Consider the following 72,089-nt stretch of genomic DNA (forward strand, 5'->3'; position numbering starts at 1 on the left):
AAGAAAGGTAATTCAGGTGATGGTACAGCACCTGCAGGAGGAATGTGTAAGGAAGAGGGTTAGTTGCCCCATAGAATTATTGGGGATTTGTAAAAGGGCTTTTTCGCCCGACACTTCTACAGCTGCCTTAGCGCTCGACCTGGCTCTATTGCTTAGTAAGAGGCCGGAGGTACCTATATCTCAGTTGCCTATGAGAGAGGTTCCTCCGACCTTTGTCCCAAAAGTTGAGATCCCCGCCAACCCTGGGATTGGTGCCCCCGCTATGGATATCCCTGCACATTATGTATCGCAATTTGTTCATGTCCCGTTTTCACGACAGGAAGTGAACACAATTAGACAATCAGTTCCCGATATTAGGAAAAACCCGACGGGGTTTTACAAAGAAATAGAGTCCGTTTTGCAGTCCTCTGTGTTCACCTTGAGTGACATTGACTTGTTATTCCCTGTACTCCTACCCGTAGATGTATGGAAACAGGTTCGGACAATAGATGATGTGCCGGGGTTGGGAGATACGTGGGCAAATATGATTAGAATTGATGGAGAAAGACCAGCTGGTGAGAAACCGCCACAGGTAATACTTACTTTACCTGATAGGATTGTCGCTAAACTAAAAACTATAATTCCAGAAAAAAAGGATTATTTGGGACAAGCTTACGGCCTGTGTCCAAGGGAAAACTGAAGGCGCCACCGAATTTTTTAATAGATTCGAGCAGGTATTTTCTGACTTCAGTGGACAGGATTTAGGTACAGAGTCGGGGAAAAGGTTGTTCGTGGACAAATTTGTACGTGGATTGTTACCTGACATCCAGTCACAGATTATGTCCTCTGAGAGCGCTTGGCAGACAAAATCTCAATCTGAGGTTTTGCACATGGCTCAGTATTATGAGAACCGTGTTAATAATGAGAAGGAAAAAATCGAAAAGAGAAAGGGAGATTTGAAAACCAAAGTATTATTACAGCAAATTGTTAGAAACCCCAGAGGAGGTATGACACAGACTAGAGGTCAGTACGTCCCAAAAGCAAATGTTCCCTTGAGTCCTGTGAATATTAATCAATGTGCTTATTGCCGCCAGGAAGGTCATTGGCGAGCACAGTGCCCTGTCCTTCGCCAGAGGTCAAGCAGTGCGTTTGAGGGTATGGGTAGACGACCTAGCGGCCGCCCTGGAGCAGGGGGCCCTGACAGAGGTCAGCTTTTACAAGATTCTCAGCAACCTTTTTCACGGGAAAATCAGACCTCGAGAATGGACTCGAGAAACATATTTGATCACCCTTCTGCTGCCTACCTTTCTGAAGAGCTTCCTTCTGACGAGGCTCTATTTCATTAGGATTGCCCGAAGCAGGGTTTGGAAACTTCACCTATTCCCGTTAATCAGAAAGGCCCCTATGTTGAATTATTAGTAGGGAATAGGAAACACCAGTTTTTGATTGACACTGGAGCACAGAAGTGCTCCATTGATCATTGGCGGGTTCCAAACATCCCACTGTCAGGGCAAACAAATGTTTCCGTAGGGTTTTCTGGGGTACCAACTGTCTGTCCGGTTTCTGCGCCGGTATCCGTTTCGTTGGGTCCCTTCACGGACCATTGTCCTTTTCTTCTCACTTCGAACTGTGGAGAGAATTTGCTGGGGTTGAATTTGTTAAAGAAATTAAACGCAGTAATTCATTGTTCTTCGGATGGAGTACGGCTAACGGTTTCACCACAGCAACTTCCTAATTCTCAGTTCTTGATTCGACCTTTACCTCCCGAGTTCAGCAATGTCCCGGAATGTTTGTGGGCGGTGGACGACAATGATGTTGGAGTGTTACAGATTGAGCCCGTTAAAATAGTTCTGAAACATGGGGTGAAACTGCCACGCATCCCGCAGTATAAAATATCAGTCGAAGGCGAACGTGCTTTGAAATGCATTGTCTCCGATTTTGTGCATCGTGGGGTGATCGAGGAGATTACAGGTAGTTTGTGTAACAGTCCGATCTTGCCCGTATATAAGAAAGGCGACAATGCAATTCCATACCGGTTCATAATTGATCTTCATGCTATTAACCGAGTGGTCGCCCCACAATTTCCAATTGTGCCTGATGTGACGACGATATTAACAATGATCCCTGCTACGGCTACGCACTTCAGCGTTGTGTATTTAAAAAACGCTTTCTTTAGTATCCCTATACATAAAGAAAGCAGATATTTGTTTGCGTTCAACTTGGGGGGACGCTCATTTACATTTACAAGGGCACCTCAAGGGTATACTAAAGTCCCAGTATTTATAGTAGAGCCTTGAAAGAGCAGCTCGACACCCTTGAATTGCCACCTACTTGCACGCTGCTTCAATATGTTGACGATTTACTTTTGGCTGCAGACTCTGAGAGTGCCTGTAAAGAAGTCACTGTACTGTTGCTTGTTCATCTAGCTAAAAATGGTCACAAAGCTTCGCTTAAAAAATTTCAATATTGTTGTCAGGAGGTTGCCTATCTAGGCTACCTCCTGTCAAAGGAGGGGAGAAGATTGACACCTGAAAGAATAAAACACATTTCTGGCATGTCTGTTCCAAATACACAGAAGGAAGTCAGAGCCCTGATAGGTATGGCTTCTTACTGTAGGTTGTGGATCCCGAATTTCGCACTAGTGATAAAACCGATGTTGGCTTTGACGAAGAAGGGCATTTCTCTGCCACTGCCATGGGAATTGGAACATCAACGATCATTTGAGCTTCTCAAAACCACGCTATGTTCGGCACCGGTTCTGGGTACTCCAAATTATGACAAGGCCTTTGTGTTGTTTGTGCATGAACGTGATGGATGTGCTTTGGCTGTGTTAACACAGGAACACGGAGGGAAGAATAGGCCGTGCGGCTACTACTCCTCCGCCCTTGATCCTGTCGCATGCGCTTTGCCAAGATGTTTGCGCGCTGTCGCTGCTGCTGCCGCGTCTGTAAAACAGAGTGAGGGAATGGTCCTAGGCCATGATTTGATTTTGATGGTACCTCACTCTGTTGATATTCTATTGAACAAAACCCAAACGCAACACCTCACCTCAGCACGGTTAACAAGGTATGAACTAATTCTGTTTGCCCCTCACATCCAAATTAAGAGGTGTTGTGTTCTTAATCCGGCTGAACTCTTACCTTTCCCGCAAAACACTGTTTGCGGTGACAAAGAATTACATGACTGCCTGTATACCACTGAACAAGAAACAAAGGGCAGGATAGATCTCATAGATACTCCTTTGGACAATGCAGAAGGGGAGCTGTTTTGCGATGGCTCCTGCTTCAAACTTTCGAATGGTACATCTACAGCTGCTTATGCAGTTACTACATTGAGCAAAGTTGTCGAAACTAAGAGAATTTCGCATAACTCCGCGCAGGCCGCAGAGATTATAGCGTTGACCCGAGCTTGTGAACTTTCCCAAGGGCGAAGAGTAAATATATATACTGATAGTCAGTACGCATTTGGGGTGGCTCACAACTTTGGAAAGCTTTGGTCGGAAAGGGGGTTCCTGACCTCACATGGGACCAAGATTCAGCATGGCCCCTTGATAGTGCAATTACTTTCGGCACTCTCACTCCCTAAACAGTTAGCGATCATGAAATGTGCAGCACATCGCAAGGTCATAGATGATGTGGGCAAAGGGAACGCTTTTGCGGATTTGATAGCCAGACAAACGGCCACAGACCTTCGCACGGACATGTATGCCTCGAGTGAAATGAGAGATGCTTGCATAATGGATGAAGGTATTGGGTCTGTGCGAGATATTCAAACTGATGCCACGATAGAGGAATCTAAAAAGTGGGCTGAAGGAATGGGGAAACTGGATGACGAAGGGTGTTGGGTGGATACATCCGAAGGGAAATGGTTGCTTCCTGATTCTTATGTATTGGCAATGGTTACGATGGCACACGGTCCTACGCATGTGTGTGCCTAGCAGATTACGAAAATGTTAGAACAAGTTTGGGTAAATGATAAGATTCTGGACACTGCAAAGAGGCACGTCCAGAACTGTATGATCTGCCTGCAGCACAATGTGGGTAAGGGGACAGTGACTCCAAGGGGAAGTTTCGGGCCCCCTTCTGTCCCCTTTGAGATTATTCACTTTGATTTTATTGAAATGGAGCGATGTAATAATCTAAAATATGTCCTTGTAATTATTTGTGCCTTCAGTAAATGGGTCGAGGCTTTCCCCGTCAAAGATGCTACCGCCATGACCACTGCAAAGATTATGGTAAAAGAATTATTTCCTCGATTTGGGCTCCCGAGGATAATCTGGTCGGATAATGGTCCTCACTTTATCGCAGCAGTAATTTTGCAAATATGCACAGCCCTATGTATTGAAAAACGATTTCATTCAGCTAGACATCCTCAAAGTGCTGGGTTGGTAGAAAGACACAACGGTATTTTAAAGAATAAACTTGCAAAAACATGTGCTGATACCAAACTAAAATGGCCAGATGCTTTGCCTATTGTGTTATTAGCTATGCGTACCACACCTCAGACTAGAACTGGGCTTTCTCCATTTGAAGTAGTAATGGGGAGACCTGCTAACATTTGGGGTCTCCCGAAACCTAAAGCCCTGAGGGAGGTGGAAAATGTATTGCTTGTAGACTACTGTAACCAGTTAACTAAAAACCTGTATTTCATTTATCACCAGGTGCATGCTGCTTTACCTGTACGGTTCACGGGCCCAGGACACGATATACAGCCTGGAAGTTGGGTCCTCGTGAAGGCCTACGAGAGGGCTTCCTGTCTCGCGCCTCGCTGGCGGGGACCCCATCAGGTGTTATTGGTCACCAGGACAGCAGTGCGGGTGGCTGGAAAGAAGAACTGGATTCACGCGACGCACGTCAAGAAACTTCCTCACCCGACGCCACACGTTACAGAAGAAGCAGAACCCCTCGCTGATGCTACAGTCTCTGATCTTGGAGTAGCAAACAGCGCTGTGAGTGCGTCGGAGAAGTTCTCTGAGCCTGAGGAGCTTGGGGAACAGTCCATTTCGTCTCCGCACTCTTTTGAAAAATCACTTCCGGAAAACACTGTTTCGAGCTCTGCGACTTCCGTCGCCACCGACATGTCGCTTCCCTCAGGAAGTGACGATACTTTGCTTCCGGACCAGACAATTTTGGGTACCATCAGGTACAACCTTCGACCAAGGAAATAGAACTACGGCACGAGTTTCGTGCATCTGGAAAAAGGAAGTGATTGGAAAATTGTCTTGTTATGAGAAAGTTTTGTTGAACAAAAGGGATTCTGCTGGCTAGGGTTGGGAAGGACTAAGAAATCACGCGACCGTAGTGTCGCCAGCAACGAACATTGGGGCCGTCGATCGAGAAACTACGATGCCTGCCACCTTCACCGCTGCTCCCCGCACTGGACTTGTAAATAAGGGGGTGACCAAATCGAACAATGAACAATGTGCCTGGGCCCCGAAAACGTACTGTTGTGTTTTGATAATGATTATTGTTATTTTTGCAACTGCTGCTGTAGGACTTTGGTATTTCGAAGAAATCTATCCTCTGAAACCTTTATTATCGACCGAGATTGTACCAACTGTTTTGACTCCCTCTGTACACCTTCACACTTTGTCCCCTAGAGACTCCCAACATAGACAAAAGTATCATAATAACACTCTGATGATAGTAATGAATGCTACTCATGCCATTTTTAATAAGAGTAATTGTTGGATTTGTACTCATTTACCGCAACATGGGAACAAGGGACTGGGATGGTATATACATCCTCTACCTTTAACGACTGCTTGCTATGCCTCTCTTAGAGCACTATTCTTTGGCCGATGGAATGATAGCATCTCAGGGAACTTTGATGGAACTAATCTGAATGATTTCGAGAAACGTGAATTGACTCCCCTGGGATGCTCGCTTTTCGCAAATAGAAGTAAACCTAACGTCGCTTCTATTAGGCCGTCTGACAAACTATCTCTTCCTTTTCAAACTCTGATTTCCTTTAAAATGGCTCCGATAGGCAATAAGGACGCTGCACCTCCTTCTTATTCTATAAATCACAGTCCTGACTCAGTTCCCTTCTGTGTACAGAGAAATGGCACTAGGCCAATGGGAGATTTTGAAGCTTGTAAAAACGTTGTAAATTTGACTGGGGAAAACAGGCCTCTGTATGTAGGGGGGCCTGTTTATTTTGTTTGTGGTAGTTTAGCATTTCCCTGGTTGCCCAAGGATTGGCAGGGAACCTGTTATTTAGGAATATTGTTACCCGGGGTATTTGTAGCAAGTACATTAGAGATTTCTAAGGCTCGCCCGCGGCGAGACGACAACGGAGATACCCCAGGGCAAGTATTGGGGGACATAGCAAAATCAGTTGTGCCCTTTTGGGGACAAATAGCAAACTCAGAGAACATTAGGGGATTAGCAAGGGTACTGGAGCAACGATCAACCGAACCACGGACATACTCTACAATATGACCTTAGAGCAAAAGGCAATAAGATTGGTAGCACTTGAAAATCGGATGGCATTAGATGTCATCTTGGCAGAACGAGGTGGAGTATGCAAATTAGTGGGGTCCGCTTGTTGTGTTTTCGTACCAGACTCCTCACCAACAATTTTTAAAGCAATTCAGAACTTGCATACTCTCAGTTCTGAAGTCCATATCCCTGTAGGAGACTGGAACCTTAGTACTTGGTTCTGGGATTCTTTGCGATCTTGGGGTTGGAAGGTGCTTTCCGTTATTCTGGTTATTTTAGGGATTCTGTTATTCCTTTGTTGCTGTTTTCAATGCCTCCCAAGTATGTGTGGAATGATAGGGGGGTGTTGTGCTCAAGCAGTGAGCGCAATAGGGCATAAAATATATACCCCAGATACAGCATCTAAAGAATTCATGTTACAAGAGGGTTTTATGAACGACCTTATGGCTATAGACATTACAGACAATGATGCGGAATCTATGGATGATAGCACATGGAGATATTTTCAAAAGTATTAGGAATAATGTTTAACACTTGGCATAGGCCAAAAGGAGGGTCTGTCGGAATCGAAATAATATTATGCCTCCTATCGCATTGTTTGAATGTGTGTTGGCCTACGGCAAATTGTCTAAAAACATTGTGTAAATAGATTCCGCGGCAAGGTCTTGACCTTAATGTATTGTGTAAATCGCCATCTTGGATTTAGCCGCCATTTTAGGTTCTCTTGTAGTGTGGAAGTCACCCTGAACATCAAAATGGAGGCCGAATGACATTTCGAGTGGGATTCTGGCCGTTGTGACCTCCGCACACATGAATAAGTAATATGCCTGCAGGCCACTTGTTGGGGTCACGAACTGAGACCTTGTCCTATCCCTGACCTATGTGTAAATGAACAACTGTATCAGCGAAACTGATCGAAATGCATACATTATGGGATTGACCTGGCAACGAACTCTAGGCCTGGTTCTAGGAATGGTTAACCCGCGAGGGGGGTTGGCCAGAGCTGGATAAAAAGTATAAAAACCAGAGTATCCCAATGTACGGTGTCTCACACTAACACGGCGAACTACCGTTGATAGTTCGTTCTGTTACTCTGAGGGCCGAATAGCTATCCGTTTGTCAATTGACTTTTGGTAATTGTTGTATCTTTTGAATAAAGCGCTTTGTATGTTCTTTGTAACCTGTGTTGGTGTGTTTCCTTTGGGCTTCCCGGCCTCATATCAATTTTTCTGTTTCCACACGGTGTCCATAAACCCTGTAGCACATGGGCAGTCCTCATACCCTTTCCACTTTCATGTTTGTAACACTCCCTCATCAGCTGATTTCAAACAGTCACACATCAGTCCACCAATAATTCCAAAAACTCTACTCCTATCCCTGTCATCTCAGTTAAAGACTTTCAGAGGTACACTTGAACTCTGAGAGTACATATCGCCTCTGCATCAAAAACTCATGTGAAACTCTCAAATATTTCTGTTTCCAGATTCAACACCTGCATCTAACAATACATAGTACAGGTATGCTTAAAAATGTTTAAAAGTATTTGCAATTCTTTTATAGATACATATATAGAGGGTTCAGACTACTTACCCTGTAATTACCTTCTCAATAAGCATATCCTCTTTTTTAACCACTCCAGCACAATCGATGCATTGCAGCATTCAGCATTTGCTCACATCAAGCAGCAAATACTTACAATGATGTGCTTTTAAATATTTTTCTTTTTGGGAGTAATTTGATGAAAGTAAAAAAAAATTATTATGTCCATTTATAGCAGCACTCTGTGTAACCCTTTTCTGACAGAAAGAAAAAGCAGTGTGATTTTTTTTTTTTAAGTGGCACTATGTATCTGCAAGTTTGATATGTTGGCAGTACATATATACCGGACAGCGTGACCCATTCCAATCTGTAGTCTTATTTTTTTCTTTGCATTCTATGACTTGTAATTCCACTTCTTCCATTATACAACTAGGACTACAAGTCCTACAATGCAAAGCAAAAAAATAGGACTGGAATGATTATTTGAAAGTGTGACATTAATATTGAATGGAAAATATAAAATGCTGTGCATTTAAAAATGTTTCTTTTTAGGAGCATTTTCATGAAAATAGAAAAATGCATATGTGCATTTATAGCAGCACTGTGTCTAACATATTTCTAAAAAGAAAGAAAATTCAGATGCAAAAAGTTTCTATAACATTTTTAAGTGGCACTTAATGTGGAAGTGTAATATGTTGGCCGTACATGCATACTTGCTAACATAACCCATTCCAGCTTAGCCAGTCCTATTTTTTTCTCTTCAATCTGGAATTTATCGTCCACATTTTATGATGGGAAACATGGAAGTACATGTCCCAAAATGAAAAAAACAAACAAATGGAAACTAGGACTACATAAGCACCTACAGATTGGAATGGATTATGTTGGGAAGTATGCATGTGCTACCAACATATTAAACTTACACACAGCAAGTGCTACACATCTTTTCCATCTGCTTTTTTTAAAGTTACACACAGAGCTCCTATAAATGCATGTATGCATTTCTTAACTTTCATGAAAATACTCCTAAAAAGAAACATTTTTTAACAGACAGCATTTTCCATTTTTCACTCAATATACATGTCACACTTTCCAACCTCACTCATTACATTTCTTACACTACCACCATTCTTCTTGTGCTCACACATATGTGTATACTACCAAAGTATCCATATACAAACCTTCACCTTGCACATAAAGGACCCTTCTTGCACAATCTCTACTGTAACACACCAAACACTGCTGCAACAACAATCCACTATTGCATCACCACTAGGCCACAGGTTCCCTATTCTTTAAAAACACTGCAACACAATACAAATGCATTCGACCACAAAGAGAGCACTTCCTTTATTAAAACTAGCAACAAAACAATGGGCCTCATTCCGAGTATGGCGGTAAGGGATAGCGGCCACCGGTAACGAGACCGGTGGCGGTAATCCCTTACCGCCATACTCCGAGTTCCCTTTGCGCCCTCGCCCTTAACGCCTGCTTTGAGCAGGTGTTAAAGTCGAGGGCGCAAAGGGGCCTCCAAGCCAATAACGGTGACCGTAATGAACGGTCACCGTTATTTGCATCTTCCCCATTCCCATTGAGCCCTATGGGGGCTCATTTGGGAATGGGGAAGAGCCTTGGTGAATGGGGAATTACCGCCCCGCCGACCTTGGAATGGGGCGGTAATTCCGCCATCCACCAAGGCGCTGCCGGTCCGGGTACGGCGTCAACCAAGGCGTTAATAGCGCCATTGGTTAGCGCCGTACTCGGAATGAGGCCCAATAACTTAGATATGCACTTTTTCCTGACACCCATGTTTGCCCTATTCCTTCCAAGGTCCAAAACACAACTACTTACCCTCCAATTCTTCTAACAACATAGCTAACACACTTTAGTACACCATCCATAACACATCGTCATGAACTCTTCTTCCCAAGAACTCCTCCTACCTTCATAAATAACACCCAGGCTTACTAAAAGTACTTCACCATTACCACATATACCCACTAACTTTCTTTTACAATTTCTTTAGAGAAGAAGATTGCTGAAACCAGCTGCCGCAAACGAATACCCTTCACATCCTACAGAGTAAGTACATTAATGTATTATATATATTTCTGTAATTGTAACAATATACTTCTACTATATATTAGCCCAGAGTTGTATTTTCCAATCAAAATGTATTTCACTCTAAGTCCTTATATTGCATCATTCAAACTCTTGCTATTCGCATCTGAACACCACCATTACAACCCCCACTGTTTTCCTCAGAACATCACAATGTTTCTACTTATTCAATCACACCACCACTCCTCCCTCACTACCCCAAGATCATCACACCTCTACAGACTCTTACTCTTCCAACCTGCCCAACCCTACCTATTATACCACTTCACAATCAAACAGCACTCTATTCACTTCTACAATCATACCCATACACCCATGCACCATACATGCATATAGAATCATGACTTTCAAACTCAAACTTTCTTTTTTCCCAACAGACACAACACAATGCCTACTAAAAAGCAACTCTGTAGAAAAGAAAGAGAAAATAGAGCAGATAAGACTAAAAGCAAGTCATATAATAATCCACCTCTAAAATAATGTATAGAAAACAATGTATAGAAAACATTAAAACTAAAGATATAGTAACCTCACTAAACAAAACTAAACCAGCCACGACTAAAAAAGGTAAGGCCCCTCTTCCCAAAACTAAAAGTAAAACAATCTACAAAGAAAAGCAGACATACGAATGAACCTATTTATTTATTTGTTTCTTTATTTGTAAGGTGCCAGAAGCCTGCGTGCATCGGGGCACCACATAAAGACAGAGGACAAGACAATACTTTGGCCCATCAGGGAACAGGACACTTGACAGAGCCAACAAGGAGGGAAATCAGTCTGACTGTCTAGTTATAGGTAGCATTATTCATTTGAACAGGTATGTTTTCAGACTTTTTCTGAAAGAGAGATGATTGGTCTCTAATCTTAGATTCAGAGGCAGGCTGTTCCAGTTTGTAGCTGCAGGAACTGGGAAGAACCTGCCTAATCCATTTGCTTTCTTGTGAGGTTTAACCATGATAAGTTCCAGAGTTTCTGGCTTTAGTTTACATGGTGGTATGTATCGAACCATCTCTGATTTCAGGTAGGCCGGAGCCTTCCCGTACAGACACTTATGAATTAGTGTCATTGATTTGAACAGGACTCTGTCTTCTATCCTTCAACCAGTGCTACTCCCTCCTAGCTTTGCTTATGTGTTCTGTCCTCCGTTTCTGTTTAATTATTCTAACAGCGTTATTTTGGACTAGTTGATGTTTGGCTGTGCATTGTTTGCTAGCTCCAAGCAAAAGAGCATTTCCGTAGTTGAAGCAAGATATAATGGTTGCTCGTTCAATGGTGGTGCAGTGAGCTTCATTTAGGAGGGGTTTGATTGTTTTAAGTAGCCTGAGATAATAAGAGCAATTTGTGTTCACGTAAGATGCCTGTGCATCAGAACTCAGGGAGTCTTCCAGTGTCATGTTCAAGGTTGTGACCTTGTTCACTACCTGGTTCTGAGTGTTTTTGATCTTAAAAGAGTTATATTGAGGTGGTCATTTACCCCTGGTTTGGTGGGATCCAAAGATCATCAGCTCAGTTTTTGTGCTGTTCATACACATCCAATTGTGGTCCATTCAAGACTCTATGATGCTATATAGATCTGTTACTGACTGGCTGTCTTTAGCATAATCACCGCTCAGTTCTACTACTGGCTGTTTATCATCAGCATAGTTTGTGAAATAGGTCTTGATCTTATCCAGTACCTCACAAAGGAACCTTAAGTACAGGTTAAAGAGAAGCATAGATAAGCTTGCTCTCTGTGGAACACCACAAAGAATGTCAGATTCTTTGGAGAATTTGTTTCCCCAGTGTAGCCTGGATTTCCGGACAACAAGGAAAGATACTAGCCAGTCTATTGCCTCTTTAGAGCAATTGTCTACTTTTTCAAGTGCCTGCTGGAGTAATTTATGATCTAAGAGGTCATAAGCGGCACTGAGATCGAGCAAAATCAGTAGTCCTGCCTTGCCTTGGTCAATGATGCTAAGCATATAGGACTGCAGATCTAACATAGCCGCCTCAGTGCTATGAGCAGCATGGAAGCCTGATTTTTGAGGGTGAAGAATCTCATTGGCCTCAAAAAAGGACTTCAATTGCGCAGTGGTGACTTTGTCCATTAATTTGAGGATTAAATTGCAATTGGGGATGGGCCTAAGATTCCCTGGATCTCGCTGGTTGAGATTGGGCTTCTTCACTAGTGGGGTAACTGTGACTTTTTTATGATGTTTGGTACCTAACACTATGTCTACCAGTGTTGAGGTAGCCACTATAAACCAATCCAAAAAATGCACATTACAAAACATTTTCCACTGTAGAATTCTTCACAATCTTTTAACAAAAGCTAAACAGTCACAATTTACACTTAAAAACTACTGCAGGAGACTAATCCTCAAAGTTCTAACTGACATTGCATTTCTACTAAAGAGAACATTGTTTATATTGATTTTAAACTGAATTAAACCACTAACTAAATTAATTAATACATCACAAAAAGCACTTCTAAACGTGAGGATTTGTCAATATAGATACCTTTTCAAACTTCTGTGAAGGTGAATAGATTCACACAAGCAGCACAAAAACATATCTCAATGAAGAGGCTCATAAACAAGAACAAAACCAAAAAAAAACAATAGCCATAGACAGTGATGCCTGAGGGTATTAAATGGTAGGAGACATCATTATGGCAGAAGAAACTCTTATAGAAGAAACATCCCCAACAAACGTTCAAAACTTTCAAACACATATTCCTTTCACGCAAACTAACCGTCCAGTGCACAAATGGGCATGCAGCTCAATATATAATGTACACCAACAATCCTTTAAATCTTTATGACAATTCCTCAATCACTACGTGAAACTAACGGACAAAAGTCAAATGAAAACTTTTCAAGCCATGGACTCTTGTCCAATACACAGCCCCACTGGACTTCAAGGACATTCATTAGCCTGCATTTTAGAAACTGCTTGCAAAAGCACCTTCCACCACATCAAAATGTTAGCAACACACCATTCCGCTATACAGAATATTGTGCAAAAAAGTCCTGCTCTAGAACTACAACATTTAAATAACATTATCTTACGTGGAACATCCAAAGAATTCCTTCAAAAAATGGAGCACAAGTAAAGTAAATACTTAGGAAGTAAATGTGACTTAGAAAATTCAGTAACTTCAGAAAACATTGCAGAAAACCTTAGAAACACCAACCTCCTAACAAACACATCCACATAAGAAATAGCTAAGGTTCAAAACACATCTGTTGAAATACCAGACCAAGTATGTGTTTTTTGTTACTGAATGTTTTATAAAAAAAGAGCACAAAAATAGTAGATATGGACTACAATACAGAGGACAATGAGGAATACCAATGGTTCCAATTAGTTGTATATCAAACAGCAGAAAATAAACACAAAATAACTGAACCCTCAATAGTTTGCACGTACTGCAAAACAAAGCTTGACAATAACCAAATGCTGTCATGTGCTATCACTAAAAAAATATTCCCACTTCCTAAGGCTCTGCAAAAACCTATCTTGTATGAGAGCATTATAATCCAAACAGTAAACCCATTTCAAGCTATAATACGCCTTCAATCGAAAACAGTCAAATTACCTCCATGTCAGTTACTAAAGGGCATCAGTGGCAAAGTAGTATATTTGCAATTAGATCTTAAAGAAAATGTAGAAACTCTAGGAGTACACTGACAAACAGATCAATATTTAATTATACTAGTTAATGGTGTACCAACAAAAGACAAAAAAGTGGCAACAACTAGTTGACCTAAACAAAGTTTGACAAGCCCTACAATTTCTGAAAGAAAACAATGAATACTACAAAGATATAAACACAAAGGAAAACTTAAGATAAACCACCCAAATAATTCAAGATTCACCTGCAACTGGCTAATTTGAACGTGTAGATCCTGTCACTGCAGCCAACATTTTAGACCAGTATACACATCACCCAATACACCCCAAAGACCCCATTGAAGATGCATTTGAAACATATCAAATGCATCAAGCCAAAGGATCCCCAATGAGTGTATGGGAAAAAGTGTAGAAGCAAGTTCTTTTCCTCTACTCTTTCCTACGGGAAAAGGAGGAAGATATGATGAAAGGTACACGCAAATGAGTGCACCAGAATACCACTCTTTACAAAAGTATTCTTTAGACCCCAGATTCAGACAAAATGTGTAATACATTTTCCACCTCCTGTTCGAAAGTGAACTAGCAACTCTATGTTATGGAATTGCACACATATTACAAACAGGATCTAATGTTGTAAACATGTCTGCTACACTACTGCTTCAAATAATAAAAGACAAAGATGAGGTTTTGCAGTCAAGTATCATAAATCTCTTGGCAAACATGCATGGTGCAAAAGAATACTGATTCTGATGTCATGCGGATGTACGTTGTATGCTAATGAACCTAGGCCCTCCCACATAGTTTGTTACTTTAAGTTGTGCAGAGTACACATGGGATGACTTGCGCGACTTCTTATGCACTGCAACCCAAAATAAAGACAGAATAGAGATTACAACAACAGGAGAACTGTGTTCTCTTGACACTGTCACTGAATCAAGGTACTTTTACCATCACTTCATTGCCATCCTGCACTTCATATGCAATAAAATTAACCCTCCGCTCAGATAAGTGCTAAACCTCTTTTGGAGGAAAGGATATCAATCCAGTGGAGCACCACACATCCACATGCTTTTGTGGATAAAATATACTCCCATATTTGGCCATGAAAGTGATACCACTGTTTTACGTTTATTGAAAAATACATTACCGGTGTCATCCCTTCAGAAACCACAGATAGTAACCTACGTACAGAAATCGTACGCTTCCAAAAAATAAGTATGTGATATGCTGCTGACGTAGATATTAAAAACAAAGGTAAATACTATACTACATATTGCTTTGGCTTTCCTAGACCAGTTTGCAAAAAAGACAATGCAAACATAAACATAAATACATTGCCGACAATTCCACTGCAGTTGCAAGATATGCCACAGCCTATCTCACCAAAGCAGAGAAAACAGAGCTAAAAAACCTTTGGGATGACATATCATCTGACAAAACACTTTCACATACATGTGACAGCTTCGGTATAAAAATGCTCTACCACAGAGAGTGTGGTGCTATGAAACTGCAGACCGTTTAACACGTACATCCTTATATGGCAAATCTGAACACATTTTCTGGCTAAACCTTGGTCAAGCTTCATCCCAAAAAAGATTATGAAAATCCTACCAAGAGATAGAAACAATAGCTGTAAATGCTCCAAACAGTTGGACAGTTTAAGAGAACTTCTTTGGAAAAAAAATTGCCTGTACAACATATCCCAAAACTATTCCTACAAAAACAATATCAGACCAGATGAGACAACTGCCAAGTATTCAGTCTCAACTTGTGAAGGAACCTTAGTGAAACTTACCAAACCCAGCCTAATTAATCATATAAAGATATCATTTAAATCTCTGCTACATAGTGAACTATATTAAATGGCTCTACTGCAACGTTGTAAAGCTTGGAGAAAAGAAAAAGAATTATTAGGTGAGTTTTACTCATTTGAAGCTGCATTCAAAGCATATTAAAGCAGTATATTAAATGTCAATGTCAAATAATACAAAAAGAAATGTTGGACAATGAACGCCAACAAGAGGAAGAAATTGAAGCTCAACTAGATAAAGTCACTCCTGACGGCAGTCAACCTTCCCTCACAGGAATCCAAGAACCACTTGGAGAACCACCCATTCAAAATGAAGCAGAAATTGTCATGGCTGAGGTATTAAAATACCATGTATCAATATAAACAATCTGAAGAATACTTGTCAGTGCTCAAATCACAGCTAAATGACAAACAACTCACCATTTATCAAGAAGTCACTGAAGAAATTGAACATGGTTTTAAACATGAAACTAAAGCTTGTACCTGCAGAAATTATAAACCTCTGCTCCTGTGTGTAAGTGGTGAACCTGGTAGAACATTCTTAATTAAAATAATCAGCACATATCTACATAACTTAACAAACAACCACTTTTCGGCTGTTGTAACATCCCCAATAGGTTTAGCTGCCTACAACATAGGAAATGTAACCATAAACCAACTACTGATCCTTCCAGTAGAACACCAAAACAAATTAGAATACTACAAATGATCTGCAGAAGTTGCTACTGATGTACGTAGCATTTTCAAACAAATGCAAATGTTCCTAAGAGATGAAGGAAGCACGGTTTCCAACCCCATGTTGGCTTTAATTCACCTCTGAATGCAGGAAGTCCTAAAAACGGACTACAAACAACTGTTTGGCAGAAAACATGTTATTGTTTTCAGATACCTCCTACAGTTAACACCAGTAAGATGTCAACCTATTTTCAAAACAATAGGACACAAACAATGCTACAACACACTCAGCAGCATTAGAAATTTACATTTCTGGCAACATTTTCAGTACAGAGAACTACCTCAAAACATGCATCAGCCTGCAGACCTCACCTATGCTAACATTAAAAAAACCATTAGAACTGGTCTGCTAAAGAAAAGATTCCAAATCCTTCCTAAATAGTAGACTAATCCATGAGCAACATGGGAAAAGCACATCTGTTCCTGATGTCATGGAACAATTAACTAAACAAAATAAAAAAATGGATGTCCTTAATGCCAACCCTTTCAAGTTGTAGTCAATTTAACAAGACAATGTTAAAAAACAAATGCAACCCATACGACATATCAGCTCCACAGACACACTGGAAGAACACAGCATGACACTGCCTATGTGTCAACAAGCGACAGCACAATTAAATGGCTTTGAAAAATGTATCTTCAACACAACTGGATTAGAGAAAATGTTAAATTGGAGTCTAAGCTGCAGAGTAAATCTGAAATGTAACCTTGACATAGAACAAGGTTTACTCAATTGAACAATTGGTACAATTGTTGGCTTCCAAACATATCCACATGACAACAACATTCAATTTGTCAACATCCACTTTGACAAAACTGTGGAAGTTAAACAAATTAGCCCAACAATAGCATGTTTCCTTCGTTTCAAAGACATGTACATACGCAGAGAACAATTCTCTCTATCTCTTGCATATGCTGTCACTATTCACAACTTACAAGGTCTAACCCTTGATAACACATTGTTTGACATTGGCAGCACAGTCTTTAAAGAAGGTATGAGTTATGTAGCACTTTCATGTCTCCGTACACTCAATGGTCTATTCCTAGTTATCTTTTATGCGAACAAAGTCAACGCTGACATGTACACTGCCATCTAAATATGTAACATGTACCTCAAAAGAGAAAACCTTTAAAAAGAAAATGAATACAAATAGAAAGTATAACCGATCGCCCAACAATACCACCAAAGAAACAACGAGCCACTGCTTCTCCATTAAATAATACAACCACAAAACTGTCTACTACAAATTCAATTGCACGTCCATCAGAAGAGAAAAAGTCAAATCGCTCTTCGCCCAAACAATCTGCAGACCCATTAAATGATGCAGAGACACAACTCTCTGGTCCATTTTCATTCAGCAACACAAATGGAGTAAATTGCTATGCAAATGTAACAATCGATCTTCTCTTCCAATTGCCACCAATTGTTCACAACATTTACTTATTGCTCAGGCCAGTTGGGTTTGCAAATGCTCGTCCTTCATAGAAATGTCACAAATAATCCTAATAGCACTCACAGTGTCTCATGTATAAGGCAATAATTCCTGATTTCATACATGTGGAAACATATATCCACTCTTTTCAACCATGTTTTGCAAGCGCACATTCCTAATGAATGATTTGTATATATATTCATACCAAATTGTGAATCCATTCCATTTCATCAGCTTCTGCAGAACGTAAATCCTGGCTTATCATGCCTTTTTGTGATTCAAACAATTGTTCCAGCATACAAATAATCTCACATTGCCTATATGTCATACTAATGCTTCCAATGTACAATGCAGATGGTATCAAAAATAACTTTAAGCTCACTAGCTTTACACATGGGCAAATATCTCTTGGGAAAATAAAAACCTTCACAACAGTAGGAATAATTTACCACACTGGTGCTGCAACCACTTCAGGGCACTATGCTTCATATGTCAAAACAATAAGTGATTGGTTTGAATGTAACAGCACCTCTGTTTCTCCAAACCAGACCTTACCAGCAAACTTAACCAATGCCTACTTAATATTTCTTCAACCCAAATGTACCTGTAGCACAATGAACAGTTAGAATACACCAACAGGTATCTATCTACATCCATCCTACTACAATGGTACTTTTAAAAGTCCAATCTAGTTAGAATACGCCAGCAGGTATCAAACTACTTCAAAAATATCCTTCATTGCTATACACTTCAAATACACCATCACAATTATTGTTACTACAAAACTTCTTCTGAAGACTAATGTAATTAGAATACACCAACAGGTTTCTAACTACTTTAAACATTCTCTTAATAACAACACACTTCAAACCAACATTCTATCACACTTACACTCACATAATTGTACTTGTTTTTTGTAATCCTGTATGGATTTTTTTTCTCAATGATTATTTAATGTCAATACAACAACAGTATCATACACTAATGTTGTACCAAACATAATACATAAAATGTACTGTTTATGTGGGACAAAAAAAGTTAATGCATTGTAAAATGATATGCAATGAAAGCTCTTAAGCTATCCTGCTTAACAAATTATACTATTATTTCTCCAGAGAAAAATATTACCAGAGATTCTAGCTTCATTTCTGTATGCAACTAAGTAATCATACCAAGTATAAACAAGTACATATTCCATAAGCACTATCCTCAATTGTACTACGATAGCAAATACCATGTACAGTTCAATTATATAATTCCACCATTTAAAAACACGTTATACATTACCTATAATTAGTATACATATATTACTGCTGTGGTGGTTCTGGGTGAGTTCTTGGGCCTATGGCCATGCCCCCAAGAATCTGCCCTCTGACCACTACCACCACAACACAATTAAACCATATAACAAATACATATAATAAACCTTCCAATAACAAAACTCACCCAAAACCCCCTGCCATCCAAATGATGTCCAAATGATGTCAATGGACACCAAAATTGACCGTGGACTCGGTGGTATCTTCAAACCCTTTTTTCACCTAGAAAAATAGCGCAATATCATCTTTATTCCCCTTCTCAAACCTTTCCAAGCTCACTTTCAAACCATCAAATAACCTCAAATGTGTTTGCCAAGTCGTTCATTCACAGCATTGTCTGCAAACTACCACGGTATCCGCAGACAGCTACGACACCTGCCCACTTTTTTTCACCTGGAAAACCAACTCCACATCATCTTTATTCCACCCCCGCCCTTTCCAGACCCTCTATAAACAACCAAATAACCCCAAATTTGTTTCCCAGACTTTTTCCCCACGTGCTTTCTGCATATACAGCGACTGTCCGCAGTTCCAAAATGGTGGGTGTTTCCAAAAATATGACACACCTCACGCTTTTCACCATCCAATCAGCGGACGCATTCAATGTCCGCGGACATTATGCCACCCCTGATTGGTTAAGAGGGCTGTTCGCGGAGCGTATAGGTATGTGGGTCCATGGACCAAACCTAGATATCACACATTTATTTTGCCAGATTTTTGGCTACTGAACAGATTTAAAGCAAAATAACAAAAGCTACTCTTTTTGGACCAAGCCACCACTCCTTCCACACATTTGGTGAAAATCCTTCCAGCGGTTTGGGCTGTAGGTGTGAGCAAAAACGTTTTTTCATTGCGTCTATGAGGATTTCCACACATTTTGAGACCCCCCTATAACTCCCTCCCCCCGGAAGAAACCACACCAAACTTTGCAGACTCCTTCCAAGTGGGCCATATACTATTTTTGCAAAGTTTTGTGAGGATTCGTCCCGGGGGTGGGGGGATGAAGTTATAAGATGCCCAACAACTGTTAATTCTATGAGTTGAGCAACTTAACCATAACTACACGCCCACTACCGAAGGCCGTGTAATGTTGTGATGGAAGCCATGCATGGGGCACATGATGAGATTTACGTCTCCTGGATGCTAACCACCATATGTGAGGTATAACAACCACAACACAACCCATGGAACAATGGAGAACTCCATATTATTCAGAATTATGGTGTGTCTCAAAAAGTGCTCAGCGTTACACTCACTGGCAACACAGCGTCTGTCCCAAATGCACTTGTCATGAAGCTAAGTGGCCACCCCAGTAACATCCATATCAAGTTTAGACATCAATGTGGTGTGTGCTATGTGCCTTCCAAAAGCGCATCATGATTTCACAGGACCATACATACATTTATGTGTTCATTTTAATCCATACATTTTGCACAGATAATCTGTGGCGCTCATAGTGGAGAAAACTGTGAACATGTCACCTGCTAACACTATTCAATCTCCATCCACATATAGTATCCATGCTACCATGATACATACCAACACATTACCGATAACCATGGAGACATGTCATGCAGGAAACATGTAAATAATAACCTGATTGAACCAAATAGTATGTTATTTATTTATTTTAAAGTATTGCATTCAACCTTGTGACACTCATATCACAGACCAAGAAACATGACGATGATGGCCCAAACACCTTTTCACTAACCCACTCACACACAATCAAAACCAAGTAACCACATTCACCACATGCCCCTATAACAATGAAATGGTACGCATTGGCATGAAAAATCTAATCTATGTTATGTTATGTTATGTTAGGTTACTTGTCATTTATATAGCACCTTATATATCATTGGTATGACCTCAAAGTGCTGGTAGGTTGAACGCCCTTGGGAACCACAGTTCAAGTCAGTATAGAGAGAGAGTGTCGTATGGTGCGTGGGCGCACCGGATATGTGTGCAGCTGGTGTGGTTGTTGCATGATAGCTGCTTCCTAGCGGTAGGTGTGGTGCTAATTAAATCAGTTGGATGTGTTCAGTCTGGAGAGTGGACACCCAGACTGAGTTCTGGCTGCGTTATGCCTGAGGAGATGCCTAAACTAGCCAGAATGTGCTCAGCTAGCTGTGTTTTATTAGGATGATGATGTGGTTGTGGGGTCATGTTAATATGAGAACAGCTAGGCCGAATGTATTGTAGTATAGCTGTGTTCTAGTTGAATGATGGTTTATAGGAGAGAGTGAGCATAGTAGTGTGATATGGTGGTTATCAGTAAAGTCCCTGCGACCAGGCATGAGAGCAGGACAGGGGGGCGTACATAGCAGCATACGTATATAAAGCGACAGGATGGGTGGACAGGGGTCAAAATGTGATGAAATGACAAAGCACACATTATATCTGAAACCTTTTAAAAATATGTACAAAAGAATAAATAAAGCTTCCCCAACAAAACATGAAGCTATCATTCGCAAACAAGAAATGAGCACACAGTAGCATAAATTATTAAATATCGTCCTCCTCCTTCTCTAGTTCAGCTAAGGTCTGGGTCAAGGACTACTTGGGTTCCACACTGATTTCCTAAAGTCAGGCTTCCTTCTCTTATTCAGGTTCTCTAGGGCCCGCTTTCTTCTTCCCTCAATTTATACAAGAATCCAGAGAGAGTCCTCCATGATAGAAGGCCAAGCATGGGCCATGGTTTGCTCCACCTCTGCCCGGGCCCTGGTCCTGCCTCAATTGCGGCTCCCTCACCTTTTTCTGGCTCCCTATCCTCAGTTATACCAATGCTTCTTCACATTGTCCACAGTACAGCTTGCTACCCCCTCCACTTTAATTCTAAGATGAGGAGGCATTCATATTGCCTCAGGTACTGGTCATCCAGGGTGCCAAATTCATTGGTCAAGAAGTTGAGCGCATTCAGCCAAATCACCTTGGTGGGATCAGATTATGTTTCAGCTATTGTAGAGGAGAGATACAGGTGTTGGTGAGCAGATGAGGCAAGTGAGGTAGGGAGCGGAAGTATATGATACAACGATGCACAGTGCACCAGCAGTAGTTGACAAGATGTGGTAATCAGTCACTCCAGCACAGTGCACATCCTCAACCACCAATGACAGACAGTCAGGCAGCATTAGTTGCTTTGCAGTGAAGGCAAGCAGAGGCAACAGACGAGGAAAGGCAGGATGTCAAACAAGATAATTGTGGCATTAAGGAGCACCATGAGGCAACAGTTACACATGCACAGGGTTTAAGCAGTTTATTGTTATGACAAGGAGGCAGATACGAGAATTGCATTTTCATAGTGCAATTGAAGTGGTTTGCATTTTCATCATGCAATCACTTTGGACTAATGCACTACTTGGATATCACATAACATTATGAGAGAGAAGGGATAGCCATGGAAAGAGAATGGACCACAATTGAAAGAAAGGTTTATGGATGAAGAAGTGGTCATCTTCACAGACTTTGTCGAGGAGTATTATATGGCCATGTATACTCTTACTGGCAGTACCCTTTCAGTTACAGAACATCACCATCTATGGCAGCAGGTGACTGATCAGGGAAATATCCACAGAGAGAACCATCATGCTTCCAAAAAGCTATGAAACCACAATAGATACCTTAGTAAAAGAACCAAGGAAGGGTTGGCCAGGAATGTGCCTTCATCTCAGGCAATTGGTGGAAGACTCCCCGAGATAGAGCAGCTGAACCCAATTAAACAGGTAGTCAGCGAAATCATTTTGAGTGAGCAGGTCATCAAGGTTGAAGGGAAGGACACATAAGTGCCACATCTGGTGAGTGACACATCTACTTGATGACTTTGTTGTAGATAATTGATGCAGCTATTCTAGCTGATTCCCTATTAGTTAGGCCATTATTCTGAGTCATTTGATTTCTGTATACATTCCTCATGTCATATGAATATACATTGTCCTATTTGATGTGGTCGTGTAGGCATGATGCAAAGCATCATCCCAGAAACAGTGTTACATAGTGGTCCTTTCATTCTAAAGTCAGGCATTGCCACAAGAGACATGTGGCATCCTTAAAAGCTGCCCTTGGAAGGCCACATATAGGTTTCAGCAGCCAGTACACGTGTTAGATGAAGGCCATGTGGTGGCAGTACAAAATGTTTTATATGTGATACACTTTAATGCTGCCCATGTAGCACTCGTGTCTTCAGTGCCTATGCTACCATTGGCTGAGGAGTGTCTCCAAATAATGTTTCAAATGCCACCTTGAGTTCAGTGCACATCCACCAGGCAGAGATTGCAGTGGTGGAATGCCAACTATAATTACCTGAGTAGGCTGTGAGTGACAACAATAGATTGTCTGCAGGCATCTATTTTGGCCCTGTACAGGTTTAACTCACAACAAACAAGTAGTGGCTGATGAGGACCATGGGCAGTGTAAGGAAGGCATGGTATCAAAGTAAGACAGACAGAAGTGACCGCAGTTCAAGGGTGTGTATTGAACTTTACCAACAGTGTGAGAAACGCCTATCTGAGCCTAAATCTAAGATGGGAGCAAGCTACGAACATCAAAATAATAATAATGCAATCCTAGTGGAGCCTCATCAAAATAAAAGGGCCTATACTAAAAAACCTATTGCCAAATCATTACCGCTAAATTACAAATAGTGAGGGGTAATGTTCATGAAAAAGAAAGAAGTGTTCACAAAATGAAGTCAGGATGTTCAGTCGGTTGGCCTCCCATCCCCATGTTTTCAGCACAGGACAAGGCGGTTCACTCATCCATAGCACACTCTTGGGCTTCTTCAGCACAAGGACACAGTACCTTTACAAGCATCAGGGCCTTCTATGCCCAAGTCTCTTAAGTTATCAAAAGTCTCTTGCTTCAGAGGGCCTGATGTATCAAATAAACAAAAAGTTCCTTTCCAACTATTCACATAGGGCGATTCACTCTCACCATGGATAACCCTCAGCCGGGCTCAGGTACCACAAGCTATTCTCGGGTGACTCACGGTTCACCCCGGATCCCCATCAGTCGGGCTCAGATCCCCTTTTTACAATTAGTCTTCCTCAGCTGGGTTTGAACCAATTACAGTTCGTATTAGCAATAGAAGACTTTTTTGAATGTGCATGGGATTTGGCTTGACCCGTTGCAGGACCACTTCGATTTCACAGTTCACAATTTGACACTCTCAGTTCGATGCCCAACAGAACCCTTCGAAATGAGCACCCACGTGGCACCGGACTAATATGTATATGGTATCTACTTAGTTTCAAAAGTTCAATGACTCCTTGGCTATTCAATTATATTCGGGTCGCACATCACATACACTTTCCACTCTGTTCTTTGCAGATTTCTTCGTACAATGTTGCCGCTTTCAACCTTGGCTCTAACAAAGACCGGTATGCTATCGGTCTCCCCGACTCACTGTCTGTGCTGACTTTTCTGGAGCTGCTTTGTTGCAGGAGCCAAGGACAGTACCACAACAGTAATCGCTCCTCCCTGCCTCGGCTATCAATGTGGGAGAGCCCTGGGTACCTTCAACACACAATGCACCTCTATGCAGCTTTAATTCCCGGACTTCTGTTTCTTATTATTGAGGGCCAGTGAAAGTAGCGTTTTTCTTCCTCTGAAAAGGTCAAGGGCAATTTCCTCCTTGCAACGCTTTCTGGTCTTGACTCCTTCCGTGTTAAACCGCCATTTTGGAATTGCTGATTCCTCGTGTTTTTTGCCTTGCTCATAGTGTGCTTTCGTGCTCCATCTTTTATCCATGTGGGGAAGTGTGATGGAAGTCAGGTGTGTGTAATTATCGGTAATTGCCTGCCTCTGCCTGACCCTTATGTTGGGACATGTCAGGCATACGGCTCGAGTGTTAGTCCATTGTCACTCACAATTAACTGTCTCTGAGAAAATGTTTGTGTCGGGAAGGGGGTTGGGCGTTGAGCTTCTAGGTATCCTACCCGCTGGGATGGGGGAAAGGTGTTACAGGGAAGGGGATACCACATCTCACCCTTCAGTGTCCCACATCCACTCCCAGAGGACCCTTCATCCAGGTGATCCTCCTGCACTGCTCCACCACCAGGATCCAAGAGATATGGTTGTGTCCTGGCCACCTGGATGACAGATCCCTGGGGACTGGCAGGTGAGAAGCCTTGAGGTTTTTTCACAGCAGGGACACCAGCAATGTTATGCACCTCATAAAGAACTGGGTGATAAAGAGGATGTAAATCCCACATAACATGAGATCCAATTGGGTTGGTAAGCCATGACTGTTGGGCCTCAGGGGAAGTACCTGGGTAGGGCTCATATACTCTACTATAGCTTATTTGTAAGGCCCTACCAAAGTGGCCCGGAGGCATACGGGCACCGAAGACTGAAGATAGAAGAGGTCGGCGGGGGGCAGCTGAAAAACTAGCCACCTTCAATTATCTAAAGAGATATGTTTTAAGTTGTTTCTGAAATCCCTCCAATGATGGGCAATTTCTTACCTCAATAGGCAAAACATTCCATTTTGCAGTTGGTGCCACCCAGAAAGCTCCCTTTCTGACCAGTTCAAGTGAGACCTTCGGTGTTTGTAGCAGTTTCGCACTATTTGAGCGCAGGAATCGTACCACTGGTTTATTTCTCAATCTACAGGCAATGTAGGCAGGGAAAAGCCCTGTGAGGGATTTATAGGTGATAGTAAGTAGCCTAAAATCTATTCTCTCAGCAATGGGAAGCCAATGCAGGCTTCTTCGCACCTCCGACACATGTGCGTACTTTCGCATCCCCATGATCACTCTAATATTGCTCTTTTGTATAACTTGAAGTTTAGCGAGTACTGTTTTTCCAAACCCTGCAAGAAAAGAGCCACAATAATACATTGTTGATGAAATGATGGCTCGAGCAAGCCTTTCACATCCCTTTTGGAACAAAAATGTGAGAATGTGCGAGAGAAGCCAAATATAGTAAGCCGATATAGAAACAAGACTGTTGGCCTGAGCAGACATACTCAATGTCGGATCCAATATCACCCCTGGTACTTTTTATTTTCCCTTTTGTAGGAATGTCATGATTCGCAATGTGGAAGTATTCGTAATCCGCAGCAAGCTTTGGGAATCTAGGCCTAGTACCAACAATCATAAGCTCGGTCTTTCCATGATTCAATGGCAGCCCACTCATGTCCATCCACTCCTGTATTAGACCATACATTTCTAATACTGCTAGGGAATCTTGCTCATAACTGCCTGATATGGGGATGAGGCATTGCGAATCGTCCGCATAATTTGAAAAGCAAATATTTTTCTCCTCTAGCATATGAAAGAATGGGGCTGTGAAAATGTTGTATACAACCGGGGATAGAGAGGCCCCTTGAGGGACACCATAGCTAAGTGGCTAGATACATATATAGAACATAGTTCAAGACTGGGCAGAGGACTTTGCCATCGCAGGCAATCATTATTGTGAGGGTAGGGTAATAGACAAGTCCTCTAAGTGCTTTGCTTCAGGCCCTGTAGAGTGAGCATGAACATTACCTGTGTAGTCTTGTTTGTGTGGGTGTATATCACCCATGTTGCATTCAGTTTGGAGGATGGGATATGATGAATTTTACATGTAGACACATGACAACACTTTATCCAAATGAGAGTGGGAGAAAGGCCATCTGTGCATGCTTTCCATGCATGCTTTTCATGCATGCTCAGTCTGGCATTCATTGTTGTTGCTGTTCATCCACATATCGGAGAGGTGTCAGGGGAGGCACAGTCAAGAAGGGATCCTGAGAAGCAGGGAGTCTGAATTAGTTGCAATTAGTTGAAGGGACAGGGCCTCACAGGCACATCATCAATCACTTCATTTCCAAGTACTTTTTATCTTAAGGGATCATGGGGGGATTGGCACAAAGGCTGTAGCTTTTGTACAGTGACCCTTCTAACCTCATTTCTGGCTCATTGGCTCAGTTTGTAATTTTGAGGGTTCCAATATATTAGCTGCTGCAATGGGGAGCTGTGAGTCTACTGAGACTTGTGCTGGTAAAGGCGTTCTGACTGGCACAACATAGAGTGAGAAGGTTGACATGAGTGGTTATACATGCTGTGGCTGAGTGATTACTGTCAATGGCCTTGGCAGGTGTGATTTAGAGGTGTCTTTGCAGGATCTAGACCCACCTACCAGATGTCCACTGAATGTAGCAGTAAGGCTGCATGCCATTGGGTTTCATTGTATTCATAGACAAAGATGTATTAGTGGGTTTGTAGTAAGTGCATACATTTTTGTGTGGTGATTGTGCTGTGTTCATGGAAGTCATTCCCAAGACCCACAGCAATATTTGGTTGTATGAATTAAATGTGCACGGAGGCAGCTTGGCATGTATCATGTTTGTTTACTTGGTGAAGAGGTCATACGGATTGGGTATAGAACGCCATTAGCCTGCTTGGATGCATGCAGTGCTTGGTTCCTGAGGTATATTGAAGATGCATTGTACACTATATGCCTAAATGGAGTGTTGGAAGATAGGAGTTGTGTGATCTTTTACAGTTGTGGATTCCCCAGAGAAGTAGGCTGCAAGTCCGACAAGCAGTGTACAGTGAACATCACAATGCTTGCAGGCAATTGTGAGCAGGCCTGATGATTCCTACTTCTCCAAGGAAATCACTGCTGATGTGGATAACATATTTGGGGAGCTTCTGTATGGACCTGAGCTCTCCACTCAGCTGGAGTAGTTGCTCCACTTCCTGTCTGATGCTTGCCAACTTGCCCTCAGCTGATGTTACCATCCTACAATGGGATACATCTGTTGGGGGTACCTGGAACACTAGGGTACATATAAGTGATTTGAGTCAAGAGAAAAATATGCCTTGTTCTGGTGTGTTCACTGCTGCAGTGGGTGGATCATGGTCACCGTCATTTTATGTCTTGATTATTTATATTGTGCACTATACAGCAAAAATGTGTTTCCAGGTGCCACAAGACAAAGCAGGGTGGGCGGGGGAACAGGGGAGATAAACAACAATAATGGTCCAGCTAGGCCTTGTGACATTCAGATGGTGCAAGTGCAGTAACAAGAAGTGCAAGGGGGGTAGGTGATAGTCAGGGGAGGGGCATAAAATGCAAGGTGTCTGGGGAGGAAGGAAGAAGGGCCCAGGGGCTAGGCAAGTGCTTTGGGTATCCCAGCGGGGCAAGTGCCAGGGGATGTCAGGGGGCAGACCAGAATCAGGAGGGATGACCAACCCACCAGGCTAGACAGGGAGCGGGGCCCAGATGGCTCTGCTGGTTAAGGGGCTGCTCATATAGACTGGGCAAGGAGGTCCTGGTGCCCTGTAAGACTCATAAGGGACCAGGCCGCCAGTCGCAGCAGCAGAAGGGGGCATTAGCAAAGGAGGTTGAGAGGGAAGGAAGTAGAGAAGAGCAGGGTCTTGAGAAGCTTCCAGAACTTAAGGAGGTCCAGCTCAAGTCTGAGACGGGCAGGGAGGTCATTCCAGAGAGAGGACCGATGGGCTCCAGCAGGGAGATATTTAGGGAGAGAGAGTTGGATGTATTGTGGGCTCAGGCCCCAGAAAGTCTTGTGGATGATGCAGTGGGTCTTGAATTTGATCCTTGCAGCCATGTGGAGCCAGTGGATAGATTTTAGGGATGGAGCGATACTGTCCCTGGGCTTGAGGCCAAGGATAAGTCCTGCCGTCCTATTCTGGATTAGCTGCTACCATTGCCACTATCACTGAAGTCCTCAGTGTTTGTAGGCCCGACTAGATCAGGTACAGGGTGTCATCTGCAGACGGTTAGCTAATTATGACAGAATAGCCCAGTGTCATCATACCTGACTAAGAATATCATCCAGAGGCTGTGGGGAGCTTGACCAGGAGATAGATGTATTGAGGGAGAACCTGAATCAGGACATGGTGGCCATTGGCTTTATTTTGCATGGCTCTCTCAAGCATAGGATTTGGCACTGTGTATGTTAAGTGCACTCCCAAGCCAGCATGCTGCGCATGAGGGTGAGGGCCAGGGATGGGAGAAACAGTGCCTGTCCTCGATTCCTTTACATTTCTAATTATTTAGACCCTGTCCTGTATTGTGTTTGCATTGATGATGGGGTTCGGGATGTCTGCTGTTGTGATATTTGCTTTGGGGTGCCATATTTCTGTGTGTTATTTTCACAGTACTCTTTCTTTTTCAACAGTATATGGTGTCTGGCCTGTATTGATTGCTTTGGCTAATATCACTCGAGCACTTATGTGACCTACTGCACCACACCCTCACTGTAACTTGCAAGTGGTTTCAAATGATATCATTGTATGCCTGTATCCTTCCATTGCCTGTAACTAAGCTTAAGTATACCTGTCCTGTTTTTTGCACCAAGCTACCTAAGGGTTTGGTGCGCATCACCAAATAAATAAATAAACAAACAAACAAACAAACAAACTTACTCTGATCCTTGGAAGTACTATATTCCATGGCACAGGTTTGACTCTACTGAGTCAGCTGTAGACCTAGGTGTTCATGATCAGTCACAAAGAGTACACTGCAAAACCACGCTAAGGGGTGTAGATGATGTCATTTTGCACCATTTGCCTGGGTTACAGAACTCCTCATATTGAAGAATAGGCTATTATGACAGTGTGGTGTGTGTTATGTCGATTCCTTTCCTATTACATGGCCAGGGTGGTTTCATGGTGACTTGGTTGCTGAATCCTTCAATTGTTGGTTGCAGTATATGACCTCTTGATATATGAGTGTTTGTTTTCTAGGTACGTCCATGCATTTTGTTTCTGTTGTGTTTTCCTGGTAAGTTGGATGGTGTGATGATGGCACTACATGCAGTCCCTATGTTGTGCATGGGTAGTGATTGTGACTTTCATCACGTATGTGTGTCCTGAACAGTAATTAATATATTGAACATAAATATCCTCAAATTGGAACAACAAACCTTTCTGTGAAACCTTTTCTTTTTCCTATTGCAAAGCCACGCAGCAAATAAAAAATGCATTTGAAGTAATTCAACAGAGGTATACAAATGTGAATAACACATTTGCCAAATATTAAGAAATTAGAAATCAAAGCAAAAGTGACATGTCTTGATCAGTGAAGAGCGGCATCCTCCTTTCAATTTATTTTGCATTTTTTTTGTATTCTTTCTAATGTTAGATGGTTATTTTCAAAATGGTATTACCGCTTTTTTTCAGGGCTCATGAATATGCAAAAGCAAGAACAGTTTTATTTCTCAGGATATGTCCCATGCTATTTGTTTAATGATTCAAGTTTGTATTTCTTGGAATTCATTGACAATTAGTACCCTGGCAGGCGGAGCCATCCAATCAGGTGGCTAGGAACGAGGGCTTAAACTGCCGGTGAAAGCCCACATTCCATCCACCTGACGGCCAGCTCTGCCCACCGCCATCTTCCCCCACCCTCTGTCCCTTTATTTAATTATTTTTTTTGTTCCTTTACACCCCCTACTTAACATTTTCTGTGCAGCCGGAAGTCCCTGCAGCCTCCACCCCTTCCTCTCCGCTCCTGCAGGCTGCCATGGAAAGGGAAGAGGAGCCCTGCCTCCCTTCCATGGTGGCCATCTTGGAAAAGTATTTTCTTTCATTCAATGGGATGCTGCACACGTCCTGTTGAACAAAGGAAACTACTTTTTTTTACCACTTTGTGTTACCGCTTTCGTAGCCCGGGGTGCTAATGGCCTTAAACCCCTGTTCCAAGGGCTGTAATGGGGGTTAACAGCCTCGACCTTCGTTAATGGCCCTCGCTTTGGGTCATTAACTTGTGCTGCCAAGTCGTTATCCTTGTTCCAGCCCATGGAACAGGGTCTTAATGCCACAGTAGCACCCAGCGTCCACTAATGATTCCATCTTTGCTACTATGCTCCTACACTGCTCAAAGCCTCTTGCTGCATTTCACTCCCAGGTCCAGCCGCACCCTCATTAGATGCCATAGCCCACAGATGAAACTCTCCCTCTCCCTCTGGCTTCTGCCTTCCCCACTTCCAAGCTCCTACTCCGATGGCCATCGTGGAAAAAAACGATTTGAGCATGATTTACAAAAGTGATTTAAAAATGGATTTTCCCATTGACAACCGCTTTTATAGATCAGGCTCTAGGAGTGCATTCCGTCCATTTAGTTTTGTTATTGTAAACTTGTGAAATGGCCACAGCGTCTTTGCGAACTTTAAATAAAAAAGAAGCTATTAGCATGTGGGATACTATTCCGCAATTATAATAGTTAGAACCCGTTTGGTGAAGGGCTGTACTGTCTGATAATTGTACTGAGACCTGCGGCATAATTTATATGGATGTTTCATTTTAGTTTGTTTCTTATACTGTATTCATGTGCATTTTGTGTTTCTTCTGTGTTACGCTAGAATACGGTTAACATCCATTTGTGACTTACCTTTGAGTCAGTTCATGCTACAGTGTATTGCATCCAGCTTCTTATTCGTGCACACACATATGCCAAAAGGGTGATTTCTCCTTTCTTCAGCCATTAACTATTGGCAATTGAAGTGAGAGCAAGAAATTAAAAATCATATCATTCAGAATTTGATCTTAGCAAATAATTAGAATTAGTGAATGTAGTGTCTCGGTTGTGTACATTGGCATCTACATGTTCAGCAGGTTGAGTTTATATTCCACCCTAAAATATATATTTACATTTTGAACAGAAATTCTCTTGGGGAGTTTTAGTGGGAAAAAAAGACAACCCATGAAACTACTTATTTTTACTGTGCAAATATTTGCTCAATATTCTCTAACTGGCTGTACCATACGTGTATGGTTTAGTGCCTCTGTACGATAACACACGCTGTATTGTGGTAAGTTAGAAAAGGGGCATGAAATGTGGTTTAGAGTACATTTATTTGAAGCAGTTCACTGCCAATTTTCCAAAAGGTTTCAACATTATTTATACAAAAAAGTACAGTTTCATAAAAGACTGACACTTTTATACTTGAATAACCTTTAAAGAAATGGCATACATTTCATACAAATTAGCAGTTTTCACATTCTTGGTAACTGAAGCTTATCTGTGGTACTTTTCTTTGGGCTAAATATATTACACTGCCTGTCCTTAACTATTTATTTTATTAACAGGCCCATGGGGTTTTATGTGCAGGCTTGTGATATGGTTTCCAAGACAAAGAGTACTTCACATGTGTTCAATAAATAAATAAAAAGAAACGGTTTTAAGTGGGCATCTCTCTGAGGATTTTTGGTTCAATGTAAGGACTCCACGTGCCTCACAAACTGTCACAGGCCAAATAGGCAAGCACATTGAGAGCCAATAACCCTTATGTAAATGGGACGCAGTATGTCAGTGTGTGTGCCCGCATGCTTATGTCCATTTCTTGGTTGAAGCAAGTGGTTGCACATAAGCTAAAATGTATGCTGTAATCAAGCTGAAACCCAAACTGTGATTGGTGGTTTGGCTCTGCAAAATCTCATGCTGCTTGTTGCCTTTGGCCACTTTGATCATGCACGGCAGCTTTAGCGATTCCTCAATGTATTTCATCATTTAGAGCAAGCCTTTTCCTGGCTTGCAGAAAAACATTGACCCAACATACTAATGTCGACACTAATGACAAACATATAGCCACAACAGGCAATAATTTCCACGTCACAGTACATCCATGTTAGTGTCGTACAGGAATTGTGGATAATTGATGAGATTGAACACACACTAAATGCCATCAAGCCCATCCATGGAAAAGGTAAAGTATCTGAACATCAACACTGTTGAAAATAGAGATGGACTGGTTCTCGGGACAATGAGGCCACAACTAAAATACTGCACAGTGAACTGTGCGGTATGGGAATGTGGGGATCACATACCATTGCGAGACTTCAAGATACACATTTATTTGTGCATAGGTATGAGGGTTTGGAAAGTGAGAAGTGACAAAATAGTACTACTCCAAGACAGGTATGTACACTTCATAGCAACAACACCAAAGACCGCAAACTAAGCATACCTTATCATTCTGTTCTGCTGCCTCCTGCCCCGAACTTCGAGGGTGTCTCTTGGTCCTTGTTGAATAAATAGTTTGTATGCGCTCTTTCCCATTTACACCGTGTTCCAGGTCACTAAGCGCAGGACCAGAGCATGTTAAAGTGACGTTTGAGACATCTCTCAGCCCGTGAACCAACATACTGAGGAAGATGAAATGGAAGACTGTGGCCACCCTTTCCTATGAATTGAAAGTTCTTGCCTCCCATAACCTGTAGCATGTAGCTCATGGCAACCTGAGGGGTTTCCAGACTGCCCTTTCCCTCACCTGCCAACTCAAAGATGCTGGTTTGTGTTCCTCATCGGATGCAATGAATCTATTTGAGACAGAGACACATAGAGTGATTGCGAGATAGGAAACTGAAAGGTGGCATTGTGAGGCAGAGACAGGGGACTAGTCCGAAGGGGGGTGTCTGTACTCCTGCACTCTATATGGCAGAGGAGAGGCACAGAGCACCCGGGCCAAGTTTCTCTATTTTGGTCAAACGTGGTCGAGCAACTAAGGCTTAGCTCTCAGGATGTGATGTGGGCTGGTTCTTAAATACAGTGTAGTCCCCAAGCTCCCACAGAGGAATGTCAACACACTATGTTAGTGAAAATACAGTCTTTATATAAATAAGGTTCAAGGTTATATACACAATCACAATAACACACTTTGTACTCTGGCAATTCTATAATGGCAAATATATACAGGTGTACGTGGTAGCACTCTTAACTATCAATTCCTTTGAAATGCATCAACTGCTAACAGTGCCCAATGGCATACCAATCAGATTATAAGATGAATCAACGATAGACACGGAAAGAAAGCAAGTTAAATCTAGCAATGGCAGAACGGTCTATTCCACTACCATGAGATGGTTCTGTGTGAGGATCCCCCCACCTGGGCAACCTGTAAATAAAGCATATTGACAAGCCCAGTCCAATTATGCTCAATATAGTTGCAATTCCTTCTAAAGGTTCTATGACCCCCAAAGTACCTGGTTTCGTAGAGTTCTTTGGTGAGTCATCGACTGGCCCTTCTTGAGTGCCTTTAAGACAGGAGCCATGAGTCATCGAGAGTCGGTGAAGAAAAGGGTGAACACTGTCGCTGTGGCAGCAGCTTCGGTCCTTGCGGTGCTCGTTGACGATCGGTTAAAAACATCCTGCAAGCTGAGGCCTGAGGCATGTGATGTACCTCGACGATGAGCGTTTGTTGCCACAGAGAGGTAATGAAGAACGTTGGCCCAGCAGGGGCATCAGGTCGTCTGCGTCTCTGTGGTCTTCGGGTGGCAGGAAACCCACAGGAGGATTCTCCTCGGTCGTCGGCAGCCTTGATTTTCTCCAGCAAGATGAAAGCAGTCGACAATGATGAGCAAGGGAGTCCTTGGATCAAATGTCTTAGGCAAAGGAGCACTGCGGCTCTGGTCGGCGACAGTGGTCGTCAACAGTGATGGATTTCAATGTCTGGGCGCTTCACTTTGTGATTCCGCGGTGGTCCCCTTCTCTGGTCGGCAGCCTTTTGAGGGTCTGACATCCAGTGAGCTTTGGCAAAGGTCAGCTGGTGCACGATGGTGCACGATGTTCCCTCGTAGCTCGGCAAGAGGTCTTCTAGGTCCACGCTTGGATCAGTTTCTTGACAGTCACGCAGCTTTCAGATTAGCAAAGGTCAGCAGCAGCAATTCTTCTTCTACCAGTGGGCTTCCAGGTTAAGCATCAAGTACTTCAGCTTCCAAATGATTTCCGTCAGTGAGAGGCCCCCAGATATACTGTTGATCTCCCATTCACTCTGCTGGGTCACACTCAGCAACCAATCATTCAGAAGGGCAGTCAGGCAGTCAGGCAGCCAATTAGACTCACAGTGCATTCAGGCCATTCTTCTTCATCCAGACACTCACAACCCGGAATTTGGATTCGGACAAGCACTCTGCCATTCAGCACTCCACACTGCATTCATCCCAGTTTCTGGCAGGGCTGTCTCAGTCATTGTGTCAAACACCAGATACTAGACACCCATAACATGAAATGCCTATCAGTCACACACTCCATTCACCAAGGTCCCACCCCACGGGCGTACCCACAACATGCAGCCATTGGGAAGGCTCCAGCCTGTCTGGCCTGAACTTCCCCACAATACCATATATGGAACTTCCACCCAACAGCCCGTGAGGGGGGGGACAGAGTCAGGGCTTCTCGGGACATCAGGAATACAAGGTAACAGGCAATAGAAAGTAAGAGGCCACAGGGCATCTTGTTTCCTATCAGGAATCAACTGATTCAAAGCAGGGCCTGGGTATCCCAGGACACTTAGAGCACCTGTCAAACTCAGCATGGAGCTGCCACCAGCGAATACCCTGCTCTGTGGGCCACACACATGTGCGCAAACACATACACTAGGAGTACAGGGTTGTACTCCCACCCATGGGTGCCATAAGGGTATCCCAAGGGTCTGTTCACCAAATCAAAAAGAGGAAGAGCCGCACCGCCAGGAGTCCCACCTGAACTCCTGCACAGAAAACAAGACAGAACATACATGATAAGGCATGATAATGCATTTCCAGCATCACAGTGTGGGGTAGGAGTACTGAGTTTCTTGCTTTACCTTGTAAGGCATACCGCCTCCCCCTTCCAACAACAAACCAACTCACAACTAAGCTCTCCTAGTGCCTTACACGATACAGACAAACCCTCCACAGACGGCTGCCACAGGTCTACCCTTTAGCTTTTTAACACTATGCGAAACCATGACTAAGGGCTCCTCTTTAGCTCTATCACTCTCTCTCACATCAATGGCTAATCAGAGCCAGAGCACTGTAGTCCATCAGATCTTGGATTCTTTTCTATGGATAAATTACTCCAAAGTTTCTCCGCCAAACTCACAGAAATCACATTGGAACACAGGAACCAGTTACTTCTGACCTGGACCCATCAACACAGCAGGTTTGGCATGTGTCTCTCCCACTAGCCTCCTAATGACCATGGGCCTCATTACACGGTAGGTGCTGAACCATGGTGCTTCTAGCACCATGGTTCATGCCGGTAATTTACCGATTCTGCCATGGCGGAATGGGGAATTACCACCCCATTCCGAGGTTGGCGGGGCGGTAATTCCCCATGCCGCCATGGCCCTTCCCTCTTCCCATTTTTGCCCCATAGGGCATAATGGGAATGGGGAAGGCGCTAATTACGGTACCGCAAATTGCGGTATCGTAATTAGCACCAAGGCCCCTTTGCGGGTCCCTACTTTAACGGCTGGTCTACACCAGCCGTTAAGGTCGGGTCCCGCAAAGGGACCTCGTAGTAAGGCGGTAAGGGTTAACGGTCATGGGTAGCATTACCGGTGACCGTTAACCCTTACCGCCTTCCGTGTAATGAGGCCCCATGTCTCTTTTTTCCTGCAGAGCCATGCACAGCAAAGCCACTAATATTGGCAGATGGGCGCAATACAAGACCACTTACATTACATTAATTGATATACAGACATATTCTATTTAAAACATGACTCCAAATAATCCTTTAGGTTTTGCTAGAGCTTGTTTGCTGGGAAGCACAGCTACTGCTCACTACTCAGCAGATGAAATGGAGACCAGTTCTTCTATCATATAAGAGATGTCATCTGTGACTGAGTGCACAACTTCGGGAGACATAAACAGTGAGGAAGGAAGGAGAGAAGCCCAGGCAACCAGAGCAGCCTATCCGACTCTGGTGATCAATGGGTTAACAAATGTCATAGCTATTTCACCATCACATCCATGTTCACATAATCATGAAATTCCCCAACATGGCAATCTGGCAAAACAAATGCACGCAAGCCCTACCACCCTGTAATATTTGCCTGACGTTGAAAGTAGAAGCGGCTTGATGTGCATTCATATCCACAAACACTCTTGATGGTGTTGACAGCAGACACATGTGGAGCCTAGTGTAGGAATAAAGCAACACACAAAACATAATACTCCTATGTTGAAGCTCTCTCCCGACATCAGAAATTGCCCATTTAAATATATTACACGTTACAAAGTACAGACACACCCAAGTGAGATCAAGTTTCAGAGACTCTCAGTGAACATTGGTGAAAAATCACAGTAATATACATTAGCAAAAGCACATAAACATCCCAAATACAATCATTCATATATCAGTAAACACCATCCAAAGAAATCCAGTGGCTACGCTTTCATGCTTATGAAGGCATACCAGCCAGTAAGACTTTAACAACAAAAAAACACAGAAATGTATTAGCATTTCCAGTAAGTTGCTTGTTTATTGATAGCGTTGGCCGAGGACTAGGCGAGAATGAACGCATTTATTACAACCCCAAACCACCTGAATTTCACCACCAGTTTGAAGTTTGGTCAAATGTATTCTGAATTTTGATCAAATGTTCGAATGGATGGCTTACATGCAGATACATGGCTGGACCTTATTTACATCCGTAAGTAGCTTTCAGGGAGGAACATGGTTGTCGCTGAAGTCTGATTTATGACACTTATGGACGAGGGAATAAACTATGTTGGCATTAGGTAAGTTGAGTTGAAAAAAATGTATGTAATGGTAGTGAGAGACTGTGGACTCAGAGGTAGATTTACGGTGTGCTTTGTTAATTAAGTGTTGGGTGTTGCATTCACTGATTTGAAGTTGGCGTCGAACACAATGGTCATCTTGTGTGAGTTAAGAGACCATGGCTCACTGTAAAGGATACCATTTTGGGTGACAGTGAGACACACCCAGACACATAGCCTTGATTTTGTGTGAAACCTCTAGGAGTCTTAAAAAAATAGCAATAGTTGTGACAATAAGCGACATGTGCCATGAGGTAAAATGAATTAAAACAAATTTAGTCCAGTTTGTGCTTAACACTAGGGAAGAGCAATACGAGCAGGGAATCCCTGAGGGCAGTTGTGCAATAGTCATGCTCATAGAGGTTTGGGCGAGAAATGTGCAGAAATGTGCGGGCTTGAATGATTCACCAGTCAATGTCCATTTCATGAAGTGAGCAGATGACACATGTGTCAACAGATGACAATTGGAGGAGGTGGAGGAGAAGGTGAACATTCTTGAGAGAAGCTTGTATTAGAATATACCTTTGTGGATTTGCTGGGAGGAAGAAGAGCAATTCTGGGATGTGGATGAAACCTCAGTCAATGACCATCTGCTGAAGTGATTGGTTGAGACACATGACATCAGGTGACACCTGTGAGCTAGAGCAGAGATTCAGAGCAACTTCAAGGCCATTTTTTTCATGAGCCATACTGGCATGCAATTGGCTGGAAGAGGTGGAGAAGACTCCCAGTGGGTAAAAACATCAGTGTGTGTATGTATCTTGGCATGCGGGAATGAGACACAAGCAGTTGGGGTACACTTGGAAGAGCAGGAGGTGCAACAAAGACATAAGATCAGTTTTTGCATGTCTGATTTTGGTGGGAGGAAGCAGCGGAGATTAGAGGAGGAAGTTGATACATCAGTTAGTGTTCATCTCTTGAAGGATATGGATGAGATCTGTGCCATTGGGTGATACCTGGGAGGAAAAGTAAGAGGGAACAAGATCCCTGAAGACAACTGGGATACTCAAGTTTGATTTTTTGGTAAGAATTAGTAGACATTCAGGGAGGTGGCCACATGCCTGTCTCTTTTCATCGCTTAAAAGTCCTGTTTTGGGTGACTATTGGGGGAAGGAGCTGGACCAGCGGAAAATCACTGGGGACATCTTATGAAAGAGACATCCTTGTGTAATTTTAATGGAAGGAAGTAGCAAAGATTCAGGGTGCAGGGTGACATGCCATTCAGCGCCCATCATACAAAGCAAATAGGTGATACACCTGCCGTCGGCTGCACCAGGCAGGAGAAGCATCAGCAGTTGCAGATATCTGAGGACAGCTTGTGCAAGTGCATTGGTCATGTGATTTTGGCGGGAGGAAGCTGAAGCGATTCAGGGAGTTGGGTGATACACCAGTTAGTGCCTCTGTTTTGGAATGAGTAGATGAGGCATTTGCTATCATGTGACAAGTGGGAGGGGAGGATCAATAGGAGCTTAGAACCTGTTAGGGTAGATTGTCTGAGAGTGATGTTCATGTGATTTTGGAGTTTGGAAATAACAGACATTCAGAAGGTGGGTGATGAACCAGTCAGTCTTTGTCACTTGATTAAGCAGATGAGACATGTGCCATTGTGTGAAACCTGGGAAGAGGATGAGGGGGAGCAGAGACTGCCTAAGGGCAACTTGTGAGAAAGTCACTGTCGGCTACCAGCATAATTACTCACACGTGGGAGGAGCAGGGATTCAGGAGGAGGGTGATACACAAGTCAGTGTCATCTGCCGATGGGTGGGAGGAGGAGCAGGAGGAGCAGAGAATGTCTGAAGGCAGTTTGTGCGAGAGTGATGCTCACATTGTGTTAAAAAGGGAAGAAGTAGCATAGATGTAGAAAGGCAGTGATACACCAGCAATTGTCCTTCTCTTGAAGTGAGTGAGACCTATGTTGGAGTTAAGGTGACATAGCTACCAAAAGATGACAACTTTCAGTGGTTTTGTAGCATTAAATCATCACCTTAATATCCCTTGAACACAAGTTATATGCGTCCCCAGAGGTTTTTGCTGCATTAAGTGTGTCTTCGTGTATTTTACATTGCATTTCAAAGGTTTTGTTATACGGTTTAATTCCTCACCAGTAGATGTCCCTTTAGATAGTTACATTGATAGTTGTCTGAAGTCTTCATCATATTGCAAAGTAATGAAATGACAGCCTTATACATTGACAACTATTTTCATTATTAAATGGGAGGGCGGGGGGTACGAGAGAGAGGTTCTGCCTTTCTGTGGTAATGTTGAATTTACTGATTCTTCATTTAATACTTGCAAGTTTATAAGATTTGGTATGATTTCTGGGGTGAATGTCAAAAATTGTGTTTGTGTAGTTTTGAAGCTAGTTCCAAAAGCTACACAATTAATGTTTTGGCCACTTGGGTTCCTTGTGAATGCTTTGTCATTACCTGATTTCCCTTTCGTGCCTATCGCTGCCAATCCAATCTGAATGTTTTTGGCCCTATCTTAGCACACTGACCTTACTTGATGTATATTTTTATGTTTGCCGTGTCTGGGCCATTTCCCTCTATAATCTATGCATGTTCTGTCTTTGAATGGCACGTCGGCCCTTCATGGTCTCAAAACCTGCACTCACCTCCATCTTGCTCGTTCATGCTGGCTGCATATTACCTGCTTCTCTTGGAAACAGCCCCTATGTGTTCTCCAAAATTGCATTCGACTCTCAGTACTTGCCTTTTAATGACATTCCGGGCCTTCATGATCTCCAGTATGTGCAATGTATAGTTTATCCCGGCTGGCTAAAGCTTCAGCATGTTTGATGATCGGTGGAGTAAGTGCAGTGTAGGAAACAACTCTGCTGTCTAAAGTCTGACTGTGTATATATGCTGCAGAAGGTGCAATCTAGGAGATAGCTCCACTATCTGAAATCTCCCCCGGTAAAATGCACTAAGTGCAATTTAGGGGATAGTTCTCGTATCGAATGCCTGACCCTTTTAGGGGCAGTTTTCCAATTTAGAGGATTACTCTGCTGTCTATATTATGACCAGGTATGTCATAATATAATCATTATATGCAATTCAATTTAGTGTTTAGTTCACCTGTCTAAGCCTCACCATGTAAGGAACAGTTTTTGTAAATTAGGGAATAGATCTGCTGTTTAAAGTATGACTATGAAAGGTGCAATATGTGCAATTAATGCAATATCCCTCCCGTCTAAAGCATGACAATGTAAGGCGAATTATGTGCAATTTATGGGAGAACTGGGGCTTAAATTCTGAGCACTTAATGTGCTTCATTTGAAATATAGAGCGTAGCTCTACTTGACAAAATATCACCCTGTAAGTTGCAGTATGTGCAATTTAGGGTTTACCTCTGCTGTCACATTCCTGGCCATGTAACATGCAGGATGTGTGCACAGGTCTGCAGTCTAGACCATGATCATGTATGATGCAGTATATGCAATATAGGTGTATAACTCTGATATCTAAAGCCTTACCTTTTATGAAGCAGTTTAAGTAACTTATAGGTTGGCTTTACTGTTTATAGATTAGCCATGTAAAGTGTAGAACACACCATTTATTGTAGAGATCTGCTGACTAAGGCTAGATCATGTGGGATATAGCATATACAAATACGGGGACGCCTCTTCTGTCTAATTATTGATCCTATAAGGTACAATATGTACAATTTACGAGCTAACTCTTTTGTACCAGGCATTACCTTGTAAGGTGCAGTATGGCGAAGTTAGGGGATAGTTCTGTTGTTTAAAGTCTGAACATGTAATGTATAGTATGTGCACTTTAGGGAAGTGCTTTTGACCAATGCCTGATCATGTAAGGTACAGTATATGCAATTCAGGGCATAACTCTGTTGTCTGAATTCAGACTTTATAAGATGCATTATAAGCAATTTAGGGGACAGCACCGCTGCATAAAGCATTGTCATGTCAGGTCCAACATGCATAATTTAGCTGGATAGCTCCACTGTCTAAGGGGATAGCACTGCCCGTGAGCAATTTGTGGGACAGCTTATGCATATACATCTGTCAATATATGGTTGATATTCGCACAATTTAGCAAAATAGCTCTGCTATATAATTATTGCTGATATATGGTGAAGCAAATGCAAATTTGGCAACAACTCATCTTGTGTAAAGCCTGACAAAGAAAGTTGCAGTGTGGGCAGTTCATAGATTGGTTCTGCCGTCTAAAGCCTGACCTTATAAGGGGCAGTGTGTACAATTAATAGATGGCGCTGCTGTTTTTGGAATGACCTTGTAAATTAAAGTATGTGGCATTAAGGTGATAGTTCAACTGTTTAAAGCCTGACCAGGTAAGTTGAAGCATGTGCAAATTAGGGTAATACATCTGCTGCCTAAAGCCTGATCACACAATTTTCACCATGTGGACATTATGACGATAGATCTGCTTTTTTAAACCTGAGCTTCTAGGGCAGGGTTCTGCAACCTTTGGCTCACCAGTTGTTTTGGACTACCACTCCTATCAACCGGAACCAGTATAGCCAATAGTGAAGGATCATATGGATAATATTCCTAAATAAATGCAGAGCCACCAGTTTCAGACTCCTGCTCCAAGGTTCATCATATACCATTTAGGGTGATGGCTCCGTTATCTGAAGACTGAAAATGTAGGGAGACGTGTACATTTTAGGGGATCGATCTGAAAACTGATGCCAGTCAATATTCTGTGAAGGATGTGCAGGTCTGATCATTGTTCTGCTGTCTAAAGCCTACCTACATAATGTAAAGTATGTGCAATTTAGAGGATAGCTATTTTGTCTGCAGACCGACGTTTTAAATGTAAATATGGGTAAGTAATAGCATTGCTTTCTAAAGCCTGAACATGCAAGAGAGAACAGATCAGCAGGGGAGAGGGGGAGCGAAGGCAGAAGAAAAGAGGAAGGTCTTGAGGTGCTTCTGGAACTGGAGATGGTTCTCCTCAACTTTTAGAGTGGCAGGGAGGCTGTTCCAGAGGGAGGCCCCAGCCGAAGACAGAGATCTACCCCCAGCTCATTTCTTTGAAAAACGACTGACCCAGAGGGAGTTGGAGGTAGAGGAGCGAAGAGCTCGAGAGGGGAGGTATTTGCGGAGGGATAGCTGAAGGTATTTTGGACCCAGCCCCCAGAAAGCCTTGTGGACAATGCAGAGGGTTTTGAATTTAATCATTGCATCCACTGGGAGCCAATGGAGAGATTTCCGAGCTGGGGAGATACGATCCCAGGGCTTGAGGCCAAGGACAAGTCTTGCAGTCCTGTTCTGGATTAGTTGCAGAGGGCGGAGAGTAATGGCACTTACATTTAGAAAGAGGCTGTTACAATAGTCCAAGCTAGAGAGAACCAGAGCTTGGGATACCATGAGCTTCTCGGGGGAGGAGAGGAAAAGCAGAGTACCTCAGACTTTTTAGAGACCTCAGAGATGTGGGCGGAGAAGGAAAGGGTGGAGTCAAAGATGACCCCGAGGTTCTAAGCCTCACAGGTGGAGGTAGGAGGAGGGCCAAGGAGGGTCGGCCAGAGAGTGAGGGGAAAGGATGGTGAAGGTGTGCCGATGAGGAGGATCTCCATCTTGCTGGCTTTCATAGATTATTGGCAGCACACCAATCTTGAATGGCAGTTAGACAATCAGAGATGAGAGAGGGAGAGGAGGTGGCAGAGGGCAGCCTGAAAATGAGTTGAGTGTCATCAGCGTATCACTGGAAATTTGAGCAGAAAGTGGCAATGCAGTGGGCAAGAGTTGCCAGGTATTGGTTGAAAAGCCAGGGCGAGAGGTTAGACCCCTGGGGAACACCACAGGTAGAGAGGAAGATAGATGAAAGGAAGGACCCAAGTTGGACCTGGGAGGGTTGACCTGAGAGTAAAGAGGTCAGCCAGGCCGGAGCCTAATCAGTGATACCTAGGTTTTGACGGACACGGTTGAGCAGGATGGTATGGTTGACCATGTCAAAGGCAGAAGAGAGATTGAGGAGGATGAGGACAGAGGGAGTGTTAGAGTCAAGGTTGGAGAGCAGATATTCACGGATGTTCAGGAGAGTAGTTTCCATACTTCTGGCAGCTCTGAAGTCAGACTGGTGATCATGGAGACATCCAACAGAATTGGAGGGAAGGTTAAGCTGAGAGATGGGCAATTTTTCCAGGAGTTTGCCCAGAAAGGGAGTAATGGAAATTGGGCAATTGTTAGCTTGACAAGAAGAGTCAGCTGTGGGTTTCTTGAGAAGAGGGTGCACATAGGAGTGCTTCAGACGGGAGGGGAAGTATCCCAAGGCAAAGGAGTGGTTGCAAAAATCAGCAAGGGCCGGAGAGAGGGTATCAATGTCATCCTTGATGGTTTTAGTGGAACAGGGATTAACCTGTTTTGACAAGGCTTTCATAGATCAGACTTGTCTAGCGACCTCATCATGGGAGAAAAGAGGAAAGGACAAGAAGGATGGCGAGGGGTGTGGCTAAAGGAGGGTCAGCAAGCAAAGATGGAGAGGGGAGAGGAAGATTGGGAGTGGAGAGGTTGGACAGGATGTCCTGGGTTTTTGAAATTAAGTGAGAGGCAAGGGCATTGCAAAGAGCCTTGGAGGCAACAGGAGGGTAGAGACTGCAGCAGGGTTGGCCAGCTCTTTGCTGATTTTGAAGAGTTTGGCTGAGTTGTTAGATGCTGCAGAGACACGAGCTTGAATGTGGACTCTCTTCTTGGTGAGGACAGAGAGTCGGTATTGCCTTTGTAGCAGGCGACAGGCCAGTTTGTCAGAGGATGAACAGGAAGTCCTCCATTTCCTCTCAGACATCCTATACTTATGTTTAAGTCTAGCTAGGTCAGAGTCATACCAGGAATTGCACTTGGCTTTGGACTTCAAACGGATCCTCATGACAGGGGCAAGAGCATCAAGCGTATCAGAAATTGAAGAGTAGAGCAGAGAAAGGGCTGTGTCAGGATGTGAGACAGCCAAACGTGGAGGGGGGGAGAAAGTGGCAGCAAAAGCCTCAACTGACACAAGCTTCATGGGCCGATGTCCGAGAAGGTAGGTGGCAGTGTTGGGGTAGGCTTGGCTTGCGGGGGAGTAGGGAGAGAGGAGAGGAGGGAGTGATCACTCCAGGAGAGAGGAGTGGTCAGAGGGATGGAGAGGTGGAGGTCAGAGGAGATCAAGACATCGAGTGTGTGCCCTGCAGAGTGACTCGGGCCAGAGGGGAGGATGGACAGGGAGAGGGAGTCATAGAGGTCACGGAAGAGTAGAGAGGAGGAGCAAGGAGAGCCTAAATGTATATTGAGGTCACCGAGGAGGAGGAGTTGAGTGGTAGAGGCCAGGAGGGAGGAGGAGAGGTCTGCCCACTCAGAGAGAAATGAGGTGATTTGACCAGGAGGCCGGTAGATGGTAACCACAGTAAGAGAGTGGGCAGGCGAGATAGAAAGCCTACAGACAAGGCATTCAAAAGAGGAGTAGGCCTGAGTGGGAATGATAGAGGCAGGAATCCACTCAGGAAAGATCGGGGCTTCCCCCCCCCCCCCCCACTGCAGTAATTCTGGTTTAGGGGATAGTTTGGTTGTTTAAAGCCTATGGAAATGCAGTAGTATGCGTAGGTTAAGGAAAAGCACTGCTATCTAAGGACTGACCCTATAACCTGCTGTATGTACAATTGAGGGAACAACTTTGCAGTCCAAAGCTAAACTATGCATGTTGTATCATGTGCAATTATGGGAATAGATCTGATGCCTTTATTTTGACCTTTGTACTGTTCAGTAGGTGAACTTTAAGTTAGAGTTGTGCCGTTTAAAGCCCGGCCATATCATTTGCATTGTGTGCCATTTAGTGTATAGATCTGCTGCATAAAGCCTGCCCATATATAGTGCAGTGCCCATATATAGTGCAGTATGTGCAATTTAGGAGGATATCTCTCTTCCCTAAATCCTGACATTGTAAAGAAACTTGTATGCAATTGAAGTGATGGCTTTTCTGTCCAAAGCCTAATGATGTTAGTTATAGTATGTCTAATGTAGGTTATAGCTCTCATGCCTTATGCCAGACAATGTAATGTGATGTATGTGCAATTTATGGAACATCTTTTCTGTCTAAATCCTTTGCCTGGTAGGTGTAGTATGTGGAATTTAGGGGCTAAGTCTGCTGTCTAATGTCTGGCCCTATAATCTGCATTATGTGCAATTTGGGTGATAGTGTGTAGTCTAAATGTTGAACCGGCAGTGTGCAATTAGTGTAACCTATAGGAGACCTATGCTATATAATACAAGCTCAAGTAAGGTATGCTATGAGCAATTATGGCATTGTTCTGCTGGATAAAGCCTGACACTTAATGTTACAGTGTGCAAAATGTAGATGCTGAATTCCTGACCATGTAAGGTACAGTATCTGCACATCATGGGGAATAGCTTCATCATAATCCTGAACATGTACAGTTAAGTATAAGATGTGGTTCATAAACGTGGTTCATGGGAAGCCAAATGTACACCTGGAATAACAATTGCTGATAGTAAACACATTTGAACTGGACAGAAACCCAAACAGCCCGTCTTGAGACCATAAAGGGGATACGATAGATGCAATAGTAGTAACCACAGAGCAAATGTCAAAGAAATTCCTGTGTTTCAAGTAACTTCCTCGAATTGTGAGCAAAAGGGACATTTTGCCCGATGGTGTAAGCATCTGAAAATCTATCATAAAAGAGGTTTGTCTGTCTCTGGAATGAAGAAATTGATCAATGGTTATGTCAGAGGGTCAGTATAAATTAAAAGGAATACATCTTTTGCCAATTGTCTTTTGGATGGCATACAGATCTATCCATTAGTTGATTCAGGATCAGACTATATTGTACAAAAATGTGAATGCTAGAAAGAGAGGTTCAGAATATTTACTTTTAAAAGCATGGCCATTTCTCCCAAAGAATGTTATGGGCAGCCCAATTAGGTTCTAGCAGAATTTGATGCAAACCTATCATTCAGGAGAAGTAAAATCTCTAAAGCCATATATGTGATTAGGGTTAGAGGAAACGCACTGCAGTAGCCTCAGTAAAATGGATTACGCATACATTTATACCCTAAAAACACAGAACAGGTACACTAGGGATCAGAGAAGATTTAAGGCTTATCAAATGGCAGCTGCCTTGAGGGTGGCGTAGCTTCAAAAAAGATAGATTTCCAGAAGTGTTTAATGAGCAACTAGATGTGTCAAAGGGCCTCTACCATAAAATTCATATGAAACAAGGGGCCTTTACTATTACCACAAAAGTGAAGAATATTACCAAGAAGTAAGATTGGATTTTCAACCCATGCTGGAAGAAGTTGTGATTGGGTCAGTGGATGCAACATAATGAGATTCAACAATTGTGTGGGTTAGAAAGTCAAATGGCTCCTTGAGATTGTGTGTGGACCTCTGGATCCTTAATATACAGGTGACTGTGAACCATTTCATCCCTGCCTGTGATATCCAAAATGTTACAAGGCCAGTGTATCATCCATAGTTTACTTAGAATCGGATTATCATTTAATGAAGCTGCATGAACATTCCATTCACATGACCACCTTGATTACACCACGCAACCACATGAAGTTGGTTTAGTTTCAGTGGCCGGTCAGTGTTTTTCAAACATTGATGATTAGACTGTTTGGGAATAAGAATGGAGTATGTATTTATCTATGCTTGTATGCATATATGTTTGTTAGCATGTATACATATAGTTGGTTGATATATTGAAAATCTAGTATGAAATAAATGGAGCACTGTACAATAAAGCGACTGGGACTACAAAATAAATTAACTGTGGTTCTTGACAATTACATTCTTTTCAACAGAGTTTTTGAATGTTTTTGTATATGTGTATGCACTTGCTAGGGCATTCATGAAATCAATGTGTCCTCATAGCTTATTTACATACAATAATTCAGTAAAACTAAAACACACACATAGTGCATACTACAATATACAATAGTGCTTGATTGTCAATCCCTATTGGGAACAAATCACACATGCAATAAGAGACTCTACACACAAACTAAAATCAACAAATAGACAAGTAGACTCCACAAAGTTGTCGACATATTATGCAACAGTTTTGAAAACATCTAAACTTCTTCAGAGCAGAATTGTGTAGTTCGTACCCAAATCATATAAGAGGCATAACAGGATTCGCCTATTTCAAGTATATTAGTTGGATGTTGGTTTTTGCCACTGGATTGTCGCCAACTTAAGTTTCATCCAATGTGGCCAATTGAATTGTGGATAGGCCTTCTTCAGGGCAAAAAACATGTCGACATATTGACTTCAGTGATCTGCTTCTTTTTCTAAAATTTTAAAGGAATACACACAAGAATGTCAATTTTTAGTCCTCTCCTGATTGAGAGTTTATATTATGATATTAGGAAACATCATCTTTTAATGTAAACCTACCTTGATGCAAAGGTGGATTTACTCCATTCACACATTTTTTGCACATTGCTAGATCAATGCGCGTAGCCATAGTCAGCATCACTAAAACAAAAAGAAAATATTTGTTTAAACAAGCAGTCTATGATTTCTTCTTGTCTAAAATCTATATTTTATCCAAATTATTCCCAATTTACGGATGTGTTCTCAATTTAGACAACATCCCCTGGGGCCAAGAGGATTTCTGGTTAACTGTCATGTATGTCAGGGAGGATGAAATTATCCTTTATTTACTGTTATTTCAAATGCAAACATAAAACTAACTTCCCGACTCCCAAAGTGTTCCCCAGTGTTTTGAGGAAATATCAATCTATCAGTTTTGTATAGTGATGCTAGCTTACTGTAATTAGCAGGCAATGGAGCAAAAATACATTGTGAGACCGTGATACCATAGTTGTGTCTGTAACAAAATGTTTTTTGTGATCAATAAAAGAATGGAACTTGGGGTGTATCCCCTTTTCAGGCTGTGTTCCTAATTTGTCAGTGAAGTGTTACTTGAAAAAAAGGGTCTTCTGATCCTTCATGAATCATAGGAGGAAGAAGCTATCCTGATGTTAGCCGGAAGTTTGTTTCACGGTGTTGAAGCATAGCAGTAAAGTGCTTGTTTTCTGGTTTCCTACTCCTTGAATTCTATTTGGGTGATAACGTGGCTTCTGGTGTTAGTAAGACCCCCTGAGTTGGTGATCTTTTCATCCATTAATTAATTCATTAATTCATTCATTCATTTAGCTTTAGTTTGACTTCCGTCATAAAAGCAACAAGTAAAATACATTAACAATAAACATAAAATAGTTATATTAAGAGCAATTTATACTGATAAAATAAATTAATATGCAAAGATATGTGAATGGATTATGGCAAATAAACCACAAATATAAAAACATAAAATAGTACAGGGTCCCATGTGACTATACTACTGAGACACTGACTCTTTTTCTTCTGTGAAGCCATGCTTTGTATATATTTGGGTGAAAACCTGGATAACATGGAGACTGGGAGAAGAAAGAAAAACCTTGGGTCATATGAGGTTTTACACAGGTGGATAATATCATTAATGTGTCTAATAATGTGCAGTTTTAACAGGGGAATTAGATTGATAGACCTCAAATCCCGGTACAAGGGACACAAGAATAAAAAGTGAAACAATGTTTCAGTGACTCCGTTGCATAACAAACAACAATCATTAGATGCTACATTCCAGGCTTTCAGCACACAGCCTAGTTGCAAATTCCTGAATCCAAGCCTCACCTATAGGGACATTGCAAACTGTGGATATATGTGGTCAAGATATGGCTCAAAATCAGGTGGGTTTGTTAGGAGCCAATATGCATGCATACCCCCACTCGGTTGACAATCTGCAAAATTATGGGTGTCAACCATCTCCTTGTATAATATCTTAATCAAGGTTCTTGTTTTATCATTGATAGCAGTGGGAGTGCTCCAAATATTAAATAAGCCTAAACTGCTCAATGTACTCTTGATGTGTGTGCGCACCAGGGCAGGGAAGGCCCCCTTCTTGGCCCAGCACATCGATTAGGCCCTCCATATATTTGGTTAGGAGTGAGAAAGGCCAAATTGTAGAAAAAAAACAATATGGGCCAAATAATCAATTCATGAGCTACATCTGTCCAATCTAGTTCCAATTTGATCATTACATTTGGGGTACTCCTCGGTAAACATAAAGGTTTTTTTAAGGAATATATTCTCTATGATCAATATCTTATGCATTTAACAAATCCCCACAACTCAGCACCATATCGAGTGGCAAATGTTGCCTATGCACAGTATATTTATAGTATCGGAGTTACTGATCCAGAACCATGTTCACTCGCAAGCTCACATACTGTATTGCTGTTTCTCTGAAAGATAGACACTGCACACTTAGCTTAGGTGGCTCGGGATCAATTACTCATCAACCACAAACCAAGATATTCATATGCTGAAACCTGTTCAAGGAGAGTATCCCCAAATTAAATTCATAAACTGGCAATTCTTTTCTGTGATGGAGCAAAAACCATGATTTTAGATTAAGTCAGGAGAGTTGCTAACTCATTAGTCTGGCAGAACACATTAAATGGTTTGCCCTTTTTGCGGAGACCAGTGGGTGTCATGGAAATAAGCGCAGCATCATTTGCAAACAGTAAAGGTTCGATCCTGTCAGTTCCTAGGACGGGAACAAGTGTGTACATTGTCTAAAAGGATTGGGAAAAACACATCCCTGGCAAACACCTTTCTCAATGGGAAATGTATGTGTAAAGTCCTCACCAGGGTCATGCAACAGCTGATTTGTTGTTAGTGTAAGGGGACAATAGCTCTCACTATAGAAATGGGGCACCCTCTTCTACTAGTCTTTCCTATAATCTGCAAGGAAGGACGCCATTAAAGTCAGATTTCAATTTTACAAAGCAGGCATATGCATGATGAACTTCTTTTCAGCTAAGTAGGCAGTCGTCTTTAACATTATAGCATTGTTGGTGATACGAGCTTGCAGGGTCTACCAGTGTAGTTAATTGAACGTGGGGGAGATGTGACCTAATTTATTCAGTCCTGTAATGCATGTAATGAGGCATAGTGTGGTGTGCTGGATAGCTTTCAGAGAAGCCAAAATAGTGTTTGGGACTCATGCCAGCAGCGCATTGCCACTGTCTGGTTGCGAGTGCACCATTGCCAGGATGGTGAATCTGAGGTCTGAGGCTGGTTGGAGGATTTGAACTGATACAGAGAGCTGGAAACCTACTGTTTATATTCTCTTGGCGATGTGTGCTCTGAAGAATCATTTGCAATAGATGGTGAAGAAGAGGGACTTTGAAGTAGGGATGAGTTAAGGGAACACACCATCACACTCCATCTGTGTAAGCTGGATTTTAACTTGTGTGCATTTGGTGGCACCCCCTGAGAAGATGAACTCTTTTTTGGTAGAGTTGAGTTTCAGGCAGGCACTTGACATCCAAGCTTCAATGTGGGAGATGTTTCCCATTTGCCACAGTAGCTAATATTTAAAGTGTGTTTATCAGAGTGGGTTGTCTGTTGATGAAATAGATGTTTTATCTGTTTTGTTACGAAGTCTAGTGGTTGAGTGTTTCTAGGTGATCAACCCTATGTTTTGCACAATACTCCCACATCTCAGTGCACAGGATCGTGTCTGTAGAACAGCAGAGGCACATTTAGCTACATGATAAACACCATTGGGTAAGTCTGTCAACATACAACTCATTTGCCAACATTGTGTAATTCATGTAACGCACCATACAACCAGTACACATTACATATCCAACAATGCATTTATTTCTAATGTATAATGTGATTAAAACAGCAAGGTATGCTGCAGAGTACAATAGGCTGAAGGATATCAGTGTGGGAGGAAGAGTTTAAATATTCAAGCTTAGATTTCTTTGTTTGAATTTGTATTTATTATGACATTGGTCACTGAAAGCTGGCATATGTGCTCGTGTTCAAAATCATCATTTGCTATTAGTAGTAAAGATTTCAAACACATGCCCTAATGCTTGCACGCACACTGATGTGACACATTATTGGCATCAGAAGCCGATTTACACTGCACAGCGTTGTTATGAATGTACATAGCATTTCACTAACGGGTAAATAGAGTCTTGAAGAATGTGAAGGCTCTGGGGGGAAACGGAACCGTCCTGGCACACCATCTGTAGTACACAAGACAAAAGAAAAACGTATCCTAATTGTTAGGCTACTCCGGTCCCCTGCACACTATCACAGGCTAAACTAAGCCAAACAATTCTATAGAATTCTTTGTGAACACACCATTTGCAGAAGAAATAAACAAAGCACACATGATCCTTTTGTGAAATGCTCTGTACAATGTTCTACTCTAAAAGTTCACTAACACCTTAACTTTTCATACATTGGCTGGCTTATTTCAGCCTCAGCTAGTGTGCAGGGGACGGGAATATCTTAACAGTTAGGATACCTTTTCTTCTGTCTTATGTGACCGAATATTGGGTCGTTTACCAAACTTTGCATTGTTGGTGCAAGTGCAGTTAGCATCATGGCGAAAATTGCTCTAGTCCAAAACATGAATTATTCTTTCACAGCATTTTTGTAGCAAAGCACATTTTGGACTAATGCTAAGACTAAGGCAACAATTACCTCGGTACAAAAATACTAGGTTTTTGTACAAGGTCAATGTTTACCATATTGGTAATTGCACTTGCACTAGTGGAATGTTACTGTAATAACCCCCATATTGTGTTAACGGCACCAGTGTTTTTCTGATAGCTGTGTGTCATCACATTATCATCTACACATTGTTATTTGAATATGCTTTGTCCCGGAAAAGTGTGGTTCAGATTCATAGCTTCTTTATTTACTTGATATGGTGGACCGCTTACTTCATCAACCCTCATTTCCAGCACTGTCATTTGCCAACTTTGTTCTCTAACTGCACTGTGGTGCTATTTGCCAAGGCACAACAATGCATTGAAAGAATATATTTTGCACTAGAGCAATTTTTGCCATAGTGCTAATTGCACTTGCACTAATGCAAAGTTGTGTTAAAGGGCCCAGCATTGTGTCAGATCAACTGCTTAATCCTTTGCTTTAGGTGTTTAAAAACACTGATGCTTTAAGACTTGCTCTATATTTATTTATTTATTTATTTGAATTTATACAGCGCACTTGCAGCCCATAGGCATCGAGGTGCTGAGATATATACATTGAGATATATCTAAGTGCAAAAGTTTACAAACTGATCATTAGAGGTTCATTGAAACTGAAAGCAACCAGTAATCCATACCCAAATGCATTCTTGCTTCAGTCATGCCTAATCAGTTACAATCTCAAGTTTTGTACTAACAGTTTAGGAATGTGTAACAAATTACTTTTGAAAATAATATTACCATGTGCCATGCATTTATCTCAGCGAGGACATCCATCATCTCAACCTGCTTGTATTACTCTTCTACGTGTACTTTCGGCCATATCATTCTAGCAGGATGTAAGGTTGTTTATGTTTCACAGCGCACCAAAGTTCTAGACCATTATCAGAATTATGATCAATGGTCTGTGATCGCAGCATACCCGTCCTTTATACACACATGACACCAGAATACGCATACGAGGATTCCCTTTCAGTCTGATGCTGTCGCTTTTTTATCGGAACATTAAATAACATCACACAATACAGATTTACGCTCTTGTTTGCCAAACAATGGTGCGAAATCACGAGCCACTGATCAGCCGCATTGTGCAGTCCACCCTCCGTGACGCATCAAAGGATGATCATTGATTTAGAAACTTTGCTTACTTTAAAAAAAAAACAAATATTTCCCACCAGATTGAGATGCAAACGCACAAAATATTAATCAGGTGAAATAAATACCTCGGCTGCCCAGATAATGTGATTAATTGGCAGAGTGCAGCGCCCACTGCCCCGCTCCCAACAGCTGGTCACACTGGCGCGCGCCTCCACCTCGACACTCTGAGATAATGGCGCTGGCATCTGCCGGCGAGGGCCTGCTACTGCCGCCGAATTTACAACTCACAGGCGAGGCCGCGCGGCTCCAACAGAACTTTCCTGTGCAAGGTCTTTGAAATGTATTCATGTAATGCAAACACAAGCCTTCCAACCCATTACATTGTTGATGTTATGCGAATCCACTCTGGAATTGCAGATCCTCATTAGCATTATTTGCATGTTAATCTGCATCTTTTTAATTAGTGATATTATTTATGCACATAATTTCTGCCTACCAGTGCCAAGGCTGCAGCGCATTAATTAATCTGCCGAGATGCCAAACGGTTTATTTTCTACCGCACTTTTATTTGTTTACATGGTGTTCTGGATTCGCGGAAGAAACAACAGAGCAGGACGAATGAAAGCCGAAATACAAGATTAACTAAAAGCTCTTTTTGTTTTCGTAATTTATATTGTAATATTAGCCAAATGTTGTGATTCCTTCCTCAGAGATCGGTTATTCAGTTACATTACCTTGATGTATTATTAAAATGTATAATGGACTCGGGAGGCTTCTTTTAGTTCTCTCCTTCATTTACAGAATATACTCAATGTTATTTTAATCTTCCTACAACGCTTCCATGCATAGGCAATGAGCTGCTCTCCCCTGCGAGTCTCCACTGCTGCTCCACTTTGCACAACTGATAAACATTTAAATAAGGCTTTTCAAAGAAGAATGGCATACTGAAAATGATTAACCCATTAACGTGGTAAGTAGCTGCTCAGCAATTCATATTTTTCATATGTGCCATGAAAACTAGGTCAGCTGTGACATTTATTTGATCAAGAATGCTGGGTTTGTTCGGCAGTTGTTTTTTCCACCATTTATGCATACAAAAAGAACTTCATGGACCTATGATTTAAAGATGGGCCTATGATTTAAAGTGATGTGGAATACAAAGAATGTCGATACCTTAGTTTTCATATGCATGTGTGTGTGTGTTTGCATGCATGCATGTCTGTGTGTGAGTGTGTCTGTGTGTGAGCATGTATATGAGGGGTTTATATTTATAATATATATGTATATGCATACATGTTTGTATATTTGTGTTCAACTATACATATGTATGTGTTTGTGTGCTTGTGCATATAAGTGGGTTGCATATTACACCAACAAGCTAGTGCATGCCATAGCTAAGATTAAGACAAATTGTCTATGGAGTTTCAGAAAAATAACCTTTTGGAATACCTTTTGAAACTTTACATGAAAAATGATGAAAAAAAGGCAAAGCAATATTTGGGTTAGCCATCCCTGCTTTCAAATTTTACAAATTATACATGGGCACAATCATATGTTTTTAAACATCCTTTCAGCAGCTTTTAACTTGGTGTTTTCTCATAGAAAAAAAAACAACACACTTTGGCCAACAAATCCCAAAAGTAGAGGTTTGGATTTTAATGAGTTTGGCATGCACTTAAATATCACAATGAATTGGTGCACAAAAAAGACATACATTCACTTGGGGAGTTACAAGATATTAATGTTATAAAGTGTATCCATATATGACGCATGTGCAGTGACAAATATGTTTTCCACAAAAAATGTGCAATCACAATGAAAGCATATGTTTTTTAACATCTACATAGAAACATGCACTGCATATTATATAAAACACACTACACATAAGCTGCCACAATACCAACTGCGTAGTCCATCAAACAGAGTAAATGCTTACTAATTACAGTAGTGCATATACAGAACTACATGTAAACATCTGCTTCATATTAAACATGAACCGTACGACCCTCGTAATGCGTCCAACACAAACCAACCGCTTACTGATTTCAAAATGCCCATTTGAAAATGTAAGGTAAGCATTCACTCATTTCACTACTGCAACGCCACCATGCTAAACACATACAAAATGCATACTTCGTACAACACAAACAGCTTAATGTTTTAAAAATTGCCAATATAAAATATAAGGTGCGTTCACTCATTTTACCACTGCACATGCACCCATACCAACTACATACTACGTCACACACACACACACCAACATCATAGGGATTGCATTGCTGCATATATGCCACTAAAAGCTAAACATACACTTCATATGACATTGCAAAATGAAATAAACACTATTACTGTAAATGCATTAAACTGCTGCATATCCCACCATAAGATCAGTGCACTGCTTTAACACATACCAACTGTTAACTCACTTTACAGGGGCGAATTTAAATCTTAAGTTATGTTCACTAATTTTACTACTGCATACCCCACCATGTCAGCTAGTTACTGCTGCATTACCCAACCATACCTACTACATAATTCATCCAAAACATGAGTACTTATTTGAAAATGCCCAATAGAAAACATAAGGTGCGTCGACTCATTAAATAAACATTACAAGTTCATTCATTTTAAACAATTTCTTTATATTGAATACACATTAACGTAAAACATGATTTATTCCTTCAGTAACATTCTATAAAATAAACCATTGCTGGCATCATTTGAAAGCACACTATCATATCAACATGTGATGTTATTGTGACTTTGATGTTGTAATGAAATCTGCAATGCAGGCCATTTTGCAACACAAAATGTGAAATAGATTGATTGACAGTATTTTGAGTATGATTAATTTTACAATGATACGCAGTTTTTTGCATCAACTTTTTTGTGCAGCTATGCATGGAAACACAATTGTGCTTCTTGGAAACAAGCAGACTAAATTAAATAAGTCACTTTATTATTTAACTCAGCTCACTACCTTTACTGTAGCCAAGGTCATTTCTGCCAGAGTGTAACCAAATTACCTTTGGTTTGTTGCCACTTCGATGACAATTAAGTACATTTTCAATAATTGTATCCTTTTTACACCACAATGTCATGTCACTGAACAGCTACATTTTGAAATGGTTCCATTAGATACGCTAATTGTGCATCGTTTTCAAGACACAATTTACTTGAATCTCCAATTACAAAAGCCTTTTTTGGTTGCATGTAAAAAATACAAAATATCAAAAATAACATTATTAGTTATGCAATATACACGAATGCTCTGAATTGTGCAAAACATATGTACAAATATTACATACATATCTACTCATGCATGGTACAACAAAAGCAAGGCACTTTTACATACAGCACCTTCATAAAACATAACTCTTTTTCTATGGATCAATGCACTGCTATGCTAAAGTGTACAAATTCACTTTCAACAACACTTGATGTCTGCTTTAAACTTTCTAGTTAATTTCCTGTTTTTTTAAAAAGTTACACCATTATGTTCTTTACAAATCATATTAGCTTTATAAAACACATGCCCATTCACAGCTTATACATCCATGTACTTATAAAACAGCCCCAGTTACATTTACCGACACCTACATATTCACCAATAAGAACATTCCCATGCTGTTTTGACCATGCCCAGCATGTCACTGAAGGTAAGTAGTGTGTGCATAGGGGTATGGGGGTGGTGGTGGGGGGTGTTGTGTGTGTGTTGTGGGTGTGGGTTTGCAGGGGTATTGAATGCATGTTTGCACGTGAAATGCACAAACCTTCAGTGTTGCGTACATTTCCATGTGAATACTGTCATGATGCCTACCCCCGGGCATCCGGATCAAGCCCATCAGCCTACCCCCAGGCATCCAGGTATTTAATAAAACCCCAGCAGCCCCGGCTGGGGGCTGTCTGGGTTCAGTCCTGGCGCCTTAGGCGCCAGGCTCATAATAGAAATCAGTCCTGGCGCCATAGGCGCCAGGCTCATAGACTTTACTTACCTCATGCAGACCATGCTGCGAATGAATCCAAGCTAACGTGAGGCCTGGATGGGACTATTTTTCTACAGGGACTATTTTCTACTCGGTGTGGTTCTAGGGACTTCTTACCTGGAACTACTTTGGAGGCTATTTAAACCACGCCCGAACAGCAGCACATGCTTCGTGTTATTCTGCATCCAGCAGTGTAACGCTCACCGTGCCTGCAGTCAGCATCCAGTCTTCAGCCACGCCCATCTCGAATCCAGAGCTCCTAGCAATTCGAAGAACGAAGAAGGAAAGGTTAGAAAACAGATATCATTTCAATCCTTACCTGAATTCCGGATCCATCACGTCTTCGAACTTGAAAAGGACATTATTCTACACTCGTCGCACCGCCAGCTGCAGGGCCGCGCCATACTCATCAGTCCTCACAGCATTTTTTGATCCGGCGCAGCCTCCATCATTTTCTCTGCCGAATTGCACCATCTAGGGGACAAAAGAAACATAAGGTGAGCCGAGAGAGCCAACAAATACAACCTCTCCACCATAGACTTACCTGATTAACAACCAGAGACATCATTCTGTAACAAACCGCAACTTCTAACGCCGCACCTGTAAGGAGAGAGAAACCAGCAATTTAAACACAAGCATCTTTTGCCGGACAGTGTTGGGTAATACAGACTCTTACCTCAACACCATCAGCTGCCACATGACAATCTTCCCTTGGACCCAGCTGCAACACAAGAAAGGAATGTACAAGAGTGAACATCGGACATATTGAAACTCTTTGAACTTTATACTTACGGGTTCTCGCCTGGAACCTCGGAGTCAATATTCATCCGGAACTCTTCCAACACCCTCAAACCAGTGAAGTAACTGGTATCTACGCGCCCCTGCATTCCACGCATGATGGAGAGCTCATCATTTACAAACATAAGATGAGCTTACAGAAAGTGAATATCGGTGGTGATTAGTGGGGAGAACAGTGGGGTGCCATTACTAAAATCCACGGGTGGCTGAATCCCTTTCTCCACTTGCAGGAGAATATTTCTACGGGTCAAGCAGACGAGATTAGGCGGTCCAGTCCAGTCTGTCATCTCTGCACTACGCTTCATGTTGGAGGAGATCGCAGCTCTCCGGGTCCGATCAACGCCCCTGTGGGAGCCAGGTGAGCTTAACAATACTCGGTTGTGGACTCATCAGCAACAGAAAAATCTCCCTGATCCCCTGACACATCAAAAGCAAACCCAACACAGGACTATTTACCAGCAGAACATATCATGAACACAGGACCCAACAGTGACAATGTCTGACAATGACCAATCGCTATAGCAGAAGTGTCTCAATGTGAGATTGCCACCACACAGCCCCCTTCCATCCTGAGTGTGGCTCTGACAGCTAAAGGGGCCAGGGTACCGCACACATCATGAAGTGCATCAACAATGTAGACAGACAAGGCAATACATGAATAAGCAACATGAAAATATGCACAGTTAACAATATACTCACCAAAATGCAGGCCAACCTTGCACTCGAGAAACCATCATGAATCCCCACTAGGGGTCTATACACATGTTGGACTTCATATTGGCCACAGATATGATGGAAGCCCAATGCCACTGTGTAAGTTACTGTCACACGGTGCCATCCTTGCGAGCCCATGGAAAGGGGAACCAGTAGTGGCATATAACACGAGACAAGCCTGTATGGGCCCAGCAGGAATACACAGTGGATGCCTTTGGATGCCACAAAGCAACACACTGTAACAAGAATGCACAATAGACAAAATGGCCATTGATGACCAGAGAGATTGGGGGGGGCACCCAGGAGAGGGGAGGTGCAGGGTGCACCTGAACACTCACATGTGTTGATGTTGAGACAAAAAAACAATCCTCCATGGGCACATGGTCTGCACGGCTAGGCTGAAGTGAGAGATCAGTTGTCGCTGTTGTCACCCTCTGGTTGAATATCAGGAGGTGTGCGTGGCAAGGGTGCCTGCCCACGCATAGCCCCGGTATGCCCCTCTGTGGCAGCAAGCATGCAGGTCTGATAAGCCTGGTCCTGCAGGAAGATGGCACAGAGGTCCCCATGCAGCACCTCACGTGTAGCACAGATTTCCCCATGCAATGTCTTGCATGTAGCATGGAGTTCTGCCTGCATGGCCTCACGTGATAGAAAGGATCTCCTCACGGCTTGCATGGAGTTCAGCCGAGATGGTGCATTCCAGCTGCTCCATCCGCTGTTCTGCCTGTGTACTGTGGCCCATCAAAAGCATCGCCAGAGTATATCTGAGGGAATTATCTCTTCCATCAGGGCTTCCCTGTAGGCCTCTGCCTCAGCAGCCATAGCTGTGCTCAGAGCCTCCAGTTCACCCCATCGGTCCCTGTTGGCGGCCAACGTGTCCAGCCTGTGTGAGTGGCATGTGGACTGCATTGCCTGCTGCTGTAGCTCCACCTGCCTGCAAGGGGGGAGAATGGAATTGGCCTCACTTTTCATGCCCTGAGCCATCATCTCAATAGCTGCCCCCTGTTCCTGTGCAATGGAATACATGTGATTCTCCCACACAGTGTTTCCCGGTGGTACACGGCCACCATGTTGCCGGACAGTACACCTGTTTTGCCCAAGGAGCTGTGGTCCTTGCTGTGCCAGCGCTGCCTGTGGCTGCAGGACTGCATTCCTCCATCAATCTGCTGCCCCAGGAACAGAAGCAACTGGTGTGGAGCGTGACCCTGCACCCATAACCACCACAGGTGTACATTCCAACACTGACTGGCCCCTTGAGGGTTAAACCGCCACTGCAGGTGTGTCGGGCAGAACAGCATCCACTGCAGAATCACTCACCGGCAACATCATGGATTGATGAACATCCGTTTTAGCATCAGAGTCAAAGAAATCCTCAGAGGTGTACCCAGAGGAAGTCTGGGACAGGATAGTCTGGAGCACCGATGGATGCTCATGGCCTACCACACCACGTCCTCCACTGATGGTTGCTTGATGCACTGAACCCTCCACCCTCTCTGCCATCTCCTCCTCCTCCTCTGCTTCCACTGCCTCATTACCTGTAACAAAACAAAAGAACACATGAGCACACATGTCACCAGCATATACCACGCACATATTGACAGCCAGCACATGAAGCAGCCAGGTCACACATGACACAAACTCTGGCATGCATGCAGTGGAAATGAAATGGAAGGGGGCCCTGAAAGCAGACATGGATGTGTGTCAAATGTGAAGCCTACACATGTACTGCATGTTGCATAGCACCTGCATCGTACACAAGCTCCTGCATTGTATAGACCTTACACAAAAATGACAGATGCCAACAAACACATGGCACATAGCACAGGCATGGCAAAACTGTCAACCAACCCCAGATGGAAGTAAAATAGTACTGTACGTGGGACATGTAGAAAGCATGTCACCATACATGGACTGTCAATCACTATGACAAAAAGCACACATGTGTCACAGGATGCAACAATGCCAGTGTTTTGTAATACAGTGAAGGAAGGGATGGATACATAAATGCTAGGTCACCTTGACATCACTCAAGTGAATAGGCATGTAGAAGTCTGAAACAGGGTTCAGAAGTGTGTGGGTACAGTGCTGTACATGTGTACCACCTCAACTGTCAATCAAAACACAAACACAGTCATGTCAATGTTGTGTGATGATGGCAGTGTAAGGGCAATTGCAGTCATCATGTGCAAAGTGTTGGCACTGGATTGTCGGGATACAGTAACCCCCCGGCCCCTGTCCATGTGTTGTACCAGACAGTATGGGCAGGTGTCTATTGCATCACCTCAGTCATCTGAGACTACAGTAGATGACAGGAGGACAGGAAGCACAACACACAAGTAATCATCAGGCGTTCACCAAGACACAAGGAAACTACAACACCAGTTGCATAGAGGCAGAGAGGTTGTACCAGAGGGAGTCCTACACTCGAGACAGACAAGCACATCCATAAAATGCACGTGATGAAGCCTGACCCTGAGTGAGCATGAAAGGGATGACCAAATACCATGAGATGTATAAAATACCAGAGATGGAGTGGAATGAGTAGCTTGACACGGACACATAGGGGCTTGCTGGGAATGCACATGGTCCATGAATGAACGATCATGTCCACTGTGAGCCTGTGCCATCTGCACAGTGTAAGTGAGACACCCTGCATCATGGACAAATGATGTAGCACACAGTACAGGTTTGGCAGAGTTGCAGAGGGAAGTATGCATGATATGATATGAAATGATAGGTTATTTTTAACTTGCTTAATACCCAGAGGTTTCTAAGCGCGGACGCGGGGATCAAACCTGTGTTGCTCCATGTCGTCTTGTTTCCAAGTAGAGCATGTTGCCGCTGAGCTATCCTCACGGGACATATACACAGAATTCTGGGACAGGCCATTTCATGAGTCCAACATGTGAATCACCAGTACCATGTAGACAGTGAGCTGCTGGGGGATAGAGAGGCAAGGAAGTATGCCCCTGAGGGGGACCAGCTCACAGGGTGACCTCACAGAGATGTCAGTCATGTGGCGACATAGGCCGAGTGTTGAGTGGAAGATCAGCACAGGCTATCAGCAAACATGTCTGGGAGAAATGATATGGACAAGAAAGGCACCAAGTGTCTTGCATGTAAGGAGGGTGCAGGTGTGTAGAGCAGGATTGGCTCTGTGTGCAGCACATGGCCTTCATGCAGACTGCATCACAACAAGCACACATCAGTGAAGCATTGCATGGGTCATACATGGTACTCATGAATACATGGCCTGAAGTGGCAGTTAATCACAACACATCACACAACCAAAACATACATGGGCTGAACAAACACGCATCAACACTCACTGGACGTTGCATCAAAATCCGGCATCTCTCCCACTCCTTGGATTTGAGCCTCATTGATGAACCCTGAAGCTATCTCCTCATGAGTAGTGAGTACATCGCCCACTGATGCTGGCCCACCACCAGTCACCAGGGTTGAGATGTAATTAGAAGCCTGCTTGTTTTTTGCACAGCGTTGGAGGTCAGTCCAATGCTTATAGCAATCATCAGCTGTGCGCTTCTCAAATCCCATGGCACTGACACATTGTGCAATGCACTGTCAGTGGGCCTTACGCTGGGCAGGCATAGTTTGGCACCCTGGCCCCACCAGCATATCACGGTTGTGTCCTGCGAAATAACCCACAAGTGCGTCCAGTTCCACTTTATTGAATCTCTTCTTCCTTGATGTGCCGGAAGCCTGAGCCGTGTCTGGGGTCCCAGCCTCTTGCGCAGAAACACGCTTCCTCTTCTTGGCAGGTTGTGTGGACCCTGAGTGGCTACTGACGCTCTGGTCAGTAGAGGCAGGGGTGCTGGTGGACTGGCCAATGGGAGTAGGCAATGGCAGGAGGATGTAAGGCCTGACATGTGTCATTGGCTGCTGGGTGCTGTTGCTAGGACCCAGCAGCACAACTGCTTCGGTGCCAAGGGCTGTGACCGACACAGTCCTGGCTGGCAGACTCACAGGCGGGGTGGTGTTGGCTGCATCTGCCCCTGCAGCTTCCACCACCTGGCTGCTCGGGGCAGCAGATGTCACCACTGCCCAGAAACATGTGGCTTTGTCACAGCTCCCTTAGGCACACGTAGCTTGACCTTCCTGACCTGTAATTCTGCCTGGGAGTCCTCATGTGCCAATGCAGTCTGCACTGGCTGACCCCGAGTCTGGGTGGTGGTAGCCGCAGCTTCCGCTGCAGCTTCCACTACCTGGCGACCTGTGACAGCAGATGACACTGCCTGTCGGGTCAGATGGGTGCCGGGGATGTCTGCAGCAGCAGCATCTCCCTGCGCCACGGGGGGTGGTGGCATGGCTGTCCCAGCATGTGGCTGGACATCCTGCCCCTGTGGAACACCCTCACCACGTCCTCCTCCGTGGCCACCTTGGCCTCCCTGGTCTCCTTGGCCGCCCTGGACTCCCTGGACTCCCTGGACTCCCTGCCACATGCTCTAACATGCCCATCTCTGAGAGGTCGTCCAGCTTTGCTGCCCTTACCTTTTGGTGGCCTCCCAACCATGGCACTGATGGACTAGTGTGAATAGGAGGTGCACAGAACAATTGTCTTGGGCAATTGGGGTGAAGCGGGCAGGGTACGTGATGGTAGACGCACCCCTGTCCTCCTGCAAGGCTGTCTGTGACCCCTGGGGAAAAATGATGGGTTATGCAATGCTTATGCACCCCAAAAAACAAAACAAATGTGCAGGCAAACCCCGGTAGATCACGTTCATGGAATAAACATCCCGCAGTACGCCGTGGCACCAAGGAACACAAAAATTGCATACGAGTGGAACACGCAGGCTACTCTGACCTCGAAAATGGGGTACATGACACATAGGGGCAACCAAAGTGGGAAAATAAAGCATGCGCGACTCACCGTCTGCCTTGCGTGGAAAAGAAAAACACATGCATGTGTACGCATAGGCAACTCAACCGCCAAAACAAGAAGTATGAACTGTAACTGCATTGAAGATATCGCGTGTGAAGCCACAAGAAGAAGAAACACAAGCGTCGGTCCCCACGAATAACACGTACAGCAAACTGATGTCCTAAGCAGACCTTTAACCCGTACCAAAGGCAACACCCGCACGCAACACGTCACTAACACGGTTACGCGCTAACGGCCTTTCATCGAATTACAAGCAAACATGCTCTTTTTTCACATGTGGAGTCACTCTGGATCATGCAGGCCACGTGAAAACACATGGAAGACCACGCTCCTGCCCACAAGGCCATTTACCTGCCCCCGAATGCCACGAGCCGCCTCCTACGAGCCATCTGCTGCTGCCAGCCAACTCAGTGTGTCTGCTGCCAAAATGCCCTGCAATTTCGTGCCTGCACAAAAGACATTGCCAGAGGTACTGTTGCTACGATCACCTCTGCTGAAACAGAAGACTCCCAACTTCTGTACCATCGCTCCACTGCCCAGCCCCAGGACCCAGTTGCTACCCACACCTGCCTTGTGGTTTGCATTGTCAGACCAAACACCATCTGGGACCAGTGGCAGAGGGCTGCCAACTTCAGTGCCAATGAAGTTGGCATCCTGGTGGAGCAAGTCCTGGGGCATGATGATGCCATCTTCTCAACATCGGGCCTCGATGGGCAGACAGCGTGGAAGCCATCAACGCGCAAGAGGTGGCATCCCGCAACTACGACCGCGCCAGGAAGCACTGGGAGGACTTCAGGTCCAGGACCTCAACAAGGCCCGGTGCAACATCAAGGCTGAGGATGAGGTGGGGTGCCAGGGCCAGTTGAGCAACAACGAGATGCGGGTCCTGGAGCGCATACGCCAGCGCTTCACCACCAGGTCCTGTTGTTGCAGACCCGTCTGGAGTCGAGTGGTAAGTGTCCATGCGTACTTGTCCAGCATAGTGCATGTTGAGGTGTGGCTGGAGTGTGCACCTTGGCCTTATGTCTGGCATGCCCCATGTATGGATGTCTGTGTGCAGGGACATGACAGTGCTGCATGTGAGTCCAGTCAAGCGTGTTTCAAATCAATGGTGTCTGTGTTGCAATGCATGATGTGCACCAGCATGTGACAACGCACACATGTCTGCATGCCTGTGTCTGGACTTGGCCATGCAAGGGGTGTGATACATAGATGCTTATGTTACCTTCATGGTCGTGCATGGTGTACACGTGCGTGTTTCTGTGTAGTGTGTGTGTGACTGGAAAATGCCATGGATGCATGACACATGACCATCACTATGCGTATATTGACTGATGTGGTACAGTTGTCCATGATTGCACTGTGACAGGAGGTAGACATGGCCAGATGCATGACTGTCCGGTGGTGTGTGTGCATGTGATGTGCATGTCCCATGATGCATGTGGGGTCCAGCAGCCTTTATGATGTTCCTGCAGTGCCTTGCACATGGATGAGAATGTCTGTTGCACGTGCATGCTTGTTAGTGCATGTGTTTTGCTTGCACTGACCCGTGTGTTGTGGAGAGGGATGATGGTTATGACGTTTGACAGTGCTACTCATATGCATTTGCTTTGTGTCTGGCAGACATTTGTTTGGTGCACTGATGCTTGTGTCCAATGTCTCCCTATCTACAGTGCCAATGGAGGAAGAGGGCGGAGAAAGCGATGTGGAGCAAAGCAGCGGGGATGCCTCCACCAGCCGGAGACGCAAGGCCCAGTCACCCTCCCAGGTTACAACATCTTCCGGGAGCGAGGGGACTGGTGCCGCATCTGCGACCATGGCCGCAGCTGCCGAGAGGATGCCCAAGAAGGCAAGGTTGAATGTGGGCTCCTCGGGAGCAGAAGGGAGATGTGAGCCCCACAGGGCAATCCGATGCGGAAGACAGTGCAGAGAAATCCAGGTCAGTGGTGGGTGAGGTGGAGGAGCAGGCTGTATCAGACCCACACATGGGGCCTGGAGGGTGTGATGCCACAGGTGCAACTGGTGCAGTCGAGGGGCAGGAGGTAGCGCAGGTGTCCGCGGAGGGGCCTGTGCCTAATCCTGTCCCTGAGTCTGCATCAGTGGGCACCTGCTGGCAAGCCTCAGACCAGGCCCGTCCACAGATAGAGGGTGAGTCCACATCAACTGACCTTCCTCTACCTGCGGACCAGGCAATCCGTGACAGGGTTGAGCCTGTGCTAATCGGTGTCACGATGCACACAGCCATCATTCGTGATGACGTGCGTGGTTCTTGGCGGGACCATACATGTCATCACATCTGTGCCATCCTGAACTGGCTAGTATGGCTCATTGTCGTGGGTTTGCTACATGTGTTGGACCATGCTGCAACCCACTCCTCCTCTTCCTCCACTATGCGTCAGTCATCCTCCTTGCTGTCTTCTGGCCCAGATGCCACCAGGGCCCCCTGCGGACTTTCCCAGCCACTGCATCCAGTCTGGTGGAGATCAGATCCCTGCCACCGTCAGGAGTCGGAGGTTCAGCAGAGGTGGTCACCCCATCAACAGGACCCCTGGCAATGGAGATTGTGCAGTCACCTTGGAGCAGGGCAAGTGGACGACGGCCCTGGGAGTTGTCATCGTCCCAGAGGCAGTCGTGGTGGCGCAGGCATATGGCTTCAAGGCAGCAGCAGGTTCGACGCGGGAGGTGTCAGGACTCAGGGCAAACAACATCACAGGGGCAGGCATCAGCCAACGGACAGGAGGACCCAGGAACAAGTGTCTCTTCCGTGTGGCAGCGGATTGGCCAGCAAATAGGAAACTCGCAGGGAGTTGGAGAGGAGCATGGCGGAGTCCCTGCGAGCTATCGAGGAGATAGCTGAGTCCCACCTCTGAGACATAGACACAGAGTTCGATGATGCCCTGGCCAAAGACTCTTGACAACATCTGTGAGTCGTTGGACTAGTCCGCCAACCTTGTATATAGTTCTGTAGGGTTATGTTTCCTTTGTTTTCTTTTTTATTTTGGAGTACATGGATATTGCTCCACTTCTTGTATATAGTTATATATTTTTTTAGTTTGTGTGTGCAGTTCTTTGACTTTTGGGATCATGAACCGTTCATCCTTATATATAGTTGGACTTTGTTTGAATTTCTGATCAATTTATTTAACCATGAGGTAATGTTTTTTTTTATTTTTTAGATTTTGAACTGGACGACGGACTGCGGATATGGACCACTTTGTTGGATTTTATTTAATTTTGGATTACACATTCCTTTTGGATTTGCATTTCTTTTTCTTTTGCATTCAATTCTATTTCATTTTCATGTTTGATTTTCATTTGGTGTCTTTTGGGATTTTCAATACACTTTCATTCATACATATCTAAGTGGTGTCTGCTCTCATTGGTTTGGTGCATGTGTCACTCGTTATTGGCTCTGTCATGTGTCACTGTTGTGGATCACTGTTTGTCATGTCTTTGGATGCATGCATGTGTGCATTGGTGATTGCCATGCAATGGGGCATGTACTGGGGAGGGAGGGGCAATGGATGGGTGCTGAGTTGCACTGGGGGGGCAGCGTGTGGTGGCATTTGGGTGGATATTTGCTACATGGTTTGATGTTGGGACAATGTGTTTGGTGGGGGGACATGAGTACATGCCCCGCAGGCAGCTCACACCACAGGGTACCCCTTGACACCCATGGCCATGCCCCGCAGGCAGCCCATCACACGTGACGACCATGCCCCGCAGGCAGCCCACACCACAGGGGACACCCTGACACCCATGGCCATGCCCCGCAAGCAGCCCATCACATGTGACCATGCCCCGCAGACAGCCCACACCACAGGGGACCCCCAACACACATTACCATGCCCTGCAGGCAGCCAACGCCACAGGGGACCCCTGAACACCCATGGCCATGCCCAACAGGCAGACCACACCACAGGGGACCCCCAACACCCATGGCCATGCCCCGCACGGAGCCCATCATATGTGACCATGCCCCATAGGCAGCCCACACCACAGGGGACCCCCAACCCCCGTGTCCATACCCTGCAGGCAGCCCACACCACAGGGGACCCCAACATCCATGACCATGCCCCGCTGCAGCCCATAACACGTGACCATGCCCCACAGGCAGCCCACACCAGATGGGACCCCCCAACACCCGTGTCCATACCCCACAGGCAGCCCATCACCCGTGACCATACCCCGCAGGCAGCCCATCACCTGTGACCATGCCACACAGGCAGCCCACACCACAGGGGACCCCCAACACACATGACCATGCCCCGCAGACAGCCCACACCACAGGGGCCCTCCCAACACCCAACACCATGCCCGCAGGCAGTCCATCACATGTGACCATGCTCCACAGGCAGCCCACACCACAGGGGACCCCCCCACCACCCGTGTTCATACCCGCAGTCTGCCCATCACCTGTGACCATGCCCTGCAGGCAGCCCACACCACAGGGGACACCCCAACACCGGTGTCCATACCCCGCAGACAGCTCATCACGTGTGACCATACCCTACAGGCAGCCCATCACCTGTGACCATGCCCCGCAGGCAGCCCACAACACAGGGTACCCCAACATACTTGACCATGCCCCACAGGCAGCCCATCACATGTGACCATGCCTGCAGGCAGGCCACACCACAGGGGACCCCCAACACCCATGACCATGCCCCGCAGGCAGCCCATCACACGTGACCATGCCCCGCTGGCAGCCCATACCACTTAGGACCCCCCAAAACCTGTCACCACACGCGCAGCCCTTTCCACGCAATTTGGTTGGTGCGGGCAGGGTACGGGATTTTGCGAGGTATGCAAGGCCATTTTCACGCGATTTGGATTACTCGGGCGGGGTACGCATATTCGCGGGGATACGGTAGGCCCTTTTCACGTGATTTCACTGGCACAAGCGGGGTACGCAAATTTGCGGGCGTACGCGAGCCACTTTCCATGAGATTTGACTGGCGCGAGCAGGGTATGCGATTTCGCAGCGGTACACGAGGCACTTTTTACACAATTTGACTGGCACGACCGGGGTACATGATTTGGTGGGGTACGCAAGGCACTTTTCACATGATTTGACTGGCGCGAGCAGGGTACCGGATTTCGCGGGTGTGCACAAAGCCATTTTCATGCAATTTTGCTGCCATGAGCGAGGTACACTCCGATTTTTCACGTGATTACGATGGAGGGGGGCTGTGTGCTGGCCCAAGGGTAGCACGGGGCCTTTGCACTGTATTGGGTATTTCACTGGCTTTTTCCTGCGCAATGGGCGGTGTTGGGGGCGTAAGCGGCGCTACTGGATGTTCACTGCGCCACGGCTGGTAATAGCTCAGGAAATTCATGAATACGCAATGCGTGAAAAAGCTGTTTTGCGCTGCGCTTGGCGCATGCGTGGTGCACGGTCCCTCTCTGCGTGAGTCACTTGAGGGACTTCTGCGTTGGATTCCATGAATTGTGCCCTAAAACTCTGTGCCTAGGCTTTTAATGGCAATAGAAAAAAGAACACGCCCCTGCTGAAAATGAGAACCAAGCCAAATACAGACACAGGCTGCTTAACTTCTTTTTCATCAAACGTACATGCCAGCACTGATTGCAAACACACCAACACAAATGTTTCATACTTTTGCTGAGACCATTCTAAAAGGGTAGAAAAATAAAAAAAATACACATTAAAATCAACGTACAACTTATTTTACATTTCAATTACAGCCAGAGGCGTTGCTCGGGGGGCCTAAGGGGGTTCTAACCCCTGGTCTTTTGGTTGTAGCCCCGGATAGAATCTCAGGAGCTACAGCCAAAAGGCTAGCTAGCCCCCAGTCCCAACAGTTCCAACATAAGCATAGCCCCGGGTCTTTTCCAGACCTAGCAACAACCCTGATTACAGCACATGAAGAAAATGGAAAAACAACTTTGTGCGTTGGACAGGATGCAGGTTGATCAATTTATAGCTTTTCAACTATTTTTTGCAAGTGAACATACAACCTATTTATGTGTGTAGCATAAACTTTCTGTAGAACACTTTCACCTTTAAATTGTGTAGATTTCATCATGCAAGCACAGTGTGCTTTTAATTGAATGCAAACTGATGGCTATTGTATGCTTCTAACTGCATCGATTCAAAGTTAAAAGGCATAACATGTTTCATAGCATATTGCATCTAACGGTATGTATCCATACATTAAACGTATATAAACACTTAGGGGCCGACTCATGGAAAAGTGTGCATTTCTCCCGCAATTGCTGCGCGCTGAGAACAACACTGCATGTGCCTGCGCAGAGTATAAAATGCACACCCTGCATATTTATGTAATTGACTGTGCAAAGTAACCGTATTTGCAATTTGCTCCTGGAATGCCCCCGACAAGCCCCTACACAAAGCATGATTTGATATGATATGGCATTTATAACGCACCTATACACAAGTGTTTCATGGTGCAACGAGGCAAGGGAGGGGAAACAGAGAGAACACAGAGACAATGATCTTACTAGGCCAGGTGACATTGAGATCGCGCAAGTGAAGAGGAGGGGGGATGGGAGAAGTGCGAGGGGAAGAGAGGAGGGGGCAGTGCAATACATGGGATCAACAGAATGAATACATAGAAAAATAGAAACAATAAATGAGAAGTGCAGCCAGCTGGTGGCAAGTGCAAGGGTAAGTGCAGACAATAAGTGTCAGGTGCTGGTAGGGGACTGTTGGGATACAGAAACAGCCCCTGAGTGTAGGATTGCCAGGGGGGCAGTCCAGGTGTGCAGCTGGCGGGGAGAACCGGGCCCGAGATCACAGGGTAGCCAGGTGACCAATGTAGATTCAGTTTCAGCCAGGAGTTCAGCAGGGGAGCATAAACAGCCAGAACAGCTACCTTTGCATGCTCCCATAGGCGCAAATATGTGCACCCTTCAAACAGTGCATGGAGTCCCCTGCAAGCATGCCTGCATCTCGGGGACCCTGTGCAGTGTCACCAGTAATTGTTGCCAGCACCCTGACAACATACTTATGATGCATTGTATCTCGAGTTAAACTTGGATAATCTGTGTGCGAACCTGTCAGTATGGTCTAACTTATCCTCTTCTTCCGAATATGCCCCGACTCCCCTTCCTCCCTTTCCACCTCACCTTGAAGTCTCCGGCGTTGTGACAGCGTTGGGTTGTCTTTTGCTCGAGTCTTTACTCCTTTTTTTTGTAGATGAAGGCGACCAAGGTAGGACGCCACAGTGACACCCAAAGGGTGATCTGTGGCAACCCTCCGCAGCCGCCGAGTACTGGGGAAAAAGCCAAAGGCATAAAAAACCCCGGAAGAGATGAAATTCCGCAGCTGAAGGAAGCTCGAGTATTATGACTCCAAAGGATACTGTAGTGAAGTAGGAACGGATCCAACACAGCGGGGGTGGAGGTGCTGACAAGAAAGGCAGATAGCGATAGAAAGAGTGAAGCCGTAAGTACTTCAGCTAGAAATGTTAGGCAAGGCAATCCGAAATACAGGCAGTGGTCGATACACGGGAGGAGCAATAGGTAAATCCAAGCAGGAATGGGCGAGGCAGAGCAATCCGAAAAGCAGGCAGTGGTCGATACACGGGAGGAGCAACCGGTAAATCCAAGCAGGAATGGGCGAGGCAGAGCAATCCGATATGCAGGCAAAAGTTGGAACCGGGAAATCAGTGGAGAGAAAAGAAAAGAAGGAGAGAGGAAGGAACCAGGGTAGCCAGGAAAATAGTAAACTGAAAGAAACGAAGGGAAGCGCACTCACGGAAGACGGGAGGGTGGAAGGGAATATTAAGAGGACCAGAAAAAACAGGCGGGGAGGAAACGAAGGAAGAAAACAGTAATAACCAGAAAGGGAATACCAAACGGAGATAGCGCAGGCAAGAGACAGAACGAAAACTGTACGTTGCAACGCAACCCGACCCCGGAAGTGAAATGTATAAATACCGGTGTCGGGAGGCTGCAGGAAACAACTAGACCGACACCTCACGTTTTCATCGGACGTGATGGTGCCAGTAAAGGCGGACGCAATCTCCACCTATTCCACAGCCGCCAGATTCCCCGCGGTGTGACAGTATGCCCCCTCCCCAGGTCCACCCCCCCAGGTTTAGAAGGGTTCTTGACATGGAACTGTCGTAGAAGGAAGGGGGTACGTAAGTGGGATCTGGGTTCCCATGTGTCCTCAGAGCTTGGATAGCCTTTCCAGTGGACTAGGTACTCCAATCGACCTTGATGATAACGAGAGTCGCAAATGCGGGAGACCTCATAAAAATCTTTAGAGGGATCCGGAGGTACAGATACCTTCCCTTTCGTCCGAAGCCATTTGTCTTCAACAAATGCCTTTAGTTGGGAGGTGTGAAACACTGGGTGCACTCGGCGTAGTTGTGTGGGTAATAGGAGACGAAAGGCCACCGGATTAACCACGTGTGTTATCTTGTATGGTCCGATGAATTTAGGTGACAATTTTGAAGGACGCACCCACCGTGGTAAGAATTTAGTGGAGAGAAGCACTCTAGAACCGACTGTCCAATCTGGGACAGGTCTCCGGTGTTTGTTGGCTTGGAGCCTGTTTCTGTCT

Source organism: Ambystoma mexicanum, chromosome 5p (genome assembly GCF_040938575.1).
Source record: "Ambystoma mexicanum isolate Mex_15411 chromosome 5p, UKY_AmexF1_1, whole genome shotgun sequence".
NCBI classification, from domain to species: Eukaryota; Metazoa; Chordata; class Amphibia; order Caudata; family Ambystomatidae; genus Ambystoma; species Ambystoma mexicanum.